Raw genomic sequence first — 72,089 nt, 5'->3', positions numbered from 1 at the left:
CCAGTAAACTAATCAAGGCCCATGCTGAATGGGTGGGGCCAGACCTCCATGGAAATTATCCAATCAGAGGCATCACCCACAGTTGGGTCGGGTGCATCTCCATGGAAACAACCTAATCCAAACATTCCAACTTAATCCCCACTAATATGTCTGCCCTCACCAGATTGCATCAAAGAACATGGCTTTTTCTGGGGGACATAATATATACAAACTGGTACACATGGATCCATGCAAAAACTCACACACAAATGTTGATGGTCACATTATCCATAATCCACAAATGTGGGAATGGCATGACATGTCCACCAATTGGTGAATGGATAAATGTTAGTATATCCATATAACAGAGTATTATTCAGTATTTATTCTGTCTATAACATGGTGCCTTGAGGGAGTCACTTGGAGAAACATCCCCTATTACCCTTGTTCAGACTTCCTCCTGTCTCTTGGTGCTAGTTCTCCTTTCCCTTCTGAGCCTCCCAGGGCAGCCAGCTGGCACCTGCCTCTCAGCCCTGTGTAGTGACTCCTGGTCCACAGGGAACGAAGATGACCTGTCTTCAGCCTGGTTGCAATGGAGGGAGACGTCCATTCACCCATTTCTGGGGTGAATCCATGCTTTACACAGCTCCTGCCGAAGAGAAGCCTGCCTCCTGTGCAGGGAGGAGCCACTCATGGCCACCCACTGTTTTTACCACAGTTCCACCCATAATATTCTTACAAATAACATGAGAATATTTGGAAAAACAACACAAACTTAAAGTGTTCATCAAGGATACCATTTTTATGAGTTTTCAGAAGCAAGTGACTGAAAATTGCCTCTATAAACTTGGCTGTATCTGTAATGATGTGGCCAACTGAAGAGCAGCTGCAGATTCTTTAGGAATATACTCATGTAAGGGGCAGGGTTGAGGACAGGGCAGAGGTGAGCCCATTTCTAGTTCAATCACTCAGAGTCTGTGACTGAGCCCTCTACAGAGGCTGACCAGGTAGAGATTCCAGATTTTTGTACATAAGAGAAGAAGCACGAAGTGGCACAGATTGAAACAGGAGGTCTGGGATGACCAAGCTGGCAAACCATGGATAGATGGATGGATGGATAGATAGATGCCTTTGGGGACAGGGCTGCCCTGGTCTTCAGCCCCACAATTACTCTCCTTTAAGCACCTTGATGGGATAATAGGAGGAAGTTGAGGAATCAACCCCGAGGTTGTTACTCATACACCCATGGGAACTTGGTGGCAAATGAACATAGTGCATGGCTTGGTTGTGGAATGTCCAGTAAGGTTTCATATAACTAAAGTCCTGTAAGGAAGGTGGTGGACTGGTGAGCTGTATGTTTTAGTTACTCCTCCAGGAAAGTAGGTAGAAAGCCAGGAACTGCGTGGACTGGACACCACAGAGCAATCTGACTTTGGGCATACTTCATACAACACTCATGAACACGTGGAACTGCTGAGATCAGCGAAATCTGTAAGTTTTTGCGGCCAGGGGACCCGCGCCCCTCCCTGCCAGGCTCAGTCCCGTGGGAGGAGGGGCTGTCAGCTCCGGGAAGGAGAAGGGAGAACTGCAGTGGCAGCCCTTATTGGAAACTCATTCTGCTGATCCAAACTCCAACCATAGATCGACTGAGACCAGACACCAGAGAATCTGAGAGCAGCCAGCCCAGCAGAGAGGAGACAGGCATAGAAAAAAAACAACACGAAAAACTCCAAAATAAAAGCGGAGGATTTTTGGAGTTCTGGTGAACATAGAAAGGGGAAGGGCAGAGCTCAGGCCCTGAGGCGCATATGCAAATGCCGAAGAAAAGCTGATCTCTCTGCCCTGTGGACCTTTCCTTAATGGCCCTGGTTGCTTTCTCTCTTAGCATTTCAATAACCCATTAGATCTCTGAGGAGGGCCCTTTTTTTCATTTTTTTTTTTAATCCTTTTTTCTTTTTCTAAAACAATTACTCTAAGAAGTCCAATACGGAAAGCTTCAAAGACTTGTAATTTGGGCAGGTCAAGTCAAGAGCAGAACTAACACAGCTCTGAAACAAAAGGCAATAATCCAGTGGCTGAGAAAATTCACTAAACACCACAACTTCCCAAGAAAAGGGGGGTGTCCGCTCGCAGCCATCATCCTGGTGGACAGGAAACACTCCTGCCCATCGCCAGCCCCATAGCCCAGAGCTGCCCCAGACAACCCAGTGTGACGGAAGTGCTTCAAATAACAGGCACACTCCACAAAACTGGGCATGGACATTAGCCTTCCCTGCAACCTCAGCTGATTGTCCCAGAGTTGGGAAGGTGGAGCAGTGTAAATTAACAAAGCCCCATTCAGCCATCATTTCAGCAGACTGGGAGCCTCCCTACACAGCCCAGCAGCCCAGACCTGCCCTGGGGAGACGGCACTCACCTGTGACATAGCACAGTCTTCCCTCAACAGAGGACCCGGGGTACACAGCCTGGAAGAGGGGCCCACTTGCAAGTCTCAGGAGCCATACGCCAATACCAAGGAATTGTGGGTCAGTGGCAGAGACAAACTGTGGCAGGACTGAACTGAAGGATTAGACTATTGCAGCAGCTTTAAAACTCTAGGATCACCAGGGAGATTTGATTGTTAGGGCCACCCCCCCTCCCTGACTGCCCAGAAACACGCCCCATATACAGGGCAGGCAACACCAACTACACACGCAAGCTTGGTACACCAATTGGACCCCACAAGACTCACTCCCCCACTCACCAAAAAGGCTAAGCAGGGGAGAACTGGCTTGTGGAGAACAGGTGGCTCGTGGACGCCACCTGCTGGTTAGTTAGAGAAAGTGTACTCCACGAAGCTGTAGATCTGATAAATTAGAGATAAGGACTTCAATTGGTCTACAAATCCTCAGAGAACCCTATCAAGTTCAGCAAATGCCATGAGGCCAAAAACAACAGAAAATTATAAAGCATATGAAAAAACCAGACGATATGGATAACCCAAGCCCAAGCACCCAAATCAAAAGATCAGAAGAGACACAGAACCTAGAGCAGCTACTCAAAGAACTAAAGATGAACAATGAGACCATAGTACGGGATACAAAGGAAATCAAGAAGACCCTAGAGGAGCATAAAGAAGACATTGCAAGACTAAATAAAAAAATGGATGATCTTATGGAAATTAAAGAAACTGTTGACCAAATTAAAAAGATTCTGGACACTCATAGTACAAGACTAGAGGAAGTTGAACAACGAATCAGTGACCTGGAAGATGACAGAATGGAAAATGAAAGCATAAAAGAAAGAATGGGGAAAAAAATTGAAAAAATCGAAATGGACCTCAGGGATATGATAGATAATATGAAACGTCCGAATATAAGACTCATTGGTGTCCCAGAAGGGGAAGAAAAGGGTAAAGGTCTAGGAAGAGTATTCAAAGAAATTGTTGGGGAAAACTTCCCAAATCTTCTAAACAACATAAATACACAAATCATAAATGCTCAGCGAACTCCAAATAGAATAAATTCAAATAAACCCACTCCGAGACACATTCTGATCACACTGTCAAACACAGAAGAGAAGGAGCAAGTTCTGAAAGCAGCAAGAGAAAAGCAACTCACCACATACAAAGGAAACAGCATAAGACTAAGTAGTGACTACTCAGCAGCCACCATGGAGGCGAGAAGGCAGTGGCACGATATATTTAAAATTCTGAGTGAGAAAAATTTCCAGCCAAGAATACTTTATCCAGCAAAGCTCTCCTTCAAATTTGAGGGAGAGCTTAAATTTTTCACAGACAAACAAATTCTGAGAGAATTTGCTAACAAGAGACCTGCCCTACTGGAGATACTGAAGGGAGCCCTACAGACAGACAAACAAAGAAAGGACAGAGAGACTTGGAGAAAGGTTCAGTACTAAAGAGATTCAGTATGGGTACAATAAATGATATTAATAGGCAGAGGGGAAAAATATGACAAACATAAACCAAAGGATAAGATGGCTGATTCAAGAAATGCCTTCACGGTTATAACGTTGAATGTAAATGGATTAAATTCCCCAATTAAAAGATATAGTTTTGCAGAATGGATTAAAAAAAATGAACCATCAATATGTTGCATACAAGAGACTCATCTTAGACACAGGGACACAAAGAAACTGAAAGTGAAAGGATGGAAAAAAATATTTCATGCAAGCCACAGCCAAAAGAAAGCAGGTGTAGCAATATTAATCTCAGATAAAATAGACTTCAAATGCAGGGATGTTTTGAGAGACAAAGAAGACCACTACATACTAATAAAAGGGGCAATTCAGCAAGAAGAAATAACAATCGTAAATGTCTATGCACCCAATCAAGGTGCCACAAAATACACGAGAGAAACACTGGCAAAACTAAAGGAAGCAATTGATGTTTCCACAATAATTGTGCGAGACTTCAACACATCACTCTCTCCTATAGATAGATCAATCAGACAGAAGACCAATAAGGAAACTGAAAACCTAAACAATCTGATAAATGAATTAGATATAACAGACATATACAGGACATTATATCCCAAATCACCAGGATACACATACTTTTCTAGTGCTCATGGAACTTTCTCCAGAATAGATCATATGCTGGGACATAAAACAAGCCTCAATAAATTTAAAAAGATTGAAATTATTCAAAGCACATTCTCTGACCACAATGGAATACAATTAGAAGTCAATAACCATCAGAGACTTAGAAAACTCACAAATACCTGGAGGTTAAACAACACACTCCTAAACAATCAGTGGGTTAAAGAAGAAATAGCAAGAGAAATCGCTAAAAATATAGAGACGAATGAAAATGAGAACACAACATACCAAAACCTATGGGATGCAGCAAAAGCAGTGCTAAGGGGGAAATTTATAGCACTAAATGCATACATTAAAAAGGAAGAAAGAGCCAAAATCAAAGAACTAATGGATCAACTGAAGAAGCTAGAAAATGAACAGCAAACCAATCCTAAACCAAGTACAAGAAAAGAAATAACAAGTATTAAAGCAGAAATAAATAACATAGAGAACAAAAAAAACAATAGAAAGGATAAATATCACCAAAAGTTGGTTCTTTGAGATCAACAAGATTGACAAGCCCCTAGCTAGACTGACAAAATCAAAAGGAGAGAAGACCCATATAAACAAAATAATGAATGAAAAAGGTGACATAACTGCAGATCCTGAAGAAATTAAAAAAATTATAAGAGGATACTATGAACAACGCTATGGCAACAAACTGGATAATGTAGAGGAAATGGACAATTTCCTGGAAACATGTGAACAACCTACACTGACCAGAGAAGAAATAGAAGACCTCAACCAACCCATCACAAGCAAAGAGATCCAATCAGTCATCAAAAATCTTCCCACAAATAAATGCCCAGGGCCAGATGGCTTCACAGGGGAATTCTACCAAACTTTCCAGAAAGAACTGACACCAATCTTACTCAAACTCTTTCAAAACATTGAAAAAAATGGAACACTACCTAACTCATTTTATGAAGCTAACATCAATCTAATACCAAAACCAGGCAAAGATGCTACAAAAAAGGAAAACTACCGGCCAATCTCCCTAATGAATATAGATGCAAAAATCCTCAACAAAATACTTGCAAATCGAATCCAAAGACACATTAAAAAAATCATACACCATGACCAAGTGGGGTTCATTCCAGGCATGCAAGGATGGTTCAACATAAGAAAATCAATCAATGTATTACAACACATTAACAAGTCAAAAGGGAAAAATCAATTGATCATCTCAATAGATGCTGAAAAAGCATTTGACAAAATCCAACATCCCTTTTTGATAAAAACACTTCAAAAGGTAGGAATTGAAGGAAACTTCCTCAATATGATAAAGTGCATATATGAAAAACCCACAGTCAGCATACTACTCAATGGTGAGAGACTGAAAGCCTTCCCTCTACAGTCAGGAACAAGACAAGGATGCCCGCTGTCACCACTGTTATTCAACATTGTGCAGGAAGTGCTAGCCAGGGCAATCCGGCAAGACAAAGAAATAAAAGGCATCCAAATTGGAAAAGAAGAAGTAAAACTGTCATTATTTGCAGATGATATGATCTTATATCTAGAAAACCCTGAGAAATCGATGATACAGCTACTAGAGCTAATAAACAAATTTAACAAAGTAGCGGGATACAAGATTAATGCACATAAGTCAGTAATGTTTCTATATGCTAGAAATGAACAAACTGAAGAGACACTCAAGAAAAAGATACCATTTTCAATAGCAACTAAAAAAATCAAGTACCTAGGAATCAACTTAACCAAAGATGTAAAAGACCTATACAAAGAAAACTACATAACTCTACTAAAAGAAATAGAAGGGGACCTTAAAAGATGGAAAAATATTCCATGTTCATGGATAGGAAGACTAAATGTCATTAAGATGTCAATTCTACCCAAACTCATCTACAGATTCAATGCAATCCCAATCAAAATTCCAACAACCTACTTTGCAGACTTGGAAAAGCTAGTTATCAAATTTATTTGGAAAGGGAAGATGCCTCGAATTGCTAAAGACACTCTAAAAAAGAAAAACGAAGTGGCAGGACTTACACTCCCTGACTTTGAAGCTTATTATAAAGCCACAGTTGCCAAAACAGCATGGTACTGGCACAAAGATAGACATATAGATCAATGGAATCGAATTGAGAATTCGGAGATAGACCCTCAGATCTATGGCCGACTGATCTTTGATAAGGCCCCCAAAAGTCACTGAACTGAGTCATAATGGTCTTTTCAACAAATGGGGCTGGGAGAGTTGGATATCCATATCCAAAAGAATGAAAGAGGACCCCTACCTCACCCCCTACACAAAAATTAACTCAAAATGGACCAAAGATCTCAATATAAAAGAAAGTACCATAAAACTCCTAGAAGATAATGTAGGAAAACATCTTCAAGACCTTGTATTAGGCGGCCACTTCCTAGACTTTACACCCAAAGCACAAGCAACGAAAGAGAAAATAGATAAATGGGAACTCCTCAAGCTTAGAAGTTTCTGCACCTCAAAGGAATTTCTCAAAAAGGTAAAGAGGCAGCCAACTCAAGGGGAAAAAATTTTTGGAAACCATGTATCTGACAAAAGACTGGTATCTTGCATATATAAAGAAATCCTACAACTCAATGACAATAGTACAGACAGCCCAATTATAAAATGGGCAAAAGATATGAAAAGTCAGTTCTCTGAAGAGGAAATACAAATGGCCAAGAAACACATGAAAAAATGTTCAGCTTCACTAGCTACTAGAGAGATGCAAATTAAGACCACAATGAGATACCATCTAACACCGGTTAGAATGGCTGCCATTAAACAAACAGGAAACTACAAATGCTGGAGGGGATGTGGAGAAATTGGAAGTCTTATTCATTGTTGGTGGGACTGTATAATGGTTCAGCCACTCTGGAAGTCAGTCTGGCAGTTCCTTAGAAAACTAGATATAGAGTTACCATTCGATCCAGCGATTGCACTTCTCGATATATACCCAGAAGATCGGAAAGCAGTGACACGAACAGATATCTGCACACCAATGTTCATAGCAGCATTATTCACAATTGCCAAGAGATGGAAACAACCGAAAGGTCCTTCAACAGATGAGTGGATAAATAAAATGTGGTATATACACACGATGGAATACTACGCTTCAGTAAGAAGGAACGATCTCATGAAACATATGACAACATGGATGAACCTTGAAGACATAATGCTGAGCAAAATAAGCCAGGCACAAAAAGAGAAATATTATATGCTACCACTAATGTGAACTTTGAAAAATGTAAAACAAATGTTTTATAATGTAGAATGTAGGGGAACTAGCAATAGAGAGCAATTAAGGAAGGGGGAACAAGAATCCAAGAAGAACAGATAAGCTATTTAACGTTCTGGGGATTCCCAGGAATGACTATGGTCTGTTAATTTCTGATGGATACAGTAGGAACAAGTTCACAGAAATGTTGCTATATTAGGTAACTTTCTTGGGGTAAAGTAGGAACATGTTGGAAGTTAAGCAGTTATCTTAGGTTAGTTGTCTTTTTCTTACTCCCTTGTTATGGTCTCTTTGAAATGTTCTTTTATTGTATGTTTTCTTTTTAACTTTTTTTTCATACAGTTGATTTAAAAAAGAAGGGAAAGTTAAAAAAAAAAAAAGAAAAACAAGGAAAAAAAAAAGATGTAGTGCCCCCTTGAGGAGCCTGTGGAGAATGCAGGGGTATTCGGTCTACCCCACCTCGATGGTTGCTAACATGACCACAGATGTAGGGGACTGGTGGTTTGATGGGTTGAGCTCTCTACCATAGGTTTTACCCTTGGGAAGACGGTTGCTGCAAAGGAGAGGCTAGGCCTCCCTATAATTGTGCCTGAGAGCCTCCTCCCGAATGCCTCTTTCTTGCTCAGATGTGGCCCTCTCTCTCTGGCTAAGCCAACTTGAAAGGTGAAATCACTGCCCTCCCCCCTACGTGGGATCAGACACCCAGGGGAGTGAATCTCCCTGGCAACGTGGAATATGACTCCCAGGGAGGAATGTAGACCTGGCATCGTGGGATGGAGAACATCTTCTTGACCAAAAGGGGGATGTGAAAGGAAATGAAATAAGCTTCAGGGGCAGAGAGATTCCAAAAGGAGCCGAGAGGTCACTCTGGTGGGCACTCTTACGCACACTTTAGACAACCCTTTTTAGGTTCTAAAGAATTGGGGTAGCTGGTGGTGGATACCTGAAACTATCAAACTACAACCCAGAACCCATGAATCTCGAAGACAGTTGTATAAAAATGTAGCTTATGAGGGGTGACAATGGGATTGGGAAAGCCATAAGGACCACACTCCACTTTGTCTAGTTTATGGATGGAGGAGTAGAAAAACAGGGGAAGGAAACAAACAGACAAAGGTACCCAGTGTTCTTTTTTACTTCAATTGCTCTTTTTCACTCTAATTATTATTCTTGTTATTTTTGTGTGTGTGCTAATGAAGGTGTCAGGGATTGATTTAGGTGATGAATGTACAACTATGTAATGGTACTGTAAACAATCGAAAGTACGATTTGTTTTGTATGACTGCATGGTATGTGAATATATCTCAATAAAATGAAGATTAAAAAAAAGTCCTGTAAGACAGTCTTGAGTAAGTTATCTAATACAGAGCTCAAAATCTACCATAAAATATCAATTTTCTGTTATAAAGCCCCCTACACCAAACTCCCACCCACAAATGACCCAGGAAATGACTTGAGATAAGAATGAAGCAGTTTGTAAACTCTGTGTCCACAGAACAGTTATGTCTACAGAGGGAGAAATGGATGAAGGGGGTTATGGAAAGATAGTTTCAGAATTTATGAGTCAGTCTGGATTTAATTCTAAGAAATAAGTCATAACTTTGAACCATGTAGTTACAAAAGTCAAGATCCACTGTGATTCCTTCAATTTCCAATCACTTCAATCATTAGCTAAACATTGTGGAAAGGAAAACAAAAAGCAATGTACAGAAGAGTTGTTGGAATTCAATGTTTTAAAAAACAGGAGCTTGGGAACATAAAATATGGATGTACATAGTAAATCATACACCAATGAGGAATATAGTTTCTAAGATTTCTTCTAAAGCTGTTAAGCAAGAGTATGGGTTGAGGATTGCGAACAAGTGAGATTAAAGAGAAGAGTCATAGTGAAGATGGTTGATGCTGGATGATGGTACAAATTGTATGAATGTGGTACTTTCAATATTTTTGTGACTTCAACAATTTCCAAAACAACAAATGTTTACAAAATCCCTGATCTTATCTGTGATGCTGGGCACGTATCCTATTGTTAACAGATACTCAATGTTGCCAGAGTGGCTGCTTTCATCATGATTTTCTGGGGAAGCTCATCTAATCCCAACAGTCAGAGGGGCTGGTGTGGAGACCTTGGAAGGAAAAGAGTTCAGGGATTTCAAGAACAGGGAAGTGAGTGAGGCTGGAGGCTGAGAGCAAGCGGAGGGTGCTGTGGGTGGGCAGGGCCTGACACTGAAGGGCATGTTAGAGGATGCTACAAATGTTGGGTTTTTCAGGAAATATCCTTGAGGAGACACTGAAGGATTTTGAGCCTGACCTGAAGGAGAAAGATCTCTCTGCAGTCCATGGATAGAGAGTGCCCCAGGGAAGAGGGTGAGCCTGGCCTTGGACTATTTACTAAAAGACCTTGTGAGTCTACACATGGGGGCCACTTGCACAGTTAGAGCAAGTGTGGACATGGGGCACAGTGAGTGGGTGGTGCTTTTTCTGTCTTTAGCTCCCTAGGTATTCAAACACATCTGCAACCAGCATGACATTCGAATGCCAAACTCAGCTTCCTGCTAATCTGAAAACAATGAGTAAGAAAACACAGATGGAAAAAAACTTCATTTTTAAAATGAAGAGTTGATAATCTCTAACAAAATCCTGATAAGAAACTACAATGCAAAAATGCATCAAACTATAAGCTTTACTTAGGGGGAGAAGGATGACTTCATAAAACAAATAAATGTTACATTGTGTTTGGTGAATGTTAAGCTTACTAAAGGAATTTGTTTTTCCAAATGCACTAAATGCAATCTAATTCACTGTCCAAATTAAAAAGCTTTGCAAATCTTTTTGATTTTTGGCTGAATGTCATCTTTTGAGCTAGCCATGGGGCATTTTATTCCCTAAAAATGTCAATTCTATGCCGTTTTCTTGAAAAGCCCCTGCACAGTTTTCAGACCATGTGACCCATCCTCAGTACCACCTGACCTGATGCCCACAAGGTCACTTAGCCTTGGCAGCATCTTCTCTGGACATGCCAACAGGTGAAGCTGTAGTTCATGCACATGTTTCCAGCAGCTCCTTCTGGAGTGAGGAACTAATTAGGAATCCAGCTCAGCTTCTTGGAATCACAGTATCTAGAATAAGACATCATTATTTGGACACAAACAGTGACCTGGTGAAGGGGCATAAATCAGCTGTGCTCTCAGGCCCTTGGGCCATTCTGAGGTTGTATCCTTTGAGCAGCAGGGGGTGTTGTGGGACTGCTTTTTGGGGTTCCTACACTGGGGCTCAATAAGGACCATTCACCCAAAGGGCCCCAGAAAGTGGGGCTGGGGCCTGTGTGGAGAATGTGAAGAAACTGGAGGCCTCATCCATTGCTGGTGGGCAGGTATTGCTGTAGCTGCTTATGAAAACACTTTGGCTGTTCATCCAAAAAGTATACCTGGCATTACTATATGATCCAGAAATTCCACTAGTAGGTATATACCCAAGAGCATTGACAGCGTATGTACTCAAAAAACTTACACAACAATGTTCTAACAGCATTATTCAAAACAACCTAAACATGGAAACAATTTGTCCTTTGGCTGAAAATGAATAAATGGAAAATTGATATATCCATACAATGGGATATTATTTGGCCCTAGGAATGGATGCCTGCTACAACATGGATGAACCTTGAAAGCATTAAGATGAGTGAAGGGAGCCATGCACAACAGGCCACAAATCCCATGATTCCATCAGGCAGAGACAAATCTATGGAGACCAAAATTAGTTTAGTGGTTCCCAGTGTCTGAGGATAAATGGGAATGGACACTGACTCTCCATGCAAATGGGGTCCTTTTGGGGATGAGGAAAATTTTGAGGAATTAGGTATGGTGATGGTTACACCAGCTCCTGAATATACTAAAAGTCACTGAATGGTAAATGTCAGTAGCTGGAACTGTGCATGAATTGTGCCTCAAATTAAGAATCAAATGAATCCTGCCATGCTCTTGGACCCTGATAGAGACTGAGCATCTGACCAGGGGTCACTCAAGTGCCCTTGAACCTCAATGTGATGTTATTGGATGAGCTCCTGGGGACCTAAGTTGGGACACCAGGGGAGCCCCAGGTCTTGCTCCTATTCATCCAGCAATGGCTGCTGTGGGAGAGGAGTAAGGAAGAGAGGGAGATGGGGGTGCAGTCAGAGCTCCACCTCCCATTTCTCCACCAGGTTTCCAGACTGAGGAACCCCAAGCACTGAGGAAACTAAAACCTGAAGATCTGAAGAGCAAGTGGGCTAAAGTATGATCTAGCATGTCCAGTAGATACATACTGAAAATAATTGAAAACAGGTGTTCAAGACAACAACTTCTGCATGCATGTTCTTAGCAATATTCACAATAGCCAAAAGGTATAGACAACCCAATGTTCATTAACTGATAATTATATAAACAAAATGTGATGCATCCATATAATGAAGTGTAATTCAGCCATGAAAAAGAATGAAGTTCTGGTCCATGCTGATACATGGATGACCCTTGAACACATTAAACTAAATGAAAGAAAGGACAAATGTTACATATTTTATGATCCTATTATAGGAAGCCTCTGGAATAGACAAATCCTTACATACAGAAAGCAGTTTTATAGTTACCAGTGGCTGGGAAGAAGTGGGATTGAGAGTCACTGCTCAGTGTGGATGGGCTTTCCTTTTGGGGTGATGAGAACATTTTGGAATTAGGTAGAGGTGATGGTTTCACAGCACTGCGATTGTTCTAAATATCACCAAATGTTAAATGTAAAAAAATTGACAGACTTAAACATTCTATGAATTTTACCTCAACATCAAAGGAACAAAATGAAAATTACAAAATTTAAATATACACTGAAGAAAATTAACTTGCTGGATGGGCTCAAGAACAGGTAACATTTACATTAAAATTGAGAATTTGGGGAGTATATCTAACACCCTGTAGAAAGAAATGCAAACAAGATTTTTTAAAAATTGGGAAAACCAGTGAATCTTGTTTGACCCAGAGAATAAGTTGGAAAATGTTAAAAAGAATAAACAAGGTTTATGTGTTGAATATTTCCATGCTGCATTTAATTCCCACCACCATTAATAATCTGAGAACACCACCAGAGGGCACTGCGGAGAGTCTCAGAAGTGTGCAAACACTGAATAAACTCCAGTGGTTCAAATTTTATTGGTCTTGGACCTCTGCTCGGTTACCTGAAGGAGAGCTTAAAGCGGCTGCTTACAGCCACCCCAGGCCACCATATAGCAGTGGAGATGCTGTGTGGGTGGAGGACCAAGAATTAATTGGTGGTGGTGGTGGGAGGGGTGAGTGATAAAGAGCTCAACCCTTAAGAGTTGCTCTCCCACCAGTAGTTTGACATTACTGCCAGGGCTCACTCTAATTATACTCCTATCAGCTATGTTTTCCTCACTTGACACATTCTTACCAACACTGAACACTTAACTTTTGGGCTAATCACCAATATTCAGCACTACTATAATTGTGTTTCAGTGTTTGCTAATAAAACTGTAGCATTTTCAAATGTTTGATAATCAGCTCTTTGCTTTTGTGAGTGGTCAGTTAGTTTTTATGCTTTAGAGCTGTTACTTCTTTCAATAACATTTTTACATTAACTATAGCAAGCTTTGTCATCTTAACAATTGGGAGAGAAATTTTATTGTAAATTTCAGAGTGAATATTACAGTCATTTTTTTTGGATTTTTGAAGACAGCTCTGATAGCTGATACAGTGTCACTCAGCATATCTCTCTGAGTTCCATCATTTAAATGGTATCAGCACATCCATCAACTGAATTTTGTGCAGTTGAAAACAACCATGTGGAAGCTTATGTATTTGCAAGGAAATACTTCTAAGCATATGGCTAAGGGGAAAGCATGATGCATTGAAATGTGTTCAGTAAGGTAGAATTCAAGTGAATTAGGAAGGGAATAAAAATACATTAATGTTTTGGATTATAATGAAAACAAAATTCTGGAAAAGATTAAACAAACAAGACCTTAAGAGCTGCAGTCACTATAGAAAGAGGGTTAGGAAATAGAAAGACAGGAAACAGGGTTAGTAAAGCTTTTTATACTCCATAAGTTTTTTGGAAATCTTTTTATCTTTGAACCACATGTATGTAGAAATTGTTCAAATTTTAAGTGAATTTACATAATTTTGAATGAATTTCCTGCATGGAAGCAATGTGTGTGTCTGCCCTAAGAACACAGAAATCAGTGGATAAGAAGAGGGGCCTCCTGTGAGTGATTGCTTCATGGATGAAGATTTGTTTCCTGGCCGAAAAAAAAAAGCCCACTGAGAAAAAGAGCAAGAGTTGAAGGATAAGGTGGAAGTACTGTCTGTACAATTGCCAAGGGAAGGGCATTCCACAGGAGGGAACAGAATGTGCAAAATTTCCAAAGCAAGAGGAATCTTGATAAAGTTTGGGCAAGGGAAAGCAAGAGAGGACAGTGGGGGAAGAGGGGTTCAGAGAGGGAGTCGGGCAGATGTGGTGCCTTCTTGGCCACTAAAAGTGTCATTTGCTTACTTAAGGAAAACATTTTAATGAAGTAAAAGTGTTAACACTATGGGAAAACTCAGAAAAAATACATACTACGTAGACATACAAAATACCATAGGAGTCATAAGCGTAATTTGGTCAGCATGTTTCAGTCCCATTTATTCCAAGCAGGAATTTCCATGCTGGCACCAGAAATACCAGAAGCAAAGAAGAAAGGTAAGAATCCTTTTTTTTCTACACTTAGTCAAAGTGTTCAAGCTGAAATAAATTTGATGAAATATATACACTTTTTATCCCAAACATAAGCAAACTAAATCAAAGGGCCTAGAATATCCTGACAAAATACAGAAGCTTCCAGTCAATACATCAAGTAATAAATTTAAGCAAATTTGGAACAGATAAATCCCACAGTCTCTATGCTCAGGAAGTAAGCTGAAATTTGGGCAAATCCACGCTTCCAAAACTTTGTTGCATGGCTAATAAGATGATAGAATAATTAGTTGAAACTATAATTTTTATGCTTTTTTTTTGTATCAGTCAAACCTAACACTGAGCTCATTTCTCAGTTCCCTTAGCAGTTATGTGAAGGTAACTGGCCTACATAGAACAGCTAGAGGTCTCTATGGGTCCTGCTATAAACCAACAATGAAACCTTGTAGTCAGCTGACTGCATCTTGTCTGCCAACTTAATCTCAGGTTTCCAGAACTCAGATTTCCTGGATGCCCCACAGAAGTTTCCATCTCTCCCAGGCCTAGCCCCTCTCTGCATCACAGCATTGGGGGGTGGGGTGCTGGTTTCCTCTACCCATGGAAGCCACAGTCCTCAGTGTATCCCCAAGCTTGGGGCAAGCTCCCTGCCCTTTCAGCAGTGTCTTCCTCCTTAAAGGCATTCTGTTTCCACATTTTTCTCTCTCTTAACCTAGTTATGTTTTGATAGGTACAGTATAGGATTTTGGTTGGAGGTGGGGTGGGTGGGTGGAGGTTCATAAAATATATTTTATGATTTCCTTTTCTCACTTAGTAGTATACATCAACAGCACTGCATTATCTCAGGTATATTTTATTGTAAGATCATTATAGCCAAATATTTTTATACAATTTTTATGTTTTACTTTGCTATAACCTACATGTTGTTCTATTTCTTTCTAATAACTTCTTTCCATAAGCATAGTTACTGAAATATCTGGCTCAAAGGAAGAATGGGTAATTTTGTAGAAAGCTCAATCTTTTACCAGAGAAATATTGCTAGAAATTACAAGATAGTGATAATAATAATAATGCACCTGTGAAATTTTTCATGGCATAAAGTAAACCCTTTTGGTCCTCCAATAAGCATAAAAGTTTATAAATCCTTTCTAGGATGCCTGTGGTCAACTTCCACTCTCTGACTGGACCCAGCCATGGCTATCTGAGCTGCTGACAGTCCTACCCACTGGACATCTGCTAATACAACAGATGAGCCAATAATCCAGAAAACAGGATCATACACACACACACTGAGTGACATGTAACAGTGCACAGAAGCACCCACAGACACCCACAAACACAGACATGTACACACAGCTGTGCACACTAATACATACGAATATACACAAGTCTCCAAGGAGAATTGCTTACCCGAAGCCTCATCGAAGGCTCTGCAGTGGGTCCTCCCTGGTGAGTTCCACTCGCAGCTCCCCGTGGAGGAGGCAGCGCACATGCTCAAGGATGCTCACCACTCCCCACCCCCCACAGGAGAGCGACTAGGGCAGTGGCCGTGCAAGCACAGCCGGGGGCAGCCATGGAGGCCTGTGGGGGTGTGAGCCACAGTGACCCGGCCACAGATCCAGGAGGGGCATACCCCTCAGCTGTCTGTTGAAGCAGTGCTGCTCACAGGTTGTGCTCAGGTGAGTAAAGTTCCATGTCATTAGATTTGAAGACCACATGCCCTGCCTCCAGGACCAGCAGTTTCTCTGTTCTGTGATCAGTGGGATTCACAGGAGCTTAAGTAGAAAATGAAACGATCCAGAGGCATGGAAAGGATGACTTTCATATTGGTTTGGGATTGGCTATGAGTCCAGCATTTTCATTGAAGGCAATTTCATTTTGAAAAAAAAGTCTCCTGTGACTTGCCAGGAAAAGCACCATGAGAGCAGGTCAAGGTGACGGTGCATATCTTCAAGAATGGTTGTGGTGGGCTGGACTGCTATCAAGTATGTGTAGAGAACATTTCAATAAAATATTTAATATAATTATATATTAAATGTTTGCATATACTTTTATAGTTTCATCTTACTAGAAATTTTAACTTTATTGCTTTTTAATGAACAAAATTCAAAATGTGTAAAATTAGGTCTGTAAATGTCATTCAGCAGTTCAATCACTTACCTTACTTAATTTGAACTAGAAGACTATTTGACCTGATTAAAATATGTCTAGTATGCATTTTTAACAATTCTTCTCCATTTAAGAAGGGACTTTTAAAAATGAAATATCATAGAAAATACCTTTTTTACTTCCTCCTCTTACATTAGTTCTCTTTCCAGATTAAAAGATAATAACACTGTTCAAGGTTATTTTGATTGTGGTTACCTTTAAAAAGGTACCTGGAACAAATGATCCTTAGGACACTGAGCTTTAAGAGAAACAATTCAGGATTATACAATTATGTGTTTTATATTAAATTAAAAACAGACATGAAACTTAGGAGAGTGAAGAACTTTCTCAGCTTAAGAGCAGAGGAAATAATAAAGAAACTGATAGATCTGACTATTCATTCAACAAATGTTACTGATTATCTCTTATATGACAGGGACTGTTCTAGGTGCTGGAGACACTGCAGTGAGAAGAAATCAGAAAAATTCCTACCCACATGAAGCTTACATTCAGAATGGGAAGACAGACGATAAACTAAATAACTTTAAATGTGTTGCTGACTAATGCTAAGGAGAAGGAATAAACTAGGAAAGGGAGATGTGAAATAGAAGGTAGATAAGTTTAAATTTAATATAGGGTTAGAAAGGCCTCATTGAAAGCATATTATTTGAGAAAAAGAGTGAAAGAAAATGAGCAAGCTAGCCATATAGATATTTGAGGGAAAGAGCATTTAGGCAGGAAGCAGCAGTAAATGTGAAGACAAGGAGCTGGGACCATGCCTTGCCTACTTAAGTGTGAGGCAGCCTCCAAGATGCCCCCAGTGAATCTTGCCTTCTGGTCTTCACACTTTTCTGTACACCCTCTCACGATGAGTCAGTCCTGGCCTGGTGTGATCAAAGAATATGGCAGAAGTGATGTGTGACTTCTGAGGCTATGTCATGAGAGTCAGTGCAGCTTCTACATTGGTCTCTTGGAACATGTCCTCACTGGGAACTGTGCTGTGAGGACACTCAGCCTGCAGAGGGGTCCCCAGGTACAGGCAGTACCCACCTCGCACTCCTGTGAGTGAGCCACCTTGGAAGTGGACACTTAGGCTCCATTCAGGCCTTGAGATGACTGCAGCTCCTGCTGACATCTTGACTACAACCTCATAAAAGTCTATGAATTGGAGCTACCTACTGAGCCCTTCTTCAGTACTTGACCAAAAGAAACCATGAGAGATAACGTGACAGATGTTTGAAGCTGCCAAATTTTGAGGTGTTCTGTTATGGAGAATTCAGTTATTAAAATCTCCTGTGATGAGTTCAGAGAGGTTGTGGGACCAGAACATGTGTGTGTTTTCATTCATAGAAAGGACTTTGTTTGGAAGCCATGGGAGGCTTTTGAGCCAAGGGGTTGCATGACATGATAGAGGTGTTGACAGGCTCTTTCTGGTTGCTGTGCTGAGAGTAGACTGCTTCAGGGCAGAAGCAACAAGACACTAAGTAAAGGCTGCTGCAGTGATCAGGTAAGATGTGGTGGCCTGGACCAGGGTAGTGGGAATGAGGGAGTCATGGGCCAAAGTGAGGAGCCCATATACCCATGGGGTAGACAGGTAGAGGCCTGGGACAAGCTTGGTGCCAATATATCTGCAGTATAGACAGGTAAAGGCTGGGTATCAGTTCAAAGCCCATATACCTGTGGGGTAGACAGGTACAAGCAAGGGCCTGGCTCACAGCCCATATCCACACAGTGTAGACAGATAGAGGTGTAGGGCCCAGATTGGAGCCCATATACCTGTGGGATAGGGAGGTGTAGGCTTGGGCCCAGCTCAGAACCCATATTCCTGCAATGTACACTGGTGGAGGCTAGGGATGGGCTCAGTGCCCTTATCCCCACAGGGTAGACAGGTGGAGGCTGGGGCCCAGTTTGGAGACCATATACCTGTGGTGTAGACAGAGGGAGGCTGAGGTCTGGCTCAGAGCACATATTCTGTAATTTAGATGGATGGATCCTGGGGCCCAGCTTGGAGCCCAGGTACCTGAGGTATAGACACCTGGAGGCTGGGGTCCTTTCAGATCCCATGCTCCCAAAATATAGATGGGTGAAGTCTGAGGTCCAGCTCAGAGCCCATATGCCAATAACCTAGAGAAGTGGAATCTCTGGTCCAGCATGGAGCCCATATCCCCTCAGTGTAGATTGATGGAGGCTGGGGTCTGGCTCAGAGCCCATATCCCCACAGTGTAGACAGTTGTAGTCTATGGCCCAGCTAGGAACCCATGTACCTACAGTGTATATAGGCTAGAGACTGGCTTAGAGCTCAAATAACTGTGGTGTAGAGAGGTGGAGATGTGGGGCCCAGCTTGGAGCCCATATTCCCATAGCGTAGATGGGTGCAGGCTGGGTCCTGGCTCAGGGCCCCTATCCACACAGTGTAGATGCATCGAGGCTGAGGCCCAACTTGGAGCCCATATCCCTATAGCGTAGACAGGTGGGGACATGGGGCCTGGCTTTTTGCCCATATAACTGGTGTAGACTGGTGGAGGCTTCAGCCTGATTCAGAGCCTAAGTAACTCTGCTGTAAATGTGCGGATGCGTGGGGACCAGCCCAAAGCCTATATAACTCTGGGGTAGATTGTTGGAGGATGGGGCATGGCTTGGAGCCCACAGTGCCACAGTGTGGACAGGCGTAGGCTGGGGCACATCTTGGAGCCTATATACCTGTGGTGTAGACAGTTGGAGGCTGGGGCATGTCTCGGGGCCCATATCCTTACAGAGTATGTAGGTGGCGATTGGGCCCAGCTTGGAGCCCATATACCTGTGTTGTAGACAGGAGGAGGCTGGAGCCAGCTTGGATTCCATATACCTGTGGGGCATATTGGTGGAGGCAAGAGCCCAGATTGGTATATTCCCAAAATGTAGAGGTTTGGGGTCCAGCTTTGATCCCATGTAAGTTTGGTGTACAGAGGTGGAGGCTGGGGCCCAGCTCAGAGTCCATATACCCACAGTGCAGATGAATGTAGGCTAGGGCCCAGTAAGGAACCTATATCCCAACAGTATAGACAGGTGTAGACTGTGGCCCAGCTTGAAGCCATATCCCCACAGTGTAGACAGCTGGATGCTTGGGGCCCAGCTTCAGCCCATAGAGCTGTGGGGTAGACATTTGGAGGCTGGGACCTGGCTAGAAGGCTGTATCCCCACAGTGTAGACATGTGGAGGCGTGGAGCTTAGCTTGGAGACCATATGCCACGGGTTGACAGGTGGAGGCCAGGGTCTGGCTTGGGGCCCATATCTGCACAGTGTAGACAGATGGAGGATTGGGCCCGGCTCATAGCCAAATTCCTGCAATGTATCTGGGTGGAGGGTAGGGCCCAACTTGGATCCAATACACCTTTGGTGTAGACAGGTGAAGATAGTGCCCAGCTCAGAGTCCATATCCCCACAGTGTAGACAGGTGGAGATGGCAGGCCCAGCTTGGAGCCCACATTTCTGCCAGGTAGATGGGTGCAGGCTAGGGCATGGCTCAGAGCCTGTGCCAGTTTGGATGTATTATGTCCCCCAAAACGCCATGTTCTTTAGCCCAGTCTTGTGAGGACAGACATACTAGTGTTGATTAGGTTAGAGTCTTTGGATTAGGTTGTTTCCATGGAGATGTAACCTATGGAGGTGTGGGCCCACCCATTCAGTGTGGGTCTTGATTTAATCACTGGAGTCCTATAAAACAGCTCACAAACAGAAGGCCCTCAGAGCAGCTGAGAGGAACATTTGGAAGAGGATTTGCAGCTAAGAGAGCAACATTTTGGAGAACACCATTTTGAAATGCAACCTGGGAGCAAGCAGATGCCAGCTATGTGCCTTCCGAGCTAACAGAGATTTTCCGGATGCCAATGGCCATCCTTTAGTGAAGGTATCCTATTGTTGATTCCTTACCTTGGACACTTTATGGCCTTAAATAAACTTCCTTTATAAAAGCCAATCCATTTCTGGTGTTTTGTAAAACAGCTACATTAGCAAACTGGAACATTATGGTTTTACAAGTGGAGCCTGGGGCCTGGCTCAACTTCCAAACTACTGTGGTTTTGACAGGTGTAGGCATGGGGCCCCAACATGGAGCCCATAAACCTGTGGTATAGACAGGTGGAGGCTGGGACCTGTCTGAGAGCCCAAACTACCAAAATATATATGGGTGGAGGCTGGGCCCCAGCTTAGAGCCCATATATCTCTGGTGTAGACAGATGAAGGCTTGGTTCCAGCTTGTAGGCCATTTACCTCTACCGTAGACAGGCAGAGGATGAGCCTAGCTTCAGCCCATATAGATCTTGGGTAGACAGGTGGGGGTTTGGGCCTGTCTTGAAGCCCATATGCTCACAGTGTGGACGGGTGGAGGCTGGGGCCCATCTTGGAGCTCATATATTTGTGGTGTAGACAGGTAGAGACTGGGGCATGGTTGGAGCCCATATACTTGTTTGGTAGACAGGTATATTCTAGGACTTGGCTTAGAGCCCATATCACCACAGGGTAGATGGGTGGAGGCGTGGATCCAAGTTTAGAACACATATACCTGTGGTTTAGGCAGGTTGGGAGTGGGGCCTGGCTCAGATTCCATATACCTGTGGTGTAGACAGTTTGGGGCTGGGGCCCAGCTCAGAGCCCACATACTTGTGGGGTAGACAGGTACAGACTGGGGCCTGCCTTGGTGCCCATAACCCCAACATGTAGACAGGTGGAGCTGGATCTAGCTTGGAGCCCATATCCCCTCAGTGGAGGTGTGGAACCAGTTTTGTGCCCATATACCTTTGGAATAGAAAGGTGGAAGCTGGGGCCTGGCTCGGAGCCCACACCCAATATGTGGATGGATGTAGGCTGGTGGCAGCTTAAAGCCCATAAAACTGTGATGTAGACATGTGGAGGGTGGGACTAAGCTTGGAGCTCATATTCCTGTAACGTAGATGCATGGAAGCTTTGGTTCAACTCAGAGCCCATATTCCCACAATGTAGATGGGTGGAAGATGGGTCCAGGCTCCAAGCCTATATATTTTGGGTTAGAGAGTTGGAGCCTGGGAACCAACTCAGAGTCCATATCCCCACAAGGTAGACTCCTAGAGCCTGGTGTCTGGCTTGGAGACTATATACCTATCGGGTAGACAGGTAGAGGCTGGGCCCAGCTCAGAGACCAAACAACTGTTTTAGACAGGTTGAAGCGTGGGGCCCAGCCAGGGGTCCATATACCTGTGGGGTAGATGGCTGTAGGCTGGGGCACAGCTCAGAGCCCCTATCCCCAAATTGTTGTCAGGTGGATCCTGGGACCCATCTTGGAACCCATATACCTCTGGGGTAGAGAGGTGGAGGCTGGGCCCAGCCTAGAGCCCATATTCCCACCATGTAGATGTGTGGAGGTGTGTGGCTCCACTTGGAGCTCATATACCTGGGGGTACAGATAGGTGGGGACTATGTCCCAGCTTGGAGCCCATATCCCCACAGTGTAGACAGGTGGAGACTGGGGCCCAATTTGGAGTCCATATACCTGTGGGGTAGAAACATTGAGGCTGCGGTCTGGTTTGTAGCTCATATTTCTTCAGTGAAGATAGGTGGAGGCTGGGGCCCACCTTGAAGCCCATATACCTGTGGGGCAGACAGGTGGAGGTTAGAGACCTGTTCTGAACTCATATCCCCAGAGTGCAGACTGGTTGAAGAGTGGGGCCTGGCTTGGAGCAAATATACCTGTGGTGTAGACAGGTGGAGACTGGGGTCCATCTTGTAGTCCATATACCTGTGGGGTGACAAGTGGAGACTGGAGCATGGCTTCGAGCCCATATCACCACAGTGTAGATGGGTGGAGGCTGGGCCCAGCTTGGAGCCAATATACCTGTACGATTGATAGGTGGCAGCTTGGGCCTGGCTCGGAGTCCATTAACTGTGGTGTAGACAGGTTGAGGCTAGAGGCTAACTTGGCTCGCATAACCCCACACTGTAGATGGATGAGGCTGAAGCACAGCTTGGAGCCCCTGTCCCCAAAATGTAGATGGGTTGGGACATAGGGACTGGCTCATTGTCCATATAATTGTGCTGTAGAGAGGTGGAGGCTCTGGCCTGCCTTGGACCCCAAATAACTCAGCTGTATACATGTGGATGCATGGGGCCCAGCCCAAATCCCATATACCTGTTAGGCAGATTGGTGGATTAGTGGAGGCTGAGGTCTGGCTTGGAGCCCATATCTACACAGTTTAGATGGGTGTAGGCTTGGGCCCATTTTAGAGCCCATATACCTGTGGTGTAGGCAAGTGGACACTGTGGCTCAGCATTGAACCTATATACCTGTGAGCTAGAGAGGTGGAGGCTGGGGACTAGCTCGGTGCCCATATCCACACAATGTAGATGGTTAGGAGTCCTGGCGCCCAGCTTGGAGCCCATTTCTCTGTGGTATAGACAGGTGGAGGGTGGGCTGGTTCGGAGCCCTTATCCCCACAGTGTAGATGGATGTAGGCTGGGTCCCAGCTTGGATCCATATACCCATGTGTAAAGGAGTAGAGGCTGGGGCCTGGCTTGGAGCCATATTCCCACGGTTTAGATGGGTGTAGGCTGGGCCCAGATTGGAGCTCATATACATGTGGTGTAGACAGGTCGAGGCTGAAGCCTGACTTGGAGCCCAAAATAACTTTGGTGTAGATGGGTGGAGCCTGTTGTAGACAGGCTTGTGCCCATATTCCCACAATGTAGAAGGGTAGAGGCTGGAGTCTGCCTCGGACCCCATATGCCTGTGGTACACAGAGGAGGAGCCTGGGATTCTGCTTAGAGCCACGACACCTTGGGATAGATGGGTGGAGGCTGCAGCGTGGCTCAGGGCCTATATGTTTACAATGTAGATGGGTGGAAGCCTGTGGCCCAGCTCAGAGTCCATATAACTGGGTTAGAGAGATGGAGGTTGGGGCCTGGTAGAGACCAAATAACTGTGGTGTAGACAGATAGAGGCTGGGGCTCAGCTTGGAACCCATATATCTCTAGGGTAGACAGGTGGAGCTTGGGAGCCTGCTCAGAGCCCATATTACCAGTGTAGTCAGTGGAGGCTAGGGCCTGGTTAGGATCCCATATCCACATAGTATAGATGGGTGGAAGTATAGGGCCTAACTTGGAACCCATATAAATGTGGGGTACACGGGTGGAGGCTGGGGCCTGGCTCGAGCCCAAATCCCCACATTGTAGATAGGTGGAAGCTGGGGCAGGATTTGGAGCCTAAATCCATACAGCATAGACAGGTGGATGCTGGGGCCGGGCTTGGATCCCATATCCACATAGTATAGATGGGTAGAAGCATGGGGCACAGCTTGGAACCCATATAAATGGGGGGTAGACAGGTGGAGGCTGTGGCCAGCTTGAGCCCAAATCCCCACAGTGTAGACAGGTGGAGGCCGGGGACAGGCTCGGTGCCATTATTCCCGCATTGTGGATAGGTGGAGGCTGGGGCCCATCTCAGAGCCCGTATAACTTTGGTATAGACAGGTGGAGGCTGGAGCCTGGCTCAGAGCCCATATTCCCTCAATGTAAACATGCTTAAGTTAGGGCCCAGTTTGGGGCCCATATCCCCACAGTGTAGACATGTGGAGGTGTGGAGCTCAGCTTGCAGCCCATATGCCACTGGGGTTGACAGGTGGAGGCTAGGGTCTGGCTTGGGGCCCATATCCACACAGTGTACACAGACGGAGGATTGGGCACGGCTCATAACTCAAATTCCCGCAATGTATCCAGGTGGAGGCTGGGGCCCAACTTGGATCCAGTATATCTTTGGAGTAGACAGGTGGAGACTAGCACCCAGCTCAGAGACCATATTCCCACAATGTAGATGGGTGGAGATGCTGGGCCCAGCTTGGAGCCCATATTCCTGCCAGGTAGATGGGTGCATGTTGGTCCTGGCTGGGAGCCCACATCCCCACAGTGAAGATGACTGCAGGCTGGGGCACAGCTCAGAGCCTGTGCCGGTTTGGATGTATTATGGCCCCCAAAATGCCATTTTCCTTAATGCAGTCTTGTGAGAGGAAACATACTAGTGTTGATTAGGTTAGAATCTTTGGATGTTTCCATGAAGACACAACCTACACAACTGTGGGTAATACCTTTGATTAGATTATTTCCATGGAGGTGTGGGCCCACCCATTCAGTGTGGGTCTTGATTTAATCGCTGGAGTCCTATAAAAACAGCTCACAAACAGAAGGACCTCAGAGCAGCTGAGAGGGACATTTTGGAGATGGCTGCTGAAAGCAGACTTAGGCTGTCACCTTGCCCAGTGTTTGCTCTGGAGAAGCAAATAGTGGGCATGGTGCTCGGCTTTCACTGCCCGCCTGCCACAGTTGGCGTGGCTGGCGTGTGCGGGGCACCCGGCCGACATTTGGACATTTGGCTACAAGCAGGAAGCACTGGCCAACCACAGGCGGCGGGCGCCTCCTGTCTCAGCCTTCAGGCATAAGCCCTTCAGGCTAAGGAGCAGGGCGCTGGGGATGCAGAGAGGGGAGCCCGGGGCTGGAAGCTCCCGAGAGTGCGCTCGGGGTGCCGTGGTCCCTGCAGCCTCTTGGGAGAGCGCCCTGTGCCGGAGCTCAGTGCGGGGGTCTCTAGGCGGAAGAGCCCCTCCAGCCGCAAGGGTCACTCCGAACCCTACGCTCCCGCAGCCGAGCTCCCAAGCACGGGGACACGGAGCCCCGCGCTTGGACGGCCCGGAGAAGAGAGAGGCTCAACATTGCGCGGGCCCGGCGGCCGAGCCCTGCTCCCGGGGAAGCGCAACTTGGGGAGCGGGGTGCGGGCGCGCAGGCCTCGCAGCCGGTTCCCGCGAAGCCTGGCCCGGCCGGCGTGGAGCGCCAGAGCAGGGGACGGGCTTGGGGATGGCGGCTTCGGCGTGGGCCGGGGCTCGCGGCTCGACGCGGGAGGAGCCAGGGCCCCCGCACCCGGATCGGAGCCGGCGGAGTCCCAGAAGGGCGCAAGGACCGCGGGCTGGGGTTGGCCAAGGGAAGCGGTCTCCGAGGCCGAGACTGCAGGGGCCACCCCGGCAGGCGATCGGCGCCTTTTAGTGCACGGGGAGGGATGGGGGCGGAGCCGGGGAGGGGCGGCTTTGGGGCCGGGATTTAAAAAAAAATCTCTGGCGGCCGCGGCGCGGCTCTGGTCACTTCGCCACCGTGGCAGGCTGCGGGGCGCAGGCATGGCGGGGAGAGGCGGGGGCGGCCGGGCGGCCCACTGAATCGACCCGCCGCCCCTGGAGCAGCGCACATGTCAGGCCCCGAAAGCCCCGACCGGACTGAGCAGCCGCTCGGCCGCGCGGGGTCCCGTCGATCGCCCCGGCTCTGCCGCCGCCTCCCGCGTTCGCTCCGGCCGGGGAATCAGGGGACCGCAGCCGCCGCCAAGGACCAGGCTCGAGGCTACGCGCGGGGCGCCGCAACTTCGCCGCCAGCCGGGGCCGCCACGGTAAGTCTACCTGGGTGGCCGACCCCAGGCCCGCCTCACCGCGGTCACCCGAGCACGCGCCGCAGTGGCCGCGACGAGGCCAAGACGAGGCCGGGCGCGAGCTTCCCGGGGCCGCCGGGTGATGGCGGCGGTGGTGGCGGCGGTGGTGCCTACGGGTAGGGTGGCAACGCGGCGCCGGCCGCCCGCGGGCCCCGTTGCCCCGGCCTGGCAGATGCCCGCGCGCTCGGGTGTCCCGGACCTCTAGGAAAGCGGCGGGCCGGAAGCGCGATGCCGTCGCGGCCATTCCGGGCTGCCAGGGCCGGCGGTGAAAGCGCCGACCGGGCTCCGGCCAGGCCCCGCGGCATCTGCGCTTGGTCCGAGCCTCAGAGGGGACCCGAGGTGTGCGGGTTTGAATGTATTATGTCCCCCAGGAAAAACCATATTCTTTGATGCAGTCTTGTGGGGCAGACTTTTTCGTGCTGATTAGATTTGCATGGAAATGCACCCCACCCAACTGTAGGTGATAACTCTGAAGAGATATTTCCATGGAGGCGTGGCCCCACCCATTCAGGTGGCCCATGATCAGTGGAACCATATAAATGAGCTGATGGGCAGAGGGAACTCAGTGCAGCTGTGAGTGATGTTTTGAAGAGGAGCCACAGACAAGAGGGACACTTGGAAGAAAGCACAGGAGCTGCAGATAGGAGACAGTTTGAAAACCACCGTTGAAAGCAGACTCTCTCTCCGGAGAAGCTGAGAGAGGACAAATATCCCAAGTGCAACTAAAAGTGACGTTTTTGAGGAACTGCTGCCTAGAGAACAACGTCCTGGGAGAAAGCCATTTTGAAACCAGAACTTTGGAGCAGACGCCAGCCACGTGCCTTCCCAGCTAACAGAGGTTTTCCGGACACTTCTGGCCATCCTTCAGTGAAGGTACCGGATTGTTGATGCCTTATCTTGGACACTCTATGACCTTAAGACTGTAACTGTGAAACCAAATAAACCCCCTTTATAAAAGCCAATCCATCTCTGGTGTTTTGCATTCTGGCAGCATTAGCAAACTAGAACACAGGGGAACCTGAGCCCTGCAGCGTCCCCGCCTGATGCACCAATGGGTCCAGCTGAAGCCTAAGGGTCGGGCTCCACCTAGTCGCGCGGGGGCTTCCCTGCAGAGCCTGCGGCATGATGGGCGCGTGTGCCTCGGGCCCCCTGCGTGTTCGGGGCGCCCCTTTCCCCTGCCTCGCCCCAGGGTTCAGTAGAGGCAGGAGCACCGGGGCCCAGGAGCTGGCTGCTGTGTGGAGCGCTCAGGGCGGCGACACTTGGGAGGGAGAGCCCAGGGTTCTGAAACAGGCACAGGGGCCTGGAGACACACTCAGGCAGGGGCCCGTACACGCCCACCTCCTGGCCCCAAAGTGCCATATCCCTCAGGCCAGCTGCCTGGCTCCCCAGGCGTGGTTCCCTGGGCACGTTGTGGACAGTGGCTTGAGCCAGCCCTGGGAATGGTCTGGAATTGCTGCCTGGAGGGAGAATCCACAAGGTGACCCTGCTCTCCTGGAGGTACCAGGTAGAGCTCCAGTCCCTGAGTGCCAAGTGGGTGAGAGAGCCACAGGCCTGCTCCTGGCCGATGCAGGGGAGGGAGACTGGCCTTGGGGGCTTCCAGGTGAGGTGACCACTGGATTCACCCTCCCACCACAATTCAAATTCAGTAGGGGGAGGACATCAGAGCTTCCCAAATTGGAATTGGGGTGGGTGGTAGGGCCACCCCAGACCTCTTTTGCCCTGGTTATCCCTTTGGTAGGAGGAGAATATTATCCACAACCTTCACAATTCTTCATCCATAATATTCAGCATACAAAGTTAAGAAGCATACTTTAAAATAAGACCGAATGATATGTTATTTAAATAAAAATGTATTTAAAACCATAGGGCTGTACAACACAAACAATAAACCCTAATGTAAACAATGGCCTCTGGTTGATAGTATAATTATAATGATACTGTTTCATCAATTGTAGCAAACATACCACACTAATGCACAATGTGGGTAATAGGGCAAACAATGCTGGAGTAGTGTTCTAGTTTGCTAATGCTGCCAGAATGCAAAACACCAGAGATGGATTGGCTTTTATAAAAGGGGGGTTATTTGGTTACAAAGTTGCAGTCTTAAGGCCATAAAGTGTCCAAGGTAACACATCAGCAATTGGGTACCTTCCCTGGAGGATGGCCGGTGGTGTCTGGAAAACCTCTGTTAGCTGGGAAGGCACATGGCTGGCATCTGCTCCAAAGTTCTGGTTTCAAAATGGTTTTCTCCCAGGATGTTCCTCTCTAGGCTGCAGTTCCTCAAAAACATCACTCTTAGTTGCACTTGGGATATTTGTCCTCTCTCAGCTTCTCTGGAGCAAGAATTTGCTTTTAACAGCTGTCTTCAAACTGTCTCTCATCTGCAGCTCCTGTGCTTTCTTCAAAGTGTCCCTCTTGGCTGTAGCTCCTGGTTGAAATTTCAGTCACGGCTGCACTGAGTTCCCTCTGCCTGTCAGCTCATTTTTATGGTTCCACTGATCAAGGCCCACCCTGAATGGGTGGGGCCATGCCTCCATGGAAATATCTAATCAGAGTTATCACCTACAGTTGTGTGGGGCACATTCCATGGAAACACTCAAAGAATTCCAATCTAATCAGCACTAAAATGTCTGCCCCACAAGATTGCATCAAAGATAATGGCGTTTGGGGGACATAATACATTCAAACCAGCACACTCCTCTTTTGCCCCTTCAAACGAAGGCTGAAAAATCCTGTTGATAGGAAAACAAGCAGCTCCAACAGGGCTTTTCACCCAGGAGCCACGGCTTCCCCCTGGAGGAGATAGCTGACTCTGGAAACAGGATTAACACTTAGATCACAGGTACTAAAAGCTTTAGAAACATTGATTCAATCAGCATCACACCAGAAGAAATTTTATTATTTTGTTATGATTATCCCATTTTACAAGTGAAGAAAGAGAGAGGGTGAGTCATTTGCCCAAGGGCACACTGTTGAGAAGGGGTGAACTTGGGTTTTAGATCCTGGCAGCCTTTTTCAGAGTCCATGGGATTCATGCTCAAAGGTGGACAGTTGTGACAGGAGTGGGGCTGGAGAGAGGGCATCCAAGGGGCATGGAATGTAGGTCCACAACTGCTGTTGGATCAGTGGGGGCTTGAAGGTTGACATTTGAGATAGGGGTTCCATGGACAGGAGATGGTCCAGGGGCCATTGAGGGTGGGTCCACGGCTGCTGGTGGATCAATGACTGTTGGGGCAGGGGTTCTGCAGATGGGAAGTGGTCCAAGGGTCTCTGAGTGTAGGTCCATGACTCTCAGTTAATCAGCAGGGGCTGGAAGGTGGACAGTCGGGACAAGTGTTCTGCACATGGGATGTCATCCAAGGGGCATCAAGTGTGGGTCCACAACTGCTGGTGGATGAGTGGGAGCTCTAAGATGGATGGTGGAGACAGGAGGTCTGCAGGTGGGAGGTGATCCAAGTTTCACCATGTACAGGTGTGCAGCTGCTGGTGAATAAGTGGGATCTCAAAAATGGACAGTTGGTGCATAGGGTCCACAGGCAGGAAGTGGTCCAAGGGACACTGAGTGTGGGACCATGGCTGCTGGTGGGTCAGTGGGGGCTTGAAGGTGGACAGTTCTGACAGGAGTTTTGCAAACTGGAGGTCATCCAAGGATCAGTATGTGTTGTTCCATGACTGCTGGTAGATCAGCACAGGCTTGAAGGTGGATGGTTGGGACAGGGTTTGGCATGTGGGAGGTGGTAAAATGGTTGCAGTTTGTGGGTCTGTGGCTGCAGGTACATCATCAGAGGCTTGAAGGTGGACAGTTCTGGCAGGACTTGTGCACACTGGAAGTCATCGAAGGGGCATTGAGTGTGGGTCCATGACTTCTGGTTGATCAGCTGGGGTTTGAAGTTGGGCAATTGGGACATGGGTTCTACAGGTGGTAGGTAGTTCAGTTGTTGCTGCTTGCAGGTCTGTGGCTGCCAGTATATTGTCATCTTGAAAGTGGACAGTACTGACAGGAGTTGTGTACACCTGCTGTCTTCCAAGGGGCAGTGTGTGTTGTTTCACCAATGCTGGTGGATCAGTGGGGGCTTGAAGTTGTGCAGTTGGGACAGGGGTTCTGCAGGTGGCTGGTGGTGCAAGGATCAGTGACTGCATGTCCGCTTCTGCTGGTGGATCACTGAGGGCTCGAAGCTGGATGACTGAGACAGGGGTTGTGCAGGTGGTTGGTCTACTGTGGGTCCACAGGTGTCAGTGGATCAGTGTGACTGCGGGCAGCCTGGGGAGCTGCCACCACCACGTCTCCTCAGGGACCTGGAGGGCTCTGGGATGGGGCAGGGAGGGGGACTCCCAGTACCATGGTGTGGTTTAGCCCAGAGTCCTGCCCCTGCCCAAAGCCATGACCAACTCACTGCAGGTGGGTCTGGGGTCTCCATGGGGAACATGCTCACCCCTCACCTACCAGTGCTGCCCCCACTCCCTTTGCTGGTGGAGCTTCAGGCTCTGACACTGGGTCTGTGGACTGAGAACTTCAGGGCAGGGGAGACCCCAGTGCAGAGGTGGGTGCTGGGGAGGCTCCCACACCAGCAGGGGCCTTGCGCTCAGGAAATGCATGTCTGGGCCAGTCACACTCGTGCCTCCTGGGCTGGGCTGGGAACAGTCCAGGGGTGTGAAAGCAGCTCCTGCCTCAATGCCTTCCCCCTAACAGCAGGAGCTCACTGGGGTCCGCAGGCCCAGTCTAATGGGACAGTGTCTCCCTGGCTCCCTGACCCCCTGGGGTGATCATATGATGAACTCTTAGCAGAGGGGCTCTGCAGGGTTTCCACAGAAGATCTGACAGGGAGCAGCAGCCCCATCACTGCCATTCCAGGGAAAGGACTGCTGGTCTCTGTCCCCTGATGAGCCACTGGGCTCCCAGGAAGGGTCTCCTCACCCCCTCACACCTGTCAAGTTCTCTCCTCAGCCACTGTGACATTTTTCCAGTTGTGGGAACTGGATGTTCACACCCCCTGGCCAGTCCTGCTGTCATTTATGCCTCTGTCATTTCCTCCCTGGCCCCAGCACTAGGACACCCCCCCCACCTCCCACAGCTTCCTCCTCTGTGTCCTCATCACACCCGGGGTGATGCCTGTGTGTGCTCATCAGATTCCTGCCTGCCCTTCCCCAGGAGGGGGCACAGGGTCACCCTGGCTTTATCCGGTGCCTCTGTGTCCCACTCCTGGGCATGGCACCAGCACAGGGAGGTGCTCAAGCATGTCCCTGCCCCCCACCTTATATGACTCTGCCCCTGTGGGGTCATGATGTCCCAAGTCAGCAGATGCAGCCCCGATAAAGCCTGGGGTCAGACCACCCAGGACAGAGTTTCTCCCCATCCCTGTACTTGCCATCCACCTTCAGGCAGGTGACTTCCACAGCCCTCTACTTTCAACTGTGCATGTGTTGATGCTGGGAAGCAGCCCATGCTGTGGGCACCAGCTGTGGGGTGTGCATGCAAGGCCCTGGACTCAGGGATGGCAAAGCCACCTCTCACCCATCCTAGCCGCACAGGAAATGCATTAGGCCCTGCAGAGTCTTCTGCCAGGTGCTTGCTAGCTTGAGGACCTTCTTGTGCTGCCCAATCTTGGAGTGTCTGATGGGGGAAGTGACAGTCAGCCCTCAAGCCTGTCCATTCCAGAGCAGGGGTCCAGGGGATGCACAGGGACAGTGCAGACACCCTGTCTGCTGCCAAGAGACACCCCTCCCCTCATGGAGAAAAGCCAGGCTGGAGGTCCTGTAGGGCTGGACCTGATGAGGAGCAGACCCTGCTGTGTGGGGTGATGAGGGGAAGGGTGCTGAGCTCTGGGGGGACAGAGATGCCTGAGGGGTGGAAGGAGGAATTCTGAGTGGCCCAGCCTGTGGGATTCAGGGAGGAGACACAGAGCAGGGGCCACACCAGGGTTCCCAGCTGCCTTCCCAGGAGCCCAGGCCCCAAGGCTGACAATAGGTGGGGACTCGGCATTGCAGAGGTGCAGAGAGCAGGCCACCTTGCACCTGTGCACAGGGGTCTGTGTGGAGAAGGACCCCCACATGTGCACATGGTATCAGGGAAGACCACCACCCTCCCTCACCTGCACACACAGCCCCTCACTCTCTTCTGCACCTGTGCACCAGCTTCCAGGCCAGTTCCTACCAAACTCTGAGTGTTGGATTGTACCAATCCAGGCTTGGCGGCAGGCGTGACTTTGGTTTCCCTCCACACAGGTGGATTTGGCTGGAAGCAGGGGGATGAGGAACACACAGAAGAGGACCTGGCTTCTGTCATCCCATCAACAGTCCTCAGTGATTCTCCCATGAACAGCATGTGGGAATGTGGCCCCAGGCCTGGCCTTCCCCACAAGGTGATGATGGTGGAGCACACCAGGATGGCAGGTGAGTGTGAGGGGACCATGGCTACCTGGGCGGCTGAGGAGGGTGCACCCTCTGCCCTCACAGGCAGGTGAGGCTGCACAGACCACAGAGGACAGGAGGGCTGGGGCTTCGGGATGACAGGGTGGGTGAGGGTGTAGAATGAGACCCAGCTAGGAGCCCATATACCTGTGGGGTACATGAGCAGAGGCTGGGGATCAGCTCAGAGCCCATATCTCCCCAAAGTAGATGGGTGGAGTCATGGAGCCCAGCTTGGAGCCCATATTACTATGGAATAGACTGGTAGAGTCTAGGGCCTGGCTCTGAGCCCATATCCCCACAGTATAGATGGGTGGAGGTATGGGCCAAAGTGAGGAGCCCCAATACCTGTGGGTAGATGGGTGGAAGCTGGGGCCCAGCTCAGAACCATATACCCATGGAAAAGAAAGGGGGAGTCTGGGTTCCTGCTCATAGCCCATACACCTGTTGGGTAGACAGGTAAAGCCTGGGATGTGGCTGGGAACCATATCCCCACAGGGCAGACAGGTGTAGCCTGGAGTCCAGCTTGGAGCCCATATTCCTATGGTGTCGACTGGTGGAGCCGTGGGGCCCAGCTTGGAGCACATATACCTGTGATGTAGGTGGGTGGAGGCTGGGATCTGGCTGGGAACCCATATCACCACAGTGTATACAGTTGTAGTCTGAGGCCTAGCCAGGAGCCCATATACCTATGGTGTAGATAGTTCAAGACTAGAAACTGGCTTACAGCCCAGATAACTGTGGTGTAGACAGGTGGAGATGTGAGGCCCAGGTTGGAGTCCGTACACCTGTGGGGTAGATGGCTGAGGGCTGGGGCCCACCTCAGAGCCCATATTCCCACAGTGTAGATGGGTGCAGGCTGGGACCTAGCTTGGACCCCATATATCTCTGCAGTAGACAGGTGGAGGATAGGGCCTGGCTTGAAACTCATAGCCTCACAGTGTAGACAGGTGGAGGCTGGAGCCCTGATTGGAGCCTGTGTACCTCTGTGGCAGACAGGTGGAGGCTGGGACACTGCTCAGAACCCATATTCCCACAAGTTAGACAGGTGGAGGCTGGAGCCCATCTCAGAGCCCATATATCTGTGAGGTCAACAGGTGGAGAGGCTGGGGCCTGTCTTGGAGCCCATATTCCCACAATGTAGATGGGTGGAATCTGGGGTGTGGCTTGGAGCCCATATCCCCACAGTGTAAACAGGTGGGGGTGTAGACCTGTCTTGTTGCCCATATAACTATGGTGTAGACAGGTGGATGCTGTGGCCCAGCTTTGAGCCCAAATGTCTGTGGGTAGCCAGTTGGATGCTAGGGCTTGGCTTGGAGCCCATATCCACACAATATAGACATTTGGAGGCGTGGGGCCCCGCTTGGAGCCCATGTACCTGTGGGTATATGGGTGGAGGCTGGGGTCTTTGGAACCCATATAGCTGTGGTGAAGACAGGTGGAGGTGTGGGGCCCAACTTGTAGCACATACAACTGTGGGGTGGGTGGGTGGAAACTGGAGCCTGGCTAGGAGCCCACATCCACACAGTTTACATGGGTGGAGGCTGGGCCCGGATTGGAGACCATATATCTGTGGGATTGTCAGGTGAAGGCTAGGGCCCAGCTCAGAACCCATGTAATTGTGGTATAGATAGGTCAAAACTAGAGCCTGACTTGGAGCCCAAATAACTGTAGTGTAGACAGGTGGAGATGTGGGGCCCAGCTTGGAGGCCATGTAGCTGTGGGGTAGATGGCTGGAGGCCGGGGCCCAGCTCGGTGCCCATATCCACACAGTGTAGACATCTGGAGTCTAGGGCCCAGATTGGAGCCCATATAACTGTGGGGTGAATGGGTGGAGGCTGGGACTCAGTTCAGTGCTCATATCCACACAGCATAGACAGGTAGAGGCATGGGGCCTGGCTCAGAGCCCATATCTACACAGTGTAGACAGGTGGAGGTGTGGGGCCCAGCTTGGACCTCATATACATGTGGGGTAAATGGGTGGAGACTGGGGCCCAGCTCGAGCCCAAATCCTCACAGTGCAGATGGGTGGAGGCTGGGGCACGACTCAGAGCCCATATACCCACAGTGTAGACTGTTGCAGATTGGGGCCCAGCTAGGAGCACATATACCTGTTGGGTAGGTGGGTGGAGGCTGGGGTCTAGCTCAGAGCCCATATCCCTAAAGTATAGATGGGTGTAGGCTGGGGCCCAGCTTGGTACCCATATACCTGTGGTGTAGACAAGTGGATTCTGGGGTCAGGCTCAGTGCACATATTCCCATATTGTGAAAGGGTGGAGGCTGGGACTTGGCTCAGAGTTCAAATTCCCTCAATTTAGATGAGTTTAGGCTGGGGCCCAGCTTGGAACCCAAATGCCTGTAAGGTTGACAGGTGGAGGCTAAGGCCCAGCTCAGAGCCAATATACCTGTGGACACTTTGAGGCTGGAACCTAGCTCAGAACATAAATAACTGTGGTGGAGACAGGTGGATACTTGGAGCCCAGCCTGGAGCCCATGTGCCTTCGTGGTAGATGGTTGGAGGTCAGGACCCAGCTCAGAGCCCATATTCCCAATGTCTCTACGTGTGGAGGCTGGGGCCCAGCTCAGAGGCCATACACCTGTGGTGTAGACTGGTGGAGGCTGGGTCCCAGCTTGGAGCCCATATACTGTTGGGTAGACAGGTGGAGGCTAGGGCCCATAAACCCATGGTGTACACGGTGTAGAGATGTGGAGCCCAGCTTGTAGCCCACATACATGTGGTGTAGACTGATAGAAGCTGGGGTCCAGCTAGAAACCCATATCCCCACAGGGTAGACAGGTGTGGTCTGAGGCTGATCTTGGAGCCTATATACCTCTGTGGTAGACAGGAGGAGGCTGGGGCCTGGCTCAGAGCCCATATAACTGTGGTGTAGACAGGTGGAGGTTGTGGCCTGTCCCGGAGCCCATATCCCCACAGTGTAGTTGGTTGGAGGCGTAGGGCCCAGCTTGAAGCCATACACCTATGCTGTAGACAGGTTGAGGCTGATGCCTGTCTCAGAGCCCATATACCCATAATGTAGACAGGTTGTTGCATGGGGCACAGCTTGGGGCCCATATAAATTTGGTGTAGACAGGTGGAGGCTGGGTCCCAGCTCAGAGCACATCCACACAGTATAGACAGATAGAGGCAGGAGCCTGGCTTGGAGCCCATATACCTGTGGGGATGATAAGTGGAAGCTTACGCCCATCTTGGAGTCCATATCCCTCCAATGTAGACTGGTGGGTGCTGGGGCCTGGCTCAGAGTCCATGCACATCTGAGGTAGACTGGTGGAGGCTGGGGCCCAGCTCAGAGTCCATGCACATCTGGTGTAGACTGGTGGAGGCTGGGGCCTGATTAGGAAGTCATATACCTCTGGAATAGACAGGTGGAGGCTGTGGCACAGCTTTTGAGCCCATATACATGTTGGGTAGAAAAGTGGAGGCTTGGGCCCCTGAGGGAGCCCATGTCCCCACAGTGTAGTCAGGTGGAGGCTGGGGCCTGGCTCAGAGCCCACATCCCAATATGTAGATGGATGGAGGCTGGTGGCAGCTTAGAGCCCATAAAACTGTGCTGTAGACACGTGGAGGGTGGGGCTAAGCTTGGAGCCCATAAACCTATGGAGCAGATGGCTAGAGACCAGGGCCAGCTCAGGGCCCATATTTCTACAGTGTAGACAGTTGCAAACTGGGGCCCAGCTCAGAGCCCATAGCCAGACTATACAAGGATGGAGATGTGGGGTCCAGCTTGGAACCAATATACATGTGGGGATGACAGTAAGAGGCTGGGGCTTGGCTTGACACCATATCCCCACAGTGTAGATAGGTGGAGGCCAAGGCCTGGCTCGGAGCCCACATCCCTAAATTGTAGATGGGTAGAGGTGTGGGACCACATTTGGATTCAATATACCTGTGGTATAGACAGGTGGAGGCTGTGGTCCGGCTTGGAGCTCATTTAACTGTGGGGCAGACAGGTGGAGGCTGGGGCCTGCTTCACAGTTCTAGTCTCCACAATGTAGTTGCGTGGAGGCTGGGGTCTGGCTTGGAGCCCATACACCTGTGTGGTAGACAGGTGGATGTTAAGGCCCTTTTCAGAGCCCATATACATGTAGGGTAGAGAGGTGGAGGTTGGGCAGAGCTTGCTTCCAATATACCTGTTGAGTACAGAGGTAGAGGCTGGGACCCAGCTTGGAGCCCATATTTCTGCAATGTTGTCAGGCACAGTCTAAGACCTGACTCAGATGCATATAACTGTGGTGTTGGTAGGTGGAGGCTGAGGCCCAGCTTGGAGCCCATATACCTGTGGGATAGAAGCTGGAGGCTGGGGCGTGACTTGGAGCCCATATACCTGTTGGGTAGAGAGTTGGCAGCTAAGGCCCAGCTCAGAGCCCATATCCCCACCCTGTACATGGATGGAAGCTGGGGCACAGCTTGGAGCCCTTATCCCCACAATGCAGATTACTGGGCATGGGGCCTGACTTGTTGCCCTTATAACTGTAGTATAGATAGGTGGAGGCTGTGGCCTGGTTCGAACACCAGATAATTCCGCTGTAGACACATGGATGCATGGGGCCCAGCCCAAATCCCATAAACCTGTGCAGAAGATTGGTGGAGGCTAGGGTCCCACTTGGAGCCCATATCCATACACTGTAGATGGATGTAGGCTTGAGCTTATTTTGGAGCCCATAGACCTACAGTGCATGCAGGTGGACACTGTGGCTCAGCTTTGAATCCATGTACCTGTGGGCTACAGAGGGGAAGGCTTGGGCCTGGCTTGGTGCCCAAATCCACACAATGTGGACAAGGGGAGCATGGGGCAGTGCTTAGAGCTCATATAATGGCTGGATGTTGAGATCAAGCCCAAATCCCCACAGTGTAGACAGGTGGAGGACAGGGCCCAGCTTAAAGCCCATATCTCTTCAATATAGACTGGTGGTGGCTGGGGCTTGGCAGACTGCCCATATTCCCGCAATGTAGATAGGTAGATGCTGGGGCCCGGCTCAGAGCCCATATGCCGGTGGTGTAGACAGTTGCATGCTGGGATCCAGCTTGGAGCCCATATACCTGTGGGGTAGACAGGTGGAGGCTGGGACCCAGCTTGCATCCCATACTCCCATATTCTTTATGGGTGGAGGCTGGGGCTCTGCTTGGAGCCCATATCCCCACAGTGTAGACAGGTGCAGGCTGCAGCCCAGCTCAAAGCCCATATCCTCACAGTGTAGACAAGTGGAAGTGTGGGGCCCAGCTTGGAACCCATATACATGTGGAATATACAGGTAGAGGCTGGGGTCAGGCTCAAGCCCATATACCCACAGTGTAGACGGGTGGAGGCTATGGCCCAACTTATAGCCAGTATACCTCTGGGGTAGATGGGTAGATGCTGGGTCCAGATCAGAACCCATACTCCCAAAGAGTAGTCAGGTGGAAGCATGGGGCCCAGATTGGAGCCCATATACCACTGGGGTAGACAGGTGGAGGCTGGGGCCCAGCTTAGAGCCCATAGTCCCACAGTGTAGACATGTAGAGGCATGGAGCACCACCTGATGCTCATAAAACTGGAGTGAAGACATGTGGAGGTTATATGCTGGCTCAGAGCCCATATACCACAGTGTAGATACATGGAGACTTGGGCCCAGCTATGAGCCATTATCCCACAGTTTAGACATTGGAAACTAGGCCTAGCTCTGAGCCCATATACCTGTGGGTAGAAAGGAGGAGGCTTGGTTGCAGCTCAGAGCTCATATTCCAACAATGTAGACGGGTGGAGGCTGGGTTTGAGCTTGGAGCCCATATACCTGTGGGGTAGAAGGTGGATGCTGTGGCCTGTCTCGGAGCCCATATTTCCCCAAAGAAGACAGAACAAAGTTGGTGCCCAGCTTGGTGCCCACATACCTGTGGTGTAGACAGATGGATGCTGGAACCCTGCTCAGGACCCATTTTCCTGCAATCAAAATAGGTGGATGCTCTGGCCTGGCTTGGAGCCCATATCCCATCAATATAGACATTGGGTGCTGGGGCCCACCTTGGAACCCATATACCTGTAGGGTTGACCATTGGAGGCTGGGGACTGACTTGGAGCCCATATAACTTTGGTGTGGACAGCTTGAGACTGGAGCCTGGTTTGGAGCCCAAATAACTATGGCATAGACAGGTGGATGCATACAGCCCAGCATGGAACCCATATATCTGTGTGATAGATGGCTGGAGGCCGGGGTCCAGCTCAGAGCCCATATTCCTAAAGTGTAGATGGGTATAGGCTGGGCACGGGTCAGATCCCATATCCACACAGTGTAGATGGGTAGAGGCATTGAGCCCAGGTTGGAGCCCATATCCCCATAGTGTAGACAGGTGGGTGTGGGGGGCCAAGCTTCAGCCCATATCCCCACAAGGTAGAACGGTGGTGACATGGGGCCTGTTCAGAGCCCATATACCTGTGGTGTAAATAGGAGGAAGCTAGGGCCTGGCTCGAAGCCCAAATGACTGTGGTGTAGACATGTGGATGCTGGGTACCACCTCAGAACCCATATACATTTGGTGTAGATAGGTCGAGTCTGGGGCCCTGGTCAGAGCCCATATCCTCACCCTGTAGCCTGGTTGTGGCGTGGGGCCCAGCTTGGAACCCACATAAAAGTGCTATAGACAGGTGGATGCTGGGGTCCAGTTTGGATAATACATCCATACAGTATAGACGGATGGAGGCGTTGGGCCATCTTGAAGCCCATATACCTGTGGGGTGGACAGGTGGAGGCTGGGTGTGGCAGTGTCCATATTCTGACAGTATAGATAGTTGGAAGGGAGGGGTCAGCCTGGAGCCCATATCTGAAGAGTATAGACAGGGGGAGGCTGAGGCCCGACTTAGAGCTCATGTGATGACAGTGTAGATGAGTGGAGGCTGGTGCTCAGCTCCAAGTCCATATGCCCACAGTGTAGACAGGTAGAGGCGTGGGTCCCAGCTTGGAGCCCATGTTCCTGTTAGGAAGACATGTGGAGGCTGGGGCCTTCTTCAGAGCCCAAACACATGTGGTGTAGATGGGTGGATGCTACGGTCCAGCATGGAGCCCCTATACCTGTGGGATAGCTGTGTGGAGGCTGGTTCCCAGCTTGGCACCCATACACCTAGAGGGTAGACAGGTAGATGCTGGGGTCCGGCTTGGATACCATATCCCCACAATGTGCACGGGTGGAGGCCCAGGGCCCTGCTTGGAGCCCATATCACTGTGGGGTAGACAGGTGGTGGCTGGGGCCTAACTTGGAGCCCATATTACCACAGTGTACACAGATGGAGGTGAGAGCCCTTCTTGAAGCTGAAATAACTGTGGAGTAGACAGGTGGTGGATGGGGCCAGTGTGGAGCCAACATTCCTGTGGGGTAGGCAGGTTGAGAGTGGGGCCCAGCCTGGAGCCCACATCCCCACAGTGTTTGTGGGTGGAGACTGCGCCTGGTTCTGACACTATATTCCCTCAATTTAGATGGGTGGCAGCCCTAGGGCCCAGCTTGGAGTCAATATAACTGTGGTGTAGACAGGTGGAGGGTGGGCCTCGTTTGAAGCCCATATTCCCTCATGGTAGATGCTTTTATGCTGGGGCCCAGTTTGGAGTTCATATGCCAGTGGTTTAGACAGGTAGAGGCTGGGGTCCAGCACGGAGCCCATACACCAATGGTGTAGATGGTAGAGGCATGGAACCGACCTTTGAGTCCACATACCTGTGGTTTAGACAGGTGGAGGCCACAATATTGCCACATTGTAGACAGATGGAGGCTGGGTCCAGCTTGGAACCTGTATCCCCACAGGGTAAATGGGTGGAGGCTGGGGCAAGGCTTGGAGCCAATATCCTCACAATATAGACACTGTCCTTAGGCCCAACTTGGCCCCATATTCCTATGGGGTACACAGGTGGGGGCTGGGGCCAGCTCAGATCCCATATAACTGTGGTGTAGACAGGTGGAGATTGTGGCCTGGCTCGGAGCCCATATCCCCACAGTATAGATGGGTGTTGGCTATGGCCTGGCTAAGAGCCCATATTCTGCAATGTAGATGGTGGTAGGCTGGGCCCGGCTTGCAGCATATATACTTGTGTAGACTGGTGGAGACTGGGCCTGGCTTGGATACCATATCCGCACACTTTAGACAGGTGTAGGCTGGTGCCCAGCTTCAAGCACATATACCTGTGGTGTAGACAGGTAGAGGCTGCAAAGAGCCTGGAGCCCATATACCTGTGGTGTGGACAGGTGGAGTCTGGGGTCCAGCTTGGAGCCCTTATTCCCAAAATGTAGACAGGAGGTGCCTGTGGGCTGGCTTGGAGCCCATATAACTCTGGTCTAGAGAGATGGAGGATGGGGTCTAACTTGGAGCTCATATACCTGCCTGGAAGACACATGGAGGACAGGGTCTGGCTCAGAGCCCATATCCCCACAGTGTAGACCGGTGTAGGCATGGGGCTGAGCTTGGAGCCCTTATATCTCTGGGGAGGACAAGGGGAAGTTGGGACCCTGCTCATTGCCCATTTTACTGCAATGTAGACGGTGGAGGCTGGGCCTGGCTTGGAGCCCAAACAACTGGTTTAGACAGGTGGAGGTGTGGGGTAAGCTTGGAGCCAATATATTTGTGGTGTAGACTGGTAGAGGCTGGTGTCCAGCTTGGATCCCATGTATCTGTAGTGTAGACAGGTAGAGGCTGGGGCACATCTTGGAGCCCATGTACATGTGGGGTAGACAGGTGGAGGCTAGGGCATGGCTCAAAGTCAATATCCCCACAGTGTAGAGAGCTGGAGGCTGGGGTCTGATTGGAGCCACTATCCCCACAGTGTACATGGATTGAGGTGTGGGGCCCAGCTTGGAGCCCATACAGCTGTGGGCTAGAGAGGTGGAGCCTCGGGCCTGACTCAGAGCCATTATTACCACAATCCACACTGGTAGAGGCTGCAACTTTGCTTGCAGCCCATTTCAGCAATGTAGATGGGTGGAGGCTAGGGCCTGGCTCAGATACCACATACCTGTGGTGCAGACAGGTACAGCCCGGGGACCAGCTCCAGTCCCATAACCCACAGTGTAGTTGGTTGTAGGCATGCAGCCCAGCTTGGAGCAATACAGCTGTGGTGTAGACAGATGGAGGCTGGGGTCTGGCTCGCAGCCCATATCCCCAGATTGCACATGGGTTTGACCTCAGGCCAAGCCCAAATAATTACGGTGCAGACAGGTGGAGGCTGGGACTCACCTTGGAACCCATATAACTCTGTGGGAGACAGGTGGATGCTGGGGCCTGGCTCGAAGCCCATATCCCCAAAGTACAGACAGTTGGATCCTGGGGCCCAGCTTGGAGCCCAAATCATGAAAGTGTAGACAGGGGGTATGCTGGTGCCAAGCTTGGAACTCATATACATGTGGTGTAGACAGGTGGAGTCTGGGGCCCAGCTTGGAGCCTATGTACCTGTGGTGTAGACAGGAGGAGGCTAGGGCCCGGCTCAGAACCCATATCCTTACAGTGTTGACAGGTGTAGACTGTGGAGAGCTTGGAGCCCATATACCTGTGGGGTAGATGGGTGGTGGCTAGGGCCCAGCTCAGAACCATATCACCACAGTACAGATGGGTGGAGGCTGGAGCTGGTCTGGAGCACATATACCTATGGTGTAGACAGGTGGAGGCTGAGGCCCAGCATGGAGCTGAAATAACTGTGGGTAGACAGATGGCTGCTGGGACCCATCTTGCAACCCATATGCCCTCAATGTAGATGGGTGGAGGCTGGGGCCCAGCTTGGAACACATATACCTGTAGTGTTGATAATTTGAGGCTGGATCCCAGCTTGGGGTCCATATACATCTGGGGTAGCAGGTGGAGAGAGGGGCCTGGCTCAGGAAACATATCTCCACAGTATAGACAGGTGGAGGCTTGGGGCCTAGCTTGGAGCCCATATCACTGTGGTGTTGGCAGGTGGAGCCTGGGCCCAGGCTCAGAGACCAAACAACTGTAGTATTGACAGGTGTGTGCCTGGGGCCCAGCTTGGAGCCAATAAACCTGTTGGGTAGATGCAGGGAGGCTGGGGCATGGCAAGCAACCCATATACCCACAGTGTAGACTGGTGTAGGCAGCTGGGCCCATATACCTGTGGTGTCGACAGGTGGAGACTGGGGCCCAACATTAAGCCCATATAATTGTGGGGTAGACAGTTGGTAGTTGGGGTCAGGGTCAAAGGTGATATCCCCTCAGTGTAGACAGGTGGAGGCTGGGGCCCAGCTTGGAACCCATATACATGAGGGGCACACAGGTGGTGGCTAGGGTCCAGCTAGAGCACATATCCCCACAGTGTAGACAGGTGAATATGTGGGGCCAGGCTCGAAGCTGATATCCTAACAGTGTAGACATGTGGAAGCTGGGGCCTAGCTTGAAGCCCATATTCCTGTAGTATAGACAGGTGGTTGGTGGGGCAAAGCTCAAAGCCCATATTTGTGGTTTGGTAGATGGAGGCTGAGGTCCATCTTGTAGCCCATATACCTGTGGGGTAGAGAGGAGGAGGCTGGGCGCTACTCAAACCCCACATCACCACAGTGTAGACGTGTGGAATTTAGGACTCAGTTTGGAGCCCAAATCCCCTAATGTTGATGGGTGGGGGCATGGGGCCTGGGTGGAAGCCCAGATAATGCTGGTGTAAGAGATGTGGAGGCCAGGGGTCTGGCTCAGAGTCCAAATCCCCACAGTGTAGACAGTTGGAGAATGTGGCCCAGCTTGAAGCCGTATCCCTATAATTTAGACTGGTGGAGGCTGGGACCCATCTTGGAACCCATATTCCTGCAGTGTAGATAGGTGGAGGCTGGGGCCCAGCTTGGAACCCAGAGACCAGTAGGAGTGTCAGGTGGAGGCTGGGACCTGGCTCAGGGCCCATATACCTGTGGTGTAGGCAGATCGAGGCTAGAGCAGAGCTCTGAACCAAAATAAATGTGGTGTAGATAGGTGGAGGTGGGTTGTCCTGCTTGGAACCCTTATATCTGTGGCATAGTTGGCAGGGGCCAGAGTGCATCTGAGAACCCATACTCCTACAATATAAATGGGTGCAGGCTGGGGCATGGCTCTGAGCCCATATACCTGTGGGGTACACATGTGGATTTGGGGGCCTGGCCTGGAGACAGTATTCCTGCAATGCAGATGTGTGGGGCTGGGGCCCAGCTCAGAACCCAGATACCAGTAGCATTGTTAGGTGGAAGCTCAGGCATGGCTCACAGCCCATATACCTATGGTGTAGACAGGTCCAGGCTACAGCCTGGCTCAGAGTCCAAATATCTGTGGTGTAAACAGCTGGAGGTGTAGGGCAGAGCTTGGAGCCCATATACATGAGGGGTAAACAGGTGGAGTCTGGGTCCTGGCTGAACCCATATATTCACAGTGTAGTTGGGAGGAGTCTGGGGTATGGCTGGGAGCCCATATCCCAACAGTGTAGACGGGTGGTATCTGAGGCCCAGTTTGGAACTCATATACTTGTGAGGTAGACAGATATAGCCTGTGGCCAGGTTCTGATCCCATATCCCACAGTGTAGATGGGTGGAGGCTGGAGCCTAGCTTGGAGGCCATGTACATGTCAGGTAGATAGTGGACACTTCAGCCCAGTTCAGAGTCCCTATCCCCACAGTTCAGACTGGGAAATGCTGGTGCCCAGCTCGGAGCACATATCACACTGTGTAGACAGGTGGTGGCGGGGCACCCATCTTGGAGCCCATATAACTGTGGTATAAACAGGTGGAGGCTGGGGCCTGGTTCAGCACCCATATTTCCACAATGCAGATGGGTTGAGGCTGGTGCCAGGCTTGGAGCCCATATCCCCAGAGTGTAGACAGTTGGTGGCTGGGGACAGGCTCGGAGTCCATATCCCCGCAATATACATGGATGGATGCTTGGGCCCATCTTGGAGCCCATATACCTGTGGGGGTAGACAGGTGGAGGCTGGGGCCTGAATCAGAGCCCATATACATGTGGTATAGACGGGTGGATGCTAGGGAACAGCATGGAGCTGATGTATCTATGGGATAGATGTGTGGAGTCTGGGTCCCTGCTTGGAGCCCATATACCTGTGGGATAGACAGGTGACAACTGGGGCCCAGCATGGAGCCCTTATCCCCACAATATAGGCAGGTGGCAGCTGGGGCCCGGCCAGAGCCCATATCCCTATGTGTAGATACGTGGAGTTGTTGGGTCCAACTTGGATCCAATATACCTGCGGTGTAGACAGATGGATGCTGGGGCCCAGCTTGGAGCCCATATACCTGTGGGGAAGATGGATGGAGGCTGGGCCCGGCAAGGAACCCATATTCCCACAATGTAGACAGTGGAGTCTGGGGCCTGGCTATGAGCCCATATACCTGTTGGGTAGACAGGTGGAGGCATCTGTCAAGCTTGGAGCCCATATAACTGTGGGGTAGATGGATGGAGGCTGGGGACCAGCTCAGAGCCCCTATCCCCATACTGAAGAGAGGTGAAGGCTAGGACCCAGCATGGAGCCCATAGAACTTTGGTGTAGACAGCTGGATGCTGGGGCCCATTTCAAAGCCCATATTCCTGCAATGAAGACAGGTGGAGGCTGGGGCATGGCTTGAAGCCCATATCCCATCAATGTAGATGCTGGGGGCTGGGACCGACCTTGGAACCCATATACCTATAGGGTTGACAGTGGAGGCTGGGGCCCGGCTAGGAGCCTGTATACCTGTGGTCTAGACAGGTAAAGCCTGGAGCCTAACTCGGAGCACAAATAACTGTGGTGTAGACAGGTGGATATGTGTGGTCCAGCTTGGAGCCCAGATATCTGTGTGGTAAATGGCTGGAGGCTGGGACCCAGCTCATAGCCCATATTCCCACAGTGTAGAAGAGTACAGGCTGGGCCCAGGTCGGATCCCACATCCACACATTGTAGCCGGGTGGAGGTGTGGGACTCTGTTTGGGACCCATATACATGAGGGACAGACAGGTGGAGGCTCGGGCCCAGTTAGAGCCCATATAACTGTGGGGTAGACAGGGAGAAAGTGGGGCCCTACTTGGAGCCCATATCCCCACAGTGTAGACAGGTGGAGGCTGGGTCCAATCTCAGAGCCAATATCCCCACACTATAGACAGGTGGAAGCTGGGCCCAGGCTTGGAGCCCATATTCCCACAATATAGATGGCTTTGGGCATGGGGCCTGGCTCGTTGCCCATATAACTGTGTGATAGATTGTTGGAGGCTAAGGCCTGGCTTGGAGCCAATAACACCAGGATATACACCTGTGTAGGATGGGGCCAATCATTGAGCCCATATACCCATGGTCTAGACTGGGGACGCTGTGGCCCAGCTTTGATCCCATATAACTGGTGTAGAAAGGTGGAGGTTGGGCCTGTCTCAGAGCCCATATACCTGTGGGGTAAATGGATGGATGTTTGGGCCCAGCTCAGAGCACATATCCTCAGAGTGTAGACAGATGGAGGCTAGGGCGCAGCTCAGAGCCCATGTCCCCATGGTGTAGACGAGGGGAGGCTGGGGCCCAGCTTGAAGCCCATATATCTGAGGGGTAGATAGGTGGAGATTGGGGCCCAACTTGGGGTCCATAGCCCCACACTATAGATGGGGGGAGGCTGGGCCCAGGCTTGGATCCCATATTCGCACAATATAGATGGCTTTGGGTGTGGGGCCTGGCTTGTTGCCATTGTAACTGTGGTGTAGATAGCTGGAGGCTGGGGACTAGCTCAGAGCCCAAATAACTTTTCTCTAGATATGTGGAGTCATGGGGCCCAGGCCAAAGCCCATATAACTGTGGGGGAAATTGTTGGAGGCTGGGCCCAGGCTTGGAGCCCATATCCCCACACTGTAAATGGGTGCAGGCTGGGGCTCACCTTCCCATATACCTGTGGTAAAGACAGGTGGATGCTATGGCCCAGCTTTGAACCTATGTAACTGTGGTGTAGACAGTTGGAGGCTGGGATCTGACTCAGAGCCCAAATACCCACAGTGTTGATAAGTATAGGCTGTGACCCAGATTGGAGCCCATATACCTGTGGGGTAGACAGGTGGCTCAAAGCCAATATCCCCACATTGTAGACGGGAGGAAGCTGGAGCCCAGCTCGGAGGCTGTGCTGTTTTGGATGTATTATGTCCCCCCAAACAGCATGTTCTTTAATGCAGTCTTGTGAGGGCAGACCTATTAGCATTGATTAGGTTAGAAACTTTGGATTAGGTTGTTTCCAGGGAGATGCAACCTACCCAACTGTGGGTAATACCTTTGATTAGATTATTTCCATGGAGGTGTGGGCCCACCTATTTCAGGGTGGGTCTTGATTTATCACTGGAGTCCTATAAAATAGCTCAGACAGAAGGACCTCAGAGCAGCTGAGAGGGACATTTTGGAGATGGCTGCTGAAAGCAGACTTTTGCTGTCACCTTGCAGATGCTAGTCCAGTGTTTGCTCCAGAGAAGCTAAGAGAGGACAAAACACCTCAAGAGCAACATTTTGAAGAAAGCACAGGAGCTGAAAGAGGAGCTGAAACACAACCAGGGATCAGCACACGCCAGCCACATGCCTTCCCAGCTAACAGAGGTTTTCCAGACACCATTGGCCTTCCTTCAGTGAAGGTATACTCATGTTGATGCCTTTTTTAGACATTTTCATGGCCTTAAGACTGGAACTTTGTAACCAAATAGATGCCCTTTATATGGGCCAATCTATTTCTGGTATTTGGCAAAATGACAGCATTAGCAAACCAGAACAGAGCCAAAATCCACACAGTGTAGACGGGTTGAGGCTTGGGGCCCAGCTTAGAACCCATACACATGTGGGGTAGACAGTTGGAGGCTGGGGCCCGGCTTGAGCCCATATCCTCAGAGTGTAGACGGGTGAAGGCTGGGGCACGGCTCAAAGCCTATATCCCTACAGTGTAGACGGGTCAAGGCTCAAGCCTGGCTTGGAGCCCATATCACCACAGTTTCAATGGGTAGAGGCTGGATCTGGGATCAGAGCCCATGTCTTCTCAGTGTAGACAGGTGGAGGCGTGGAACCCGCTTGGAGCCCATACACCTGTGGAGGAGCTTGGGGTTCCACTTAGATCCCATATACATTGGGGAAGACAGACAGAGGTTGCAGTGAGGCTTGGAGGCTATATGCCTGCAGTGTAGACAGGTGGAGGCTCAGGCCCAGCTTGGAGCCCAAATCCCAAAAATGTAGACAGGTGGGGGCATGGGGGCTCACTTGGAGCCTATATAAACATGGTGTAGACAGGTAGAGCCTGGGGCCTGACTCGGAACTAAAATAACTGTGGTGTAGACAGGTGGATGTGTGTGACCCAGCTTGGAGCCCATATATCTGTGTGTTAGATAGCTGGAGGCTGGGGCCCAGCTCAGGGTCCATATCCTCAAAGTGTACGGGGTGGAGGCTGGGGATTGGCTCAGACCTATATACCTGTGGGGTAAACAGGTGGAAGCTGGGTCCCATTTCATAGCCCATATTCCTGCAATTTAGACAGGTGGAGGCTGGGGCCCAGCTCAGAGCCCATATACCTGTGTGGTTGACAGGTAGAGGCTGTCGCCCAGCTTGGAGCCCATATCCCACAGTGTAGACTGGCTGGGGCTTGGGGCCTGGTTTGGCGCCCATACAGCTGTGGTGTAGATAGGTGGAGGCTGGGGACTGGCTTGGAGCCCAAATAATGGTGGTAGAGAAAGTAGGAGGTATGGGGCTCAGCTTGGAGTACATATATTTGTGGGTTAGATGGGGCGAGGCTGTAGCCCGGCTTGGAGCCCATATTCCAACAGTGTAGATGGATGTAGGCTGGGGCCCAGCTTGGAGCCTATATCCCCACAGTGAAGACAGGTGGTCGCTGGCACCTGATTTGGAGCCCATATTCCCGCAATGTAGTTGGGTGGAGGCCTGGGGCCTGCCTCAGAGCCCATATACTGTGGGGTAGGTGGGTGGAGGCTGGGGCCCTGTTGGGAGCGCATATCCCCATGATGTGAGTAGGGTAAGGCTTGCACCTGGTCTGGGTATAGGATTAGAGAGCACAGGTCTCCTGAAATCCCCTCTGCCTTTGAACCTCCCCCAGCATCCTCAATCAGGGAGAGAAGCAGCTGAAGTGGCAAAGCCCTTTGTAGGAACCGGAGCTAATGAGATCAGGCTCCAGGCACTGGCTGCACCAGCCCTCTCCATGCTGGGCTTTCACTGCCAACCTGCCAGCGTTGGCGTGGCTAGAGCGCGCGGGGCACCCGGCCGACATTTGGCTACAAGCAGGGAGCACTGGCCGACCACAGGCGGCGGGCGCCTCCTGTCTCAGCCTTCCAGCGCCGGCCCTTCAGGCTAAGGAGGCGCTGGGGACGCGGAGTGGGGACTCCAGGGCTTGGAAGTTCCCGAGAGTGCGCTCGGGTGCCGGGGTCCCTGCAGCCTCTTGCGAGAGCGCTCTGTGCCCCGAACTCAGTGCGGGGGTCTCTAGGCCGAAGAGCCCCTCCAGCCGCATGGGTCTCGCCGACACCCTACGCGCCCGCAACCGAAGTCCCAAGCACCGGGACCCGGGAGCCCCGCGCTTGGACGGCCCAGAGAAGGGAGAGAACCAACGTTGCGCGGGCCCGGCGGCCTAGCCCTGCTCCCGGGGAAGCGCAACTTGGGGAGCGGGGTGCGGGCGCGCAGGCCTCGCCGCCGGCTCCCGCGAAGCCCGGCCCGGCGGGCGTGGAGCGCTGGTGCAGGGGACGGGCTCGGGGATGGCGGCTTCGGCTTGGGACGGGGCTCGCGGCTCGACGCAGGAGGGCCAGGGCTCCCGCACCCGGACCCCGAGCCGGCCGAGTGCCAGAGGGGCGCGGGGACCACGGGCTGGGGCTGGCCGAGGGAAGCAGTCGCCACTGCTGCCGCCGCCGGCGCCGCGACTGGAGGCGCCACTCCAGGAGGCCATCGGTGTCTTTAAGGATACAAGGAGGGATGGGGGCGGTACCGGGAAGGGGCGGTGCCGGGACCGAGATTTAAAAAATATCTCGGGCCGCGGCAGCACAGAGCTGCTCGCTCCGCCACCATGGCAGGCTGCGGGGCGCGGGGGTTGGGGGCGGCCGGGTGGCCCCATGAATCGGCCCGGCGTCCCCGGAGCAGCGCGCCGGCCAGCCCCGAAAGCCCCGGCCGGACTGCGCAGCCGTTCCGCCGCGCGGGATCACATCGATCGCTCCAGCTCTACCACCGCCTCCCGCGCTCTCTCCAGCAGGGAATTAGGGGGCTGCCGCGCTGCTGCCGCCTAGGGCCAGGCTCCAGGCAATGACGCGCCGGCCTCCCGCGGGCCCCGTTGCCCCGGCCTGGCAGACGCCGGCGCGCTCGGGTGGCCCAGACATCTGGGAAAGCGGCGGCCCTGGAGCGCGATGCAGTTGCGGCCACTCCGGGCTGCCAGGGCCGGCGGTGAAGGCTCGGCCCCGGCTCCGGCCCCGGCCCCGTCCCCGCGGCGTCTGTGCATCGTCCGAACCTCAGAGGGGATCCGGGGGAACCGGAGCCCTGCAGCGTTCCCGCCTGATGCGCCCGTGGGTCCAGCTGAAGCCTGCGGGTCGGCCTCCACCTAGTCGCGCGGGGGCTTCCCTGCAGAGCCTGCGGCAATGATGGCTGCGTGTGCCTCGGAACCCCTGAGTGGTCGGGGAGCCTCTTTCCCCTGCCTCACCCCAGGGATCCGGAGAGGCGGGAGCACCGGGGCCCTGGAGCTGGCTGCTGTGCCGAGGGCTCAGGGCTAGCTGGACTCGGGAGGGAGAGCCCAGGGTTCTGAAACAGGCACAGGGGCCTGGAAACACACTCAGGCAGGGGCCCGCACACGCCCACCTCCTGGCCCCAAAGTGCCACATCCCTCAGGCCAGCTGCCTGGCTCCCCAGCGCGTGGCTCCCTGGGCACATTCCCGCCTCCTGCCCCAAGTGCCACAAGTGGGCACCTTCCTGCAGCTGGCTCCCTCCTGCCACTGGGGAAAGGGCAGCTTTCTGTCTCTAACCCGGTTTCCTCCCAGTCCGGGCTCAGGGCAGGGGGCATTGTTGTGTCACTCAGAGGGTCACCCTAGAACCCAGCACAGGGACCCTGGTGGGAGCCTCAAGACATTTCTGCACTGGTTGAACTTCAAATTCAGATTCAAACGTGGCTCCCAAATGCCCAGCAAAGAGTGTGGAATGGGTGTCAGGAGGCAAGCCAGGGACTGCAGCTGTGTCCTTGGCTGGTTGGGGTGGGGTGGCTGAGAGGTCGCTGGAGTTGGCCTGGAGGGCAGCCCCTGTGATTTGCCCCAAGGTTGCTTTCTTCACTCACAGATGCTTCCTGAGCACCTACTGTGAGCCAGGAAGGGGAGGGAGCCAGAACCACAAGGGCTCTCTGGCTCAGCTGGATCAAGTACATTTGGGGAAATGGAGGCTCGGAGAGCCAAGGTGATGGATACCAAGTCAGGTAACCCCTGGAGGGCAGAACTCAGCTCGGGGCCCCTGCCTGTCTCTGCTGGGCCCTGCCACAAAGGGTGGAGATCTGTGCCTGCTGCTGGCAGCCCCTCACCCCAGAAGATGCCTTTGAGACAAGAATGCTGGGCCAAGCACAGCACACCCCAAACAGAATTGTTCCAAATAGACCTACTCCAAGATACTCAACAGATTTTTAAATGTCAAAGACAAAGAGAGGATTCTGAAAGCAGCAAAAGAAAAGCAATCCATCACATACAAGGGAAGCTCTATATGACTAAGTGCAGATCTCTCAGCAGAAAACATAAGAGAGGAGAAGGCAATAGCATGACATATTCAAGACACTGAAAGAGAAAAACTGCCAACCAAGAATCCTATATCTAGCCAAACTGTCCTTCAGAAATGAGGGAGAGTTTAAAAATATCTATAGATAAACAGACACTGAGAGAGCTTCTGAACGGGAGACTTCCTGTACAGGAAATACTAAAGGGAGTTGTACAGACAGATGGGAAAAGGCAGGAGAAAGAGGTTTGGAGAAGAGTGTGGAAATGAAGGTATCAGGAATTAGAAAGAGGGTAGAGATCAGACTTTTGATGTTGAAGGAGTATAGAATGTTCTCAAGGATTGATTGTGTAGATCTAGAAATGGATAGCACAATACTGGGTGATAGGAGCACAACATTCTAAGTGCACTGAACAAACAACTGTGAATATCATTGAAAGAGGAAGGTTAGGGGTCTGTATGACATTAGAAGGAAAGACAGAAGATAAAGACTGGGAATGTATAATTTAGTGAAGCCTAGAGTGGTCAATGAGTGTGATTAAATGTACAAACATAAGAATGTTTTTGCATGAGGGAGCAGCAATAAGAAATAAAGTTATGAGGTATGCAACAAAGTGAATGGACCATGAGGACAGCAGATTGAGTTAAATAAACCAGAAATGAAAAGACAAACATTATAATGCCTCACTAAAATGGACTAATAACAATGTGTAAACTCTGAGAATTGAATCTGGGAGCATGGGCTAGAAGTGGAAGGCTTATATAAAGGTTCCTAGATTGTAAGCTCTTACAGCAGTCAAATTTATTCATGAGTTTTAACAGTTATTTCTGAATTTTGAGATTCTGACATGTTTGTGTGTGACATGGTCAGTCCCTGGAGCTTTGGGTGTCTGTGTGGCACCTGGAACTCAGAGCAAGAGTTCAGCAGCTGGGAGTGTCAGCATTGCCCCGTGAATCAACTGCTAAAGAGGCTGAAAAGGAGATCAGACCTCAATTGGAGATATAAATGAAATGGACTTGGTTGAGATTGGGGTAGATCAAATTCAGGGGTAGAGGATGATATTAACCATGTTTTGAAGCATTGACTTCTGTGTGGGACCAAAGGAAGAGATGGTTATATGGTGCAAAACCTATATTTTCTATAGCACACTATATAATTTAACTTGTATGGCCAGTTTACTCAAATGCCATAATTACATGGAATCTTGACTAGAGAGGGAGACCTTGTTTGTACAGGTTAGTGATAAGCCCCAATACAACCCAGAGTAATTTGGGCAGAGAATAAAAAGTATTTGCAAAGCCCCCTTGAGGGACTGTGGAAAAAATGTGGAAATACAAAACTTCCCCATCTGGGGAATTCCTGATATTCTTACAAGCATTGGGCACCACCAGCTTAGTAGGCCAAGCCCTCAATCTTGAGGTTTGCCCTTGTAAAGCTTGTTACTGTAGCAAAGGAGAGGCTAAGCCTACTTATAACTGTGCCTAAGAGTCATGCCCAGAGGCCCTCTTTTATTGCTCAGATGTGGTCTGTCTGTCTCTAAGCCAACTCAGCAGGTAAACTCATTGCCCTCCCCACTATGTGGGTCATGACACCCAGGGGTATAAATCTCCCTGGCAATGTGGAACATGACTCCCAGGGATGAGCCTGGACCCTACACTATGTGATTGAGAAAGCCTTCTGGACCAAAAGGGGGAATAGAATTGAAACAAAGTTTCAGTGGCTGAGAGATTTCAAATGGAGTTGAGAAGTCATTCTGGAGATAAATTTTATGTGTTATATAGATAACGTTTTTCAGTTTTTAGTTTATTAGAATAGTTTGAAGGAAATATCTGAAGCTGTTGAAATGCAATCCAGTATCCTTGATTTTTGAAGGTGCTCATATAACTATGTAGCTGACATGGTGTGACCTTGTGATTGTGAGAACCTTATGGCTCACACTCCCTTTACCCAGTGTATGGAAAAATGAGTAGAGAAATGGGGACAAAAAGTAAATGAGTAATAAAGGGGAGGAGGGTATGGGACATTTTTGGTGTTCTTTTTACTTTTATTTTTAAAATTATTTTTATTTTTTGGAGTAATGAAAATTTCAAAAATTGTGGTGATGAATGCACAACTATATGATGATACTCTGAACAGTTGTTTTACACTTTGGATGATTGTATGGTATGTGAATATGTTTCAATTTAAAAAAATTTTTTAAAAGTAAAATGGAGGGGAGGAGGGTTATAGGATGCTTTGAGTGTTCTCTTTTATTTTTATTCTTATTTTCACTTTTATTTTTTGGAGTAATGAAAATGTTCAAAAATTTATTGTGGTTTTGAATGCACAACTATATGAGAAAACTGAACAGTTGTACACTTTGGATGATTGTATGGTATGTGAATATATTTCAATAAAATCACATTCCAAAAAAAGAATGCGGGGCCAACCCTCTCCTCTTGTGCACCCCACTTCCTGTAAGCTGCTCGTCCTTCCTGCTGAGACATGTACAGGAAAGCCTGACAGGCACCAACCTCAGGAAACTGCCCTGCAGAGGTTCAAAAGCTGACCTTCCCCAAGAGTGCTGTCTCCACCCCTTTCCTGGAGCCCCACCCACTTTGGAGACTCAGGGGCCATGTGGGGGTGCCCCTCACCATACACATGCCCAGACCCCACTGGGGCCTCCACCAGGTGAACAAGCCCACCTCAAATGTTAGCCATGTTCCTGGCAAGAAGAACAGCATTTGGCATTTTGAAAATTGAAAAATATTCTAAATTCAACAGGGGAATTTTCTTTTTAATCAAGGGGAAATTCAAATAATATAAAGTCAACAATTTTAAAGCCCGTGTTTTGGTGTCATTTAGTAGGATCACAATGTTGTGCAACTGCCACCTCTACTGAATTCCAAAATATTTTCACTACACAAAATAAAACCCCATGCACCCAAAGCAGTTATGCCTCCTCCCACCTCCCCCAGCCCCACCAGGGAGTCTTTTAACAATTAACAATTTGGAAGATCCTTTTGTAAAGAGTGTTAAAGAAAAGAGTTAGTGAGTTCCTAAAGAGAAACATGACTCAAGATTTTATTTTCTGCAGGTGGAACAGGAAGACCTCTGAGCCTCCCGCAGGCCCAATGCCCTCTGGGAGCACAGGCACGTGGTGCTTCTACCCTCCAAGGAGACACCCAAGGACATGGAAAGCCATGGGCCTGGCACCCAGAGGGGCCCTGCAGGCCTGGGAGGCTCTCTGTGCCATCAGAAAGACAGTTCAAGTGGCAGCCAAGGTCCCCCAGATGGAAAAAAACCCACACAGACCTCAGAGGAGATGCCCAGGGTCTACTTGAAATGACAACAAAGACATTTCTCAAAACATCCCAACCATAATGGTGTTGGGAATCCGGAAGGATGGCCATCAGCAACCTGTGCAGCCACCAGAGGCCCTCCCAATGCAGTGCACCCAAAGGCCCGGCCGGGGTCTCCAGGCAGGACGGCTCTGGGGGAAGAGCCTGTTCACAGTCGCTGGGTGAGTTGGCTCCTGCTTCTCCCTGCTGCAGACAGTGGCTGTCTGGCAACTGCAGCTCAGGCCAAAGCCTTTAGAGAAATGCCGTTGGAAGGCAGGGAGGGCTGCGGTGCATCCGCCAAGGTGGGGGGGGAAAATGGGTGTTTCTCGCATGTGTCTACCCAAATGTGCACTTACCTTCAATGACACATGTAGGCAATAAGCCACAAAAGTTTAGCTGTAACTGTGACTGTCACCAGCAGAAATTGCAGGTATTTTCATAGCCCATCCCAGCTGTTGTGCATTTCTCAGCATGTTTATATTCAATGTTACTCCAAATTACTGTCCCTCTTAGTCCTGCCACTAGACCTTTTTAAGGTTTTAATAAAGAAGCAAACAGCATTATATCAAAATGCTTTTTTAAATTTGATAACTGTATTTCAAGACAACTGGTTTTCTTAGTAATCTTTTATATTTTTATTTTACTCCACAATCGGCCCCCTAGGCTCTACCAGACTACCAAGGAGCCCATGGCACAAAAAATGGCTGAGAGCCCCCTGCTATGGGAAGGAGGCCAGAGTCAGGGAGAGAAGCTGAGCAGGGCAGAGTTGGAGGCCCTTGGCTGTGCACAGCCACCTGGACACAAAAGTCAAAAGACAGATCATGTGCCCCTGGGAGTGGAACCTTTTTCCCCAGGGTAAAGCTGCCACAGTTGGCAGAGGTGGGGCACCTCCTTGCCCACCAGCTCCTAAGCCACTCCAGGGGGCCCATCAGTCCACATGCCCCACCCAAGGCACAGAACCTTCCATCATCCCTCCCAGTCAAGCGGGAAGCCTGCAGGTCTACAGCGTGCCCAAGGTAACCCATAATTGTTACCCACCTGCCCAACTGTCCTTATACACACATAATCTGACAGACAGCAGCACCAGATATTTGTAGAAAGCCAGAGCCATGATAGGGAGGGCCCTGGACAAATATACTCTACACTGGATCCTGAGGGGACAGAAATAATTTAGGGAAAAGTAAAATCATTATAGCATTAACAATAATTAGAAGTAGAATCGTCTACAATGAGATTTGAGTGAATGTGGAACCAGTACAAGAAAACCAGTGTAATGTGATAAAAAGGAAAAGCACAGAACAAGAAGGAGTTTTTAGAAATTAATATGAAAAAACAATTTTAAGGTTTAGGGGAGGAGCTGAAGAGTAAAATGAACATGACACAAAACCAGGCTGGGGAAAATAAAGTCAAAGAAGAATCCTAGAATGGACAGAAAATGGAAAAAGAGATGAGAAAGGAGAGAAAAGTTGAGGCCTGAAGGGTATATCCAGGTTGTCCAAATTCCATTTATCAGAAATTCTAAAGGAGAGGAAAAGGACAACAGAGAGGAGGAAATAGTCAAAGAACAGAACACATATCTTTAGATTATAGGGACCCACCACTTTCTGAAAAATGTCTAATGGACAGATCAAGACCTAAGCAATAGGACAAAAGTTTTCCAGAGTAAAATGTACATCAACACCACATAAATTATATTCTATGAAGTGAGAAATACACTGACACTGGGCTTTTACCTATCAGTCTTGGCTGCAAGAAAACAGAGCAGTGTCTATAAGTACTAATGGAAACAGATAATGAATCTAGAATTTTATACTTGGCTAAACTATCAATAAAGGGCACCCTTTAAGGACATTCAAAAGTTCAGTTCCTACTGACATACCCAAAGCAAAAGAGAATAGAACCAAGAAATGGGAATATGGGACAAAAGAAAGTTTAGCATCTCTGCTCTCTAAAAGTGAAAAACCTTGTGAAGAATATACAAGAAGACCATTAGGCCCTGTGATGGTTGGGTTCATGTGTCAACTTGGCTAGGTGGCTGAATCTAGATTCACAGAGGATGCTTGGAGCCAGGTCTTGGCCTCACAGGGGCTAGCCAGCCATGGGGGCTCAGGGCAGCAGAGCAAGTCCAGCATTGCCCAGGACCCAGGGCCCTGCAGGCTAACATTACAGCCTCCACCATGGTCCAGGGGAGGGAGAGCCACAGTGTCATGGAACCAGGCCTGGAAGGGAGCCCAGCATCCCCAAAGCTTTGGGCCTGACCCCCTCTTGCAGCAAAGCAGAGGCTGTGGGACATGAGTATCACCATTAGCACAGGCATGCATTTGCACTTCAGTTCTCTGAGGACCAGTCTGCCCAAAGCAAACAGTAATTGATTCATGTGATGGATGGGCAGCTTGCCCCCTGCCCACAGGGCCTTCCCCACAGAAAGGCAGAGCAGATTTTCCATGAGATGCCATGCTGGCAACCACCGGGGTCACACTCATGGTGTCCATGGTCACCCTGAGCTGGTGACTAGACAAGTCATCCCAGAGTTTGTGAAACACCAGGCCAAAGAGAGGGGCTCACACCACCCTGTTCACTGAATTAGCAAAGGACAGGGTGAGAAGCCCAGGGAAGGAGCTGGGGCCGGGGGAGCAAGGGCCAGCACCCTGGCTTTCATGGTGGCCCATCCCCTCCAGTCTTGTGCTGACAGGTGGGCCGGAGGGAGGCACCAGAAGCTTGGCAGGTGGGGGACAGGGGTGCAGAGCCAACAGCCTCTGCTCCACAGAGGGTGATGCATGGCAGCTGGCACTCCTGCCCACAGCTGCCATGGCCCACTGGGCAAGAGTGGGACTACCTGGTGGCCTTGGAGGAACAGGCTCCAGGGTGTGAGGATGAAGGTAGGATGGCCAGTTCAGGTTTTTTGGTAGCACAGGCAGAGATGCCCCTGTATGTGATGTGGAGGCAGTGAAAGGGGGGTTAGATCTGTTCTACAACTTTGAGGTGGTCCTGGCAGGATTTGCAGATGGCCTGGAGGAGGGGCACTAGCACCTGGGATGTGAGTGCAGGTTGAGAAGAGAAGGGGTCAGCAGGTGGCTCTGGGCACAGCTGGGATGAAGAAAAGGCAAAGTAGCCAAGGACACCAGGAAGGATGGAGGCCAACGAGAAGGCAGTGGGGGGTTCCCAGAGTCCAGGGAGACCAGAAAAGAACAGGATTGGGGGCCCAGCAGCTCCTGGCCAGGTGTAGTGGCATGGAGTGGTCCCAACCCCATGCTCGGGCACGGCCAGGCCAGCCCAGTCACACAGCAGTGACATGGCTGCCTCACGAGCTCCAGGCCTGGAAGAGATGGAGACCTTGTCAGGGGGCACAGAAGGGCTGGCAGTGCCATGGGAGCCAAGGCTTGGGGCCAGACCCAGTTGAGACAGGAGTTCTGCTGGTGAGAGGTCATCCAAGGGGCATCAGATGTAGATCCATGAGTGCTGGTGGATCAGTGGGGGCTCTAAGTTAGATGACTGGCAAAGGAGTTCCTCAGGTGGGAGGTGATCCAAGGTTTGCTGAGTGTGTGTCCGTGGCTGCCAGTGGGTCAGTGGGGGCTGAAGGGTGGACAGTTCAGACAGGAGTTTTGCACACTGGAGTTCATCCAAGGGGCAGTGAGTGTGGTTCCACAACTTCTAGTGGATCAGCAGGGACTTGAAAGTGGACAGTTGGGACAGGAGTTCTGCAGGTGAGATGTCATCCAAAGTGCATCGAGTGTGGGTCCACGACTGCTGGTGGATCAGCGGTGGCTCTGAGTTGGATGGTTGGGACAGGAGTTCCACAGGTGGGAGGTGCTCCAAGGGTCAGCAAATGTGGGTTCCAGCTGCTGGTGGATCATCAGGGACTCAAAGCTGGACATTTGGGACAGGGGTTGTGCAGGTGGAAGCTCTTCCAAGTGACGTCAAGTACAGGTCCATGACTGCTGGTGGATCAGCAGGGCTCAACGGTGGATGGTTGGAACAGGGTTCCCTAAGCAGGAGGGGGTACATGGGGTATCGAGTGCAGGTCTGTGGATTCCCTGGCCCAAAAAGAGCAAAGAGGAATGCCATCCAGGGGATCCCCATTGTTTGGGTGGGGTTCCTGTTATGGGGTGTGTGTGCGAGGGAGGACCCCTCACCTGACCTGAGCAGGTCGGCCAGAAGGAGCAGGAGCAGCAGCAGCGGCGCCATCTCGGCTCACTCAGCCTTTCTGCTCAGCCTCAGGCCCTGGCAACTGCCTTGGATCCAGGCCCCGCCCCCAAACCCACCCACCAATCAGCTGGGGGAACTCAGCCTGGTTCTTGTGACATCACCGCCTTCTCTCCCCGTGAGGTCACCTTCCCCTCCCCCCATGACGTCAGCGCCCTCCATCCCCACTGGCCCCCTTGGGCTGCCCAGCTGATTCCCTGCCCAGGGGACAAGTTAGGGTGGTCACTGCCTTGACACCCCAGAAGTATGAGAAAGTGATTAAACCAGAGGAAGGGGTAGCAACAGACAAGGTGAGATTTAACAAAGGATTATGAATACTGAATCTTTGTGTAATTTTTTTTAGATGTTGGGTATTAGAATAGCTAGAAGGAAGTAACTGAAATGGTGGAAATGTAACCCAAAACATTCTTTGAAATTTGCTCTATACCTACCCATTAAATTGTGCTTTGAAAGTTATTACTTTTCTGTATATATTTTATATTTCACAAGGAAAGAATTGAAACTGCGGAGCTGGAACCTACAACACTCTGAAGTTGTATTAAATCGTACTTTGACGTTTACTACTATTAGGTTATATATGTTAAATTTCACAATAAAACTGTTTTAAAAAATGTGCAGGGTCTTTTCACAGGAGGCTTAAAAATGGATTTGAATTTGAAATCAAAACAAACCAACACAAACATACAGTCCTTGTTCACAGGCTGTGGGAGATGCACCCCTCCTCTCAAATCTGGAAAGAAGCTGAGACTTTTTTCTAAACAATGAAATACAGCAAAGGTCCTGGGATGTCTCTCTCTAAATTCGGCTGTTTTATGAGACTCCTGAGCAGGCTGAGGAGGAAGCAGAGGCCCCTGCTGTGAATGCCCCATGGAGACAACCCCGAGGCAGCCCTGCAGATTCTTCCTCAGTTGGGCCCCCTGAGGATGCTGCAGTTGCCCCAGGGCCTAGATTCACCCCTTGGTGAGTCCCTGAGCAGAGAGGGGCAGCCAAGCGGGGCCCAGGCCCCTGGCCCAGGCAATCCGGGACCTAATACAGGGAGGTGTTCGCAGGCATCTGCTTGTGGGAGTCATTACACAGCAATGGAAAACTAACACATGGATCACTGGGTCACTTTTGTTTTTCTAACCCAGGTCCCCTGGGAGCCAAGTGATACTCCCCATGTCATCTGAGGAGAGACAGCAGGTGTGGGGGACCCTTTGCTGAAGCACCTGCAGTCTGGGGTGAAGAGCACAATGGACAGCAGGAAGGAATCACTGGCCCCATGGATGGTGTGAAGCCCTGAGACCCTGAGTTCTGGGGAGGTTTTCCTCTTCCTTCCCCATGAACTTGGTTGGACCACTGTGTGTGAATGCTGTTGCTCTCCCAGGACAAATAGTGATAATCCACTTGTCCTCAGGCTGGAGCCCTGACATGCTCAGGGAGGCCCTGTTCCCAGACTTGGAGCCAGAGAAGCCACCAGGGATCCCTGAGGGCTGTTTGCTGACATCATAAATGAGTGGTTGGGGGCTGTGCCCGTGTGCTCTTGGTATCTGGACACCTGGTTACAAGTCAAAATGTTGCTGCTGCTCCTGGCACAGGAGATGGTGACTGCCTGTCCCAGAGCCCTGGACACTGAGGGAGGCTGAGACAGGGCAGATGGAGCACAGGACCTGAATTAGAAAAGGAAAACTGTGATTTCAGGTGAAGTCTCTAGGTGAGCCAGTGGGGGAGTCAAGGAAGGGGGCACCCATGAAACAATAATGGGGTGTCTCACCTCCCCAGTGAGCAAGGAGCATGAGGAATAGGGGAGCCCAGGTCAGGGTGGAGGTGCCAAGAGCTTTGCTCCCAAGTCCATCAGCTGGACACCCCTTCCCCACTCAGTAGGTTGAGAAATTGTAGTCTTTTCATGAAGCTTAAAAATGGCTTTAAAATTAAAATCAAAGCAATCCTCATCTCATTTCCCCCCACTACTATGGGAACACTGTATGGTGTTGCCTGATGCCAGTGTCTTCAGAAACTTTATTGCATTTATTTTGTTCATTTTAAAACATGTTTTACAGTCATAGATTATATTTTATTTCTATTGTACAAATTACACAAACACACTGGCTTGAAAACACACTCATTTGTTATCTATCATTTTTGTGAATCTGATTTTGGAATACAGGGAGGTTCCACTGGCTCTAGTGCTCAAAGCATGGCAAGGTCAAAATCAAGGTGTCAGCTGAATGTAGCCTTACCTGGAGGCCCCAGGGGAACTTCCTCTTCCCAGCTGGTTCAGGTCACCGGCTGACTTTGGTTCCCTGTGATTGCAGGACTGAGGTGGCCCATTCCTGACTCGAGAGGCTGCCTGCTTCCACCACTTTCACCACTGCTTTCCATGGGGTCCTCCAGCAATGCAGACCATGTACCTCTTGCCTTTGACCCTCTCACCCTTTTCTCTCTGCTGTGTCTTTCTGCAGACAGCTGGACAAACATCCCTGCTTTCAAGAGCTCATGGGATCACACTGTATTGACCCAGTCAGCCTGACTACTCACTATATAATAAGGTTCATCATTATATGACAGTCCTTATTATGGACTATTTCCTGGCTGGAGTTTGCTCTCAGCCCCTAAAGACTGCTCTCCTTTTGTGTGGAATCGGACTTCCCTTCTACTATCAGCTGGAGAACATTCTGCCTTAAAATGGTAATGGAGTTAAATTAAGGCTACCCGGATAATCTCCTTATCTTAAAGTCAACTGATTAGTATCTTAATTAATAATTATGGAAGAAAAACCTGGGCTAATGTCAAGAAAGCCACCTGCCTACCCTGTCACAGTCCCAGGTGAAATTGTGAGAATAAATAATTTCAGATGAGATCCCTCAACAAGAAACATTGTCGATTTATTATAATTTTTAAATTATGAAATATGTCTCAAGAAGATGTCTGTTTTGGAAAATTATATAAGAAAGCTGGAGAGAGAAGAGATGTTGCACCCAAGTGGGAAATGTCTTAACATTAAGCAAGTTAAAAAATAAAACTTTTAAATATAACTTGAAAAATACTTTTTACTATTTAAAGTTGAATCTTTTCCAGAAAGTGTAAAAATGAACAGTGTATAGTTATGAGGAGAACAACTTGTGAAATAAAGAACAATTTCCAGAATGTTTAAATGTAATATTTTGTTACATACATGTAAGTCCACTGTTATGAATGGAAAGAGATGTGAAATGTTTATGAACAAATAATCAGGTGTTTCCCTTGCCCCCCCTTTAAATAAGTGTAAAATAAGTGTAAAATTTTTAAAAGGCCTTGGAAGAGCAAAACTTGAGGAGAAGCCCATGGAGTGCGCACTCTGGAGAGGGGAAAATCTAAGTGACTCCCCCTGGCTGGCTCTGCTCTGGGGTTATGTAAATGGGGCTAAATCCCACTGGCCTAGGTCTCCCTGCCAGGGTCTCTCATCAGATGGGCATCATTGTCTGCACAGAGGAGGACACTGGGTTTGTCCTCTGTCCAGTTCTCTCCAAACGCAGAGAGAAAATGGAAACCTGGGCTCTGAGCTCAGCTACTTCCATGGAAGCATCTCTTCCATCCTCAACTTGGCCTGAGGGAGATTCTTAAGAGAGATGTGGCATCAAAATACTTAATATGGACTTTGGGTCATTCAAGGAATGGGGAAATGCACCCCTACCTGACCCTAATAGAAATGTGGGGAGTTACAGAATTTGGGGGTGAGAAACTCCTGAGGACAATCTTTCAGCATCTCTGCCCACACCACTCTTCCAAGAACTTAAGATCTGTGGACTTCAAAAAAGGGTGGGCAGGATGTCAAGGTCACCTCAGTAGTTGTTCAATGTGAGGTCTAGGGGCGCTGGGGAGGAAATTTCAGTTACAGAGACAGGGGACCTCTGCTCTCTGTTCAGAAGCTACGAGGGCATCTCTTACCTTTCTAGACCTCTGTGGATGTTATTCCTCTAGCTTCTAAGCCAGGTTCTCAGATGCAGCATCACTGTCCAGACAAAGACCACAGTAATGAAGTGGCAGAGCAGACGACCAGTTCAGAGGCCAGCAGGCTGGGGGTGTGGGCCTGGTTTGGAGCCAGGGGTGGAACTCCTGGGTTTCACCTTGGAGAGGCCCCCAAGGAAAGATTCTTCCTGAGCCCCTCATCCTCCTGTAAGAACCAGGTTCAGGTTTTACATTTGCCTTGGATTTCTCTATACTCCTTACCTAGCTGAAGAGCTCTGCATGTTGCTGACATAACCCTTGATATCAAATACTATTTTTGAAGGGATGCCCACAAAATGAGACATCAAAAGAGAAATAAGGGAACAGATATTTACCAAGGAAAAGATAGAAAGGAATATTTACATGTGTGACTGATTTAGATACAAAACTTCAGGAAACATGCTGAGAATAGTAGAGAGATATAGCCCTGTTGCAGGGTGCTAAACATTCCTGGTGTCATATCCCAGGTTGGGTTAGGGGGTCTGCCCAACACTCAATAACAAGATAACAACATAAGAAGAAAGTATCTTTACCAAACTTCTGACCACTCAGGGAAAACTGCTGTTTTTATTTTTTGTGAGCTACATTCCTAGGCCAGTTGACCTAAAAATTCTGGTTTCATTACCATTAATATCCTTAAAAATGATAGAGACCCCTGTGATGGTTAGGTTCATGTGGCAACTTGGCCAGGTGATGGTACACAGGTATCTGGTCAAGCAAGCACTGGCCTAACCACTGCTGTGAGGATGTTTGTGGCTGGTTAATAAACCAGAAGACTAATTTATTAAATCATCAATCAATTGGCTGCAGCTGTGACTGATTACATCAAGAAAAGGTGTGTCTTCCACAATGAGTGATTGGATTTAATCCAATCAGTTGAAAACTTTTAAGTGAGATAGATAGAGGACCTTCATTTCTTCTTTGGCTAACCAGTGAAGCATTTCCTGAGGAGTTCATCAAATTTGACAGTTCATTCCTGAGGAGTTCATTGAACAAGTTCATCAAAGTTGCAGGTTGCTGCCTGAGGAGTTCATCAAACATCTTTGGAGTTGCCAGTTTGCTGCCTGCCCTATGGAATTTCGATTTGTGCACACCCATATTTGCATGAGATACTTTTATAATTTTTGTATTTATATTCTTATATGTCTTATATTTATATTGCTTACATTTATAGCTAGCTATTGTTGATTTTGTTTTCCTAGAGAACCCTAACTATAACACCCCCCAAATATTTGTTTATGGGAGTTATAGCTTTAAATATTTAATGTATTAATTAGAACTGAAAAATTAAAATACTTACTTAACAATTAAATTATGAATAATGACACTAGACCATCACATCTAAATATAAATAACATTTTTATGAAATCCATCATTTCCCAAAATTACAAAAAAGTTTATGAAGTGAGGCATCATTATAAATTACAGCAAATATCTTTAATCTCTGCTTTAATAAAGGCAATTGGACTCTGATCTAATTCTGCATTTGATCTGTTGCAATATGTTTGGTTGAAGTTTATGAAGAAAATACAACCTCATGCAGATAAGTCAGTGGAGATCTAGTTATTGAGGTAGACAAAGATAATTCAGGTGTCCTAAGAAAGAAGTGAATAGAGTACAAGATATGATTCAGGACAATAGTCAAAGAACTTCCAGGCAGGCTAATTTTGGACAGAACAGTGGTCGGTCATATTAATACTCCCCCATTCAAGACAATGAACTAAGATATGGAGAGGGATGCTGAAAGGATAAGACAAAGTCCCAAATTTCTTACTTTCCTTCAACAAAATTTACAGAGCTTTTAAACAACAGGCTGAAAAATGGATTTAGTTTCCAAAAAAAAAAATCTTTGTGCTGGTGGATCACTGTGGGCTTGAAGCTGGATCGTTGGGACAGGGGTTGTGCAGGTGGCTGATCTACCCAGGGACATCGAATGTGGGTCCAAGGCTCTTGGTGGCTCATCAGAGACTCAAAGGTGGATGGTTGGAACTGGGTTTCCCCAGGCAGGAGGTGGTCCATGGGACATCAAGTGCAGGTTGGCATATTCCCTGGTCCAAAATGGGGAGTGAAGGAGGATGCCATCCAGGGGGACCTCCCTGTTTGGGTGGGGTTCCTGGTATGGGATGTGTTTGCGAGGGAGGACCCCTCCACTGACCTGAGCAGGTCAGCCAGAAGGAGCAGGAGCAGCAGCAGTGGCGCCATCTCAGCTCACTCAGCCTTTCTGCTCAGCCTCAGGCCCTGGCAACTGCTGTGTGTCCAGGCCCCGCCCCCAAACCCACCCACCAATCAGCTGGCGGAACTCAGCTTGCTTCTTGTGACATCACCACCTTCTCTCCCCATGAGGTCACCTTCCCCTCCCCCGTGACGTCAGCGCCCTCCACCCCCCAGCCCCCTGCTTGTGCCCTGCTGATCCCCTGCCCAGGGGACCTTCCCCACCACCATCCTCCCTCCGTGCAGCCCCCGCCTCCCTCAGTCTGTCCTGGATGTGGCCACTGGGTTGGGGGTGGTGACCAGCACTCGGGCCTCACCTGAGGTGACTGTGGGCAGCCTGGGGAGCTGCCACCACCACGTTTCCTCAGGGACCCGGAGGGCTCTGGGATGGGGCAGGGAGGGGGACTCCCAGTACCATGGTGCGGTTTAGCCCAGAGTCCTGCCCCTGCCCAAAGCCATGACCAACTCACTGCAGGTGGGTCTGGGGTCTCCATGGGGAACATGCTCACCCCTCACCTGCCAGTGCTGCCCCCACTCCCTTTGCTGGTGGAGCTTCAGGCTCTGACACTGGGTCTGTGGACTGAGAACTTCAGGGCAGGGGAGACCCCAGTGCAGGGGAGGGGAGAGCCCAGTGCAGAGGTGGGTGCTGGGGAGGCTCCCACACCAGGAGGGGCCTTGCGCTCAGGAAATGCATGTCTGGACCAGTCACACTCATGCCTCCTGGGCTGGGCTGGGAGCACTCCGGGGGTGTGAAAGCAGCTCCTGCCTCAATGCCTTCCCCCTAACAGCAGGAGTTCACTGGGGTCTGCAGGCCAGGCTAAGGGGGCAATGTCTCCCTGGCTCCCTGACCCCCTGCAGTGATAATGTGATGAACTTTTAGCAGAGGGGCTCTGCAGGGTTTCCACAGAGGATCTGACAGGGAGAAGCAGCCGCCCCATCACTGCCATTCCAGGGAAAGCTCTGCTGGGCTCCCGGGAAGGGGCTCCTCACCCCCTCACACTTGCCAAGATCCCTCCTCCTCAGCCACCATGACATTTTTCCAGTTCTGGGAACTGGGTGTTCATACCCCCTGGCCAGCCCTGCTGTCATTCGTGTCTCTGTCATTTCCTCCCTGGCCCCAGCACTAGGACACACCCCCCACCTCCCACAGCTTCCTCCTCTGTGTCCTCATCACACCCGGGGTGATGCTGGTGTGTGCTCATCAGATTCCTGCCTGCCCTTCCCCAGGAGGGGCACAGGGTCACCCTGGCTTTATCCGGTGCCTCTGTGTCCCACTCCTGAGCATGGCACCAGCACAGGGAGGTGCTCAAGCATGTCCCTGCCCCCCCCCCACCTTATATGACTCTGCTCCTGTGGGATCAAGATGTCCCAAGTCAGCAGATGCAGCCCTGATAAAGCCTGGGGTCAGACCACCCAGGACAGAGTTTCTCCCCATCCATGTTCTCACTGTCCACCTTCAGGCAGGTGACTTCCACAGCCCTCTACTTTCAACTGTGCCTGTGTTGATGCTGGGAAGCAGCCCATGCTGTGGGTACAAGCTGTGGGGTGTGCATGCAAGGCCCTGGGCTCAGAGCTGGTAAAGCCACCTGATCACCCAACCCAATCTCACAGGAAATGCATAAAGCTTCACCAAGTCCTCTACCAGGTGCTTGCTAGCTTGAGGACCTTTTGTGCTGCCCAATCTTGGAGGCATCCGATGGAGGAGGTGACAGTCAGTCCTCCAGTGTGTCCATTCCACAGCAGGGGTCCAGGAGATGCACAGGGACATTGTAGCCATCCTGTCTGCTGGCTGGAGACACCCCTCCCCTCCCAGAGAAGAGCCAGGCTGGAGGTCCTGTGGGGCTGAACTGGATGGGGAGCAGATCCTGCTGTGTGGGGTGATGAGGGGGAGGGTGCTGAGCTCCAGGGGGCCACAGATGACTAAGGTGTGGAAAGAGGAATTCTGAGTGGCCCAGCCTGTGGGAGTCAGGAAGGAGACAGGCCAGGGGCCAGCCCAGGGCTCCCAGCTGCCTTCCTGGGAGCCCAGGCCCCAAGGTTGACAATAGGCAGGGACTCGGCATTGCAGAGGGGCAGAGAGCAGGACAGCTTGCACCTGTGCACAGGGGCCTGTGTGGAGAAGGACCCCCGCATGTGCACATGGCATCAGGGACCACCCCTCCCTCTCTTCTGTGCCTGTGCACCAGCTTCCAGGCCAGTTCTTGCCAAACCCTGAGTGTTGGAATGTAGCAATCCAGAAAGGGGGGGAGGCATGACTTTGTTTCTCTCTGCACAGGTGGATTTGGCTGGAAGCAGGGGGATGAGAAACACACAGAAGAGGACTTGGCATCTTTCACCCCATCAACAGTCCTCAGCAATTCTCCCATGAACAGCATGTGGACCCCAGGCCTGGCATCCCCTACAAGGCAATGATGATGGAGCATGATGGGATGGCAGGTGATGCTGAGGGGACCATGGCTACTTGAGTGGCTGAGGAGGGTGCACCCTCTGCCCTTCCAGGCAGGTGAGGCTGTGCAGACTGCAGAGAACAAGAGGACTGCAGCTTCAGGGTGACAGGGTGGGTGAGGGTGGGGGCCAGGGGTACAGGGTGAGCCCGAGGGGGGTGGGACCCAGGAATCAGGGGGACAAGGGTGGAACTGGGTGGGGCACTGGTGAGACCAAGACTGAGGATTACTGGGACCAGGGTGTCAGCACCAGGGTGGGAGGACCCAGGGCACTGGCTGCACCACCCAGCTGAGGGCACCAGGGCAGGGTAGAGGCTGGCACATGCTCCTCACAGATGTGTGTGAAGGATCCCAACCCAGAAGGGAGTATTTCCCTTGTACAACTAATTACGCCATTGGAATTAACACTGAGGGAAGGTAGGGGGAGGGGCCCTCCATACTATCAGTGCAGCTTCCTGAGTTATAACCTTTCAAAATTAGAATTAAAAAAATTGCATTTGTCCAGAAGGAGCCTAAGGGGCACAGCCCAGAACAGTGTTAGGGCCTCTGTGTATGAGCTGAACCTGCCTGGACGCAGCTGGAACGTGGACATCTGGGGCTGCCACAGCCACTGGGGGAGAAGAGCTGGGTGCTGTGGAGAGAAGTGGGCAACTCCACAGTGTGCTATTTTGTATATTTTGACCTTGGTGTGCCCATTATATCGAAAATTTTATCATTTTAAGGTGTTATCAATGCAGAAGTTAATTCAATATTCATTCTACATTCATTTTTTGTCTCACTAACTCTTGGAAATCCCATGCATGTTTTACACTCTCTGCACATCTCAGTTGGAAGGAGCCACATGTCAAGAACTCCATGGCCACCCAGTCATGGCTACAGGATTGCACAGAGCAGGTAACCCCCTTTACCTCCTGAACTCGACTCTGAACAGTCACCCGAATCTCTGCCTTTTCCTACTGTTCCCTGCAAGGAGGGCAGCTTCTCTCCAACAACTCAATGGCCAGAAGCTTTCCTGGTCCAGGTGATGCTCCCAGTGGCCCCCTGGGCTTAGAGACTTAGAAACTCCACCCTTCCTAACCATTGGGGAGTGGGTTTGGGAGCATCAAGCAGAGTGTATACTACACACACACACACACACACAGTCACAAACATACACACCTATAAAAGGTTAAAACCAAGCATGAACTAGGCGATCGCAGATGTGGGCACAGGGGCTGGCACAGGCTCCCAGCCCACCCTCCACACAGGCAGCAGGCCCCCACCCTGAACCCCACACCCAGCTGCTTCTCCTGCAAGAGGTGGAGGCTGGGGTTTCACCCAGCCCTGCCTGCTGTCCTGGGGTTTCCTTGCCATCAAGAAGAGGACAGGCCCATGCCTGGTCACCAGGGGCATCACAGAATGTGGCCTCTGCCACAGGGTACAGCTGACTCCGCAGCACATGCCACCCTCCCCTGATCCTGATCTCCAGGGGACCATGCCACAGAGGGTGCCAGGAATAGATATGTGCAGCCCACTTGTCTTTTGCTGTTTGATTTTTTTCTGGAGTTTGGGGGTCTGGTAGAAATGTGGAGACACATCAGGGTCACCCTGAAAGAGGACACATCAGGTGACAAAGCCATTCAGCAGGGGAGAGGCCCCAGCCCATGCTGCAGGCTGGAAAGGAATCTGAGCAGCACAGCACCCTGGGCTGCCCTGGCCATGTGGGAAACTCCCCTCTCCTGCAGGGAGCCCATCCTGGAGCCCTTATACCTGTGGTTAGGCAGGTGAAGGCTGGGGTCCATGTTGTAGCCTGTATACCTATGGGGTAGAGTTGGAGGCCGGGGTCCAGTTTGGAGCACATATAAATGTGGGGTAACAAATGGAGGCTGGGGCCAGGCTTGGACACACACCTCCATAGTGTAGATGGGTGGAGGCTGGGCCCAGATTGGAGCCCATATACATGTAGAGTAGATGGCTTGTGACCAGAGCCCAGCTCAGAGCCTATATTCCCATAGTGGTTCAAGCTGGGTCCCAGCTCAGATCCTAATCCAGACTGTGTAGACAAGTGGAGGCATGGGGCCCACCTTGGAACCCGTATACATGTCGGGTAGACATCTGGAGTCTGAAGCCCAGATTGGAGCCCTTATCCCTCTGGGACAGAGAGATGGAGCCAGGGGCCCAGTTCAGAGCTCATATAACTCTGGTGTAGACAGGTGGAGGCTGGGGCCCAGCTTGGAGCCCATATACCTTTGGTAGAGACAGATAGAGGCTGGGGGCTGGCTCAGAGCCCATATACTCACACTCTAGAAGCGTGGAGGCAAGACACAGTTGGAGCCTCTATCCCCACAAGGTAGATGGGTGGGGACATGGGGCAGGCTCATTGCTCATATAACTGTGGTGTAGACATGTGGACACTGTGGATCAGCTTTGAACCCATGTAACTGTGGCCTAGAAAGGTGAAGGCTGGGGCCTGTCTCAGTGCCCTTATCCACACAATGTTGATGGATGGAGGCATGGGTTTGCACTTGGAGCCCATAAACTGGGGTGTAGACAGGTGAAGGCTGGGGTCCCTGCACAGAGCCCAAATCCCCACTGTGTAGACAGGTGGAAAATGAGGCACAGCTTGAAGCCCATATCCCTACAATGTAGACTGGTGGAGGCTGGGGCACAGCAAGGTGCCCATTTTCATGCAATGTAGAAGGTGGAGGCTAGGGCCAGGCTTAGAGCCCATGTGCCTGTGGTGTAGACAGTTGGAGGCTGGGATCCATCTTGGAACCCATTTTTCTGTGGGGTAGACAGGATGAGGCAGGGCTCAGCTTGGAGTGCAAATACCTGTGGGGTGGGTGGGTGGTGGCTGGTGTCTGGCTCAGAACCACAAACCCACAGTGTAGACTGGTGAAGACTGGGCTTGGAAACCATAAAACTGTGGCAAAGTTAGGCTGATGCTGAAGCCTGGTTCAGAGCAAAAATAAATGTGGTGTGGATGGGTGGAGGATGGGGACCAGCTTGGAACCCAAATACATGTGGTAAAGATGGTTGGGGGCTGGGGCCTGGCTCAGAGAACACAGCCCAAAAGTGTAGACAGGCATTGGCTGGGGCCCATCTTCAAGTTCATATACCTGTGGTGTAGACAGGTATAATCTGGAGTGTGGCTTGGAGCTCATATTCATGCAATGAACACTGATGGGGGCTAGGGTCCAGCTTTGGTCCCATATACATGTTGGGTAGAGATGTGGAGGCTAAGGTGTAGCTCGGAGCCGTATCCCCACAGTGAAGACCAGTGGTGGTGTGGGGCTTGGTTTGGACCCCATATATGTATGATGCAGACATGTGGAGGCTGGGGACAGGCTCAGAGCCCAAATAACTGTTGTGTAGACAGCAGGAAGCATGAGGCCTAGCTTGGAGTACAGACATCTGTGGGGTAGATAGGTGGAGGCTTGAGCCCGGCACAGAGTCTGTACCCCCACAGTGTAGATGGATGTACATTGGGGCCCAGCTTTGAGTTCATATACCTCTTGTGTAGACAGGTGAAGGCTGGGGCCCAGCTTGGAACCCATATAACTATGGCATAGACAGGTGGAAGTTAGGCCCAGTTCAGAGCTCCTAGACCCACACTGCAGATTGTTTTAGGCTGGCACCCAGTTTGGAGCCCATGTACCTGTGGGGTAGACAGGTAAAGGGTGGACCCAGCTTAGAGCCCATATACCCACAGTGTAGACAGATGGAGCCTAGGGACTGGCTTGGATCCCATATACCTATGGAGTAGACAGGAGCAGACTTGGGTTCCACTTAGGGCACATATACCTGTGGTGTAGACAGGTGAAGGTAGGGCCCAGCTTCAAGCCCATGTACCTGAAGGACTTACAGGTGGAAGCTGATGCCCAGCTTGGTACCCACATACCTCTAATATAGACAGATGGAGGCTGGGACCCAGGTCAGGGCCCAGTTTCCTCAATGAAGACAGGTGGATGCTGGGGTCAGACTTGGAGCCCATATTCCCATGGGGTAGATGGGTGGAGGCTGTGGCCCATCTCAGAGCCCATATCCCATGAATGTAGATGTTGGGGGCTTGGGCCCACCTTGGAATCCATATAACTGTAGGGTTGATAGGTGAGGCTAGAGACTGACTTGTGGCCCATACGATTGTGGTGCAAACAGGTCAAGCCTGGAGCCTGGCTCAGAGCTCAAATAACTGTGGTGTAGACAGGTGGATGCGTACAACCCAGCTTGGAGCTCATATACCTGTGCAGTAGATGGCTGGATGCTGAGGCCCAGCTCAGAGCCCATATTCCCACAGTGCAGTTGGATATAGGCTGGGCCTGGGTTGGATCCCATATCCACACATTGTAGATGGGTGGAGGCATGGGGCCCAGATTGGAACCCATATACATGAGGGGCAGACAGGTGGAGGCTGGGGCCAACTCACAACCCAAATCCCCACAGTGTAGAAGGTGGAAAATGTGGCCCAGTTTGGAGCCCATATACTTTGGGGAACACAGGTAGAGGCTAGTGTCCAGCTCTGAGCCCATACCCCAACAGTGTAGACAGGTTGAGGCAGGTGGCAAAGCAAGGAGCTCATATACCCTTGGGCTAGAGAGGTGGAGGCTGGGGCCCAGCTCAGGGCCCATAACCCCACAGAGTAGACAGGTATAGGCATGGGGTCCAGCTTGGAGCCCACACACCTGTGGGGTTGCCTGGTGGAGACTGGGGCCCAGTTCTGAGCCCATATCCCCACAGTATACATAGCTTGTGGCTACAGCTTGTTTCAGAGCCCATACTCCGCCGTATAGATGTTTAGAG

At 50.1% G+C, this 72,089-nt stretch overlaps 1 long non-coding RNA gene across 2 annotated transcripts; it reads left to right on the top strand.

Annotated features, from left to right (window-relative positions):
* Window positions 1-25,806: 25,806 nt before the first annotated feature.
* Window positions 25,807-61,779, top strand: LOC119525109. Of its 2 annotated transcripts, none has more exons than XR_005214924.1 (3): window positions 25,807-26,064; window positions 32,326-32,493; window positions 61,134-61,779. It is a non-coding gene; the product is annotated as an uncharacterized LOC119525109 (long non-coding RNA). The 2 variants fall into 2 exon arrangements; XR_005214923.1 differs by lacking the exon at window positions 61,134-61,779 and adding an exon at window positions 46,900-46,945.
* Window positions 61,780-72,089: the final 10,310 nt, after the last annotated feature.

Source organism: Choloepus didactylus (genome assembly GCF_015220235.1).
Source record: "Choloepus didactylus isolate mChoDid1 chromosome 23 unlocalized genomic scaffold, mChoDid1.pri SUPER_23_unloc7, whole genome shotgun sequence".
In the NCBI taxonomy this organism is placed as follows: Eukaryota; Metazoa; Chordata; class Mammalia; order Pilosa; family Megalonychidae; genus Choloepus; species Choloepus didactylus.
This window is presented reverse-complemented; position numbering and strand designations above follow the sequence as displayed.